Source organism: Columba livia, chromosome 1 (assembly GCF_036013475.1).
Source record: "Columba livia isolate bColLiv1 breed racing homer chromosome 1, bColLiv1.pat.W.v2, whole genome shotgun sequence".
Taxonomy (NCBI): Eukaryota; Metazoa; Chordata; class Aves; order Columbiformes; family Columbidae; genus Columba; species Columba livia.
This window is the reverse complement of record NC_088602.1, coordinates 173,825,404-173,891,253: the sequence shown is the minus strand read 5'-3', so window position 1 is coordinate 173,891,253 and position 65,850 is coordinate 173,825,404. Positions and strand designations below refer to the sequence as shown.

At 47.5% G+C, this 65,850-nt stretch overlaps 1 protein-coding gene across 2 annotated transcripts; it reads right to left on the bottom strand.

Moving 5' to 3' along the window:
• Positions 1–13,640: 13,640 nt before the first annotated feature.
• On the bottom strand, positions 13,641–65,237 carry CACNG2 (calcium voltage-gated channel auxiliary subunit gamma 2). Of its 2 annotated transcripts, XM_065047898.1 has the most exons (5): positions 64,960–65,218; positions 64,271–64,416; positions 18,944–19,027; positions 15,060–15,200; positions 13,641–14,601 (listed from the first exon to the last, which is right to left on the bottom strand). In XM_065047898.1, exons 2-5 carry the CDS (start codon positions 64,410–64,412, stop codon positions 14,066–14,068), a joined length of 903 nt encoding a protein of 300 aa, XP_064903970.1. In that variant the 5' UTR covers positions 64,413–64,416; positions 64,960–65,218; the 3' UTR covers positions 13,641–14,065. The 2 variants fall into 2 exon arrangements, with proteins under 2 accessions (XP_064903970.1, XP_005511335.2); XM_005511278.3 differs by having other exon boundaries at positions 13,709–14,601; positions 64,271–65,237.
• Between the last annotated feature and the right edge of the window lie 613 nt (positions 65,238–65,850).

Sequence of the window (65,850 nt, the reverse complement as noted above, 5' to 3'; positions counted from 1 at the left end):
AAGCCTGCTGTAGGAAAATGCCTGCTGGGAAGAGTCTTGGTGTAACTGGCTCACCTGATGGCAGCAGGATGGGATAAATTGTCTAATAAGCTTCCTGTTTATCCTTTAATCTCACAAAGATAACTTGGGCTTCGTGACCACGCAAGGGACTGCCCAATCAGAAAAATACATTTATTTTTTTTTTCCTTTGGAACAACTAGAATTCAAATTACCTGGCCTAATGTCATGTATTGGAATAATACTGATCCTCAGTCAAATGAAGAAATGCAACTGCCCATCTGGTTGTGCCAGGTTGTTCTACAGACATGAGATGGAATTATTGTGAAGTCTAGTAGGTAAACTCCTGTTTTCACAGATAAAATGGAGACAGAAGTTGAGAGATTTATGACTTTGATAGAGACAGACTTACGGGGCTCTGGACAAGAAGTGTATCAATGAAGTCACATGTCAGGACAGTAAACAGGACTTATTGCTGCACCTCTTAATTTTCTCACACAACCTCTTGAAATAAAAAATACATTCTGAACTACGCAATGGTTTTGTAGAAAAGCGGGTACTTTTCACGTTGTAGTTGTGTGATCATTCAACCACTTCGTGTTTTAGAGATTGCTACAAAACACTTGACTTAGAGAGGTAAAGATGTGTGAAGAACGGGAATTGCTGTTGCCCCTGCTGCGTTCACAATGTGGTGCTGAAGGTTTTGCGTTGTCCCTGATGGCTTCCCCTGACCTGCTGGAGGGGAGATCGAGGGCTGGAAGTTCAGATTCAGCCCTACAGCCCCTCTAGGAGACTGTGAACTGGTCACGTAATACAGCATGCGCCTCAGATCCCTGCCTCTGTAATTGGGATAGTGTTTCCTCTCAGGGCACGAGGGCAATAAATCGTTAGATCTCAGATGTTCACATGCCAGAGTGATTGAAATTTTCTCTACCCCTTGAAAGAGCAGGATCCGCTTTACCGATCTCCTCAGCTCACAGGCTAAAACCTAACTGTTAAGAGAATTTTACTGGGTGTCTTTTACTTAAGAAGAGCCTAGTTCAATATTTTCCAGGCAGAGATGTGTGCATTTTCTCCTTTATTTACCACTTGTAATTCTTCCTTGTGAAAGAACTGAAGCCGCAGCAGTCTCTTGCTTTGCCAAGACACCCTGCCATTAATCAGAAGTAAGATTATTAAAGCACTTTTCCCCTCTAGTGAAAAAAAAATCCACTTATAGAAATCCAGTTTATAAAATACGATTTGTAACCGTCTCACCTAAACAGCCTTTCTGGAGACAAACAGCGTTATTGCTGGAACTGCCTCTCTGGGTGCTGGTGGTGGCTCGGGGCAATCCCAGCTCCAGGTCACCCCCGCAGCACCCATCCCTCACCCTCCCGAGCCGGGAAAATGGACTGAACAGGCTCAGAGGGACCGACGGCTTGGGAGATGGTGATAAAAAGAGTGAGAAGTTATCAAGAGAAAACTGGACTTGGGAATGAAGGAAGAAAAGCAATGACAAATAGACTGATAAACCAAAGTCTCTTCCTTTCCATGGCCTCCGCTCCTGAGCCTGTGGGACATGCTTACAAGAGAGTGTAAAGCTGCTGCTGTCTCTGTCCTGGTTTTGTTAAAAACAATTATCTCTTTCAGTGAATTTTGCCTGTCAGCTAAAGCCTTCATATTAACTGCATTTTCCTGGAGCACCAGACACATGTTTTGGTAAACCTAGCAATGGAATGCAAACTTATTGATAAGCACGGATGGACATCTCGCGAGAGGGGCGACGAGAAGCAAGTGAGCAAGAAACTGACCAACTGTGTATAACATTCCATTCACATGAATACTTCATATAAAGTGGGAGATCACGAGGATCTCGTGTGGCTTTTCCCTTTTCCCTTCTGCTTATGGCCGACATTAGAAGAGGACCTTGCTAGTCGTCCCTGCAAACTGAGGCCTAGTGAGAGACTGAATCCAGTTCCGATTGGCTGCAGAGTCTAATCCAGGACTTTGGTTGCCGGCTCTGCAGTTGCTGAGACTTTCAAGATTGGTTTTGTATATTTTGTATTATTTTCTCTATTCTTATTAGTAGCATTAGTAAAACATCTTTAATTTTTTCCAACTCTCTTCACTCTGTGCTTCTTTTCCTCCCAATCGCCTCTCCTTAGTGAAAAGGGGGGAGAGGGAGGGGGAAGTGTGTGGGGGGGAGAGGGGGTTAACAATACATCTGCCAGGGTTTTATTGTCACCCCGCAATCTTAACCCTCGACAGTCTCCCAGAGACAACAGACCCCGTGCAGTTTGTGCTTAGCCCAGTGAATTACGTTTTCGGGGGACAGACTTAGGTACAGACATGGGTCAGAGGAGAGAGTGTGCAAGATAAATGCTCCTCTGGGCATGGCCATAACCTTCCAGTTCCTTATGAAGGGGTAGAAAGGTTCTAAGAAAAAGATCCATTCTTGGTGTGTGTGAGATTTGTTGCCACATGTAGGTCAGATTTACTAGGAGAGAGGAGGGAGCGGGTCTGGCTTGCTTTCGGCTTTGTGCCAGGCACTGCACCTCCCATCTCCTTTGCCATGGTCCTGCAGCTGCCAGTGCCTTTCCTGTCGTGCTGACCCCAGCACCACTGCCACAAATGGTTCACCATCCAGCCTCTTGCTTTCCTTAAAGGCACGTGAGATACGTCGTTTCCTGGAAAAACACTCAAAATGCACTTGCTTGCGATCATTTGATCCATAATTTCAGTTCATCAGTTAATTAATCACTTAATCAGTTAATAAGGCTAATCACTATTCCCTGGAAGATGCTTATGAGAACAGCCGAGATAAATTGCTCCCATCTGGTTTTCTGTTCTTGTCTCCTGCTTTTCAGTTTTTGGACTCAGTGCTGGGATTAGCAGATCTGTAAAAGAGGGGCTCTTTCCAGCACTCTGGCTGTTGCTGTCCAAAGCCATCACCACCGTCAGCCTTCATCATGGTTCGAGGCCCATTGGAGACCTGTCGCTGGCTCTGCATTGAGCAGCAGACTCCTCCTGCTGAGGGAGGACAATGTGCAGCTCAGGGAGTGCCACCAGAGGTTTCCCAAGTTTAAATGAAGGGAAGCAAGTCCAAGCATCCAACATATTAGGGGCCTTTCCTAGAAAATAGATCACCTCTGCCTTGACTGAAGATGCCTTGGAAAGCCTTAAGACATAGGTTGCTTTCCAGCTTGTGTGACTGCACTTATACTCAAACAGGCAGTTGGGGATTGGAAGACTAATGTTTACATTAAACCACTATTTTATAGTAGTTCCTCTTCTCATTCTTATAACAAATGCCGCAAAAATATCCGTCTGGGTTCTTTTTCCTCACCGAACAAGCACACTGTATGCCTGTGCCATATGCTTAGTCTCCACTGCCCTGTGCTTTTTGAAGAGCCCAGAAACCAAGGGAAACTGTCTTCAGCTTTAACGCCTTCCGTCTGCCAAGAAGCCTGTGGTCTACACACCTCTTCGGGTCTGACTTTTCTACTGAAGTCATTGTCATCATCTTTAAAGCAGCAAAACTTACTGCTGGCTCCTGGGCTCTCACTGCAACCAGCCTTGGCTGTACGTGAACTGGCTCCTGCCACAGGCCAGCGTTCACAGGCTGGGAATGCCTCTGTCCTTCCCTGGCCTTCCTCTTCGCATCCCGTCATTCCTGTTGCACTTTTCTCTGCCTTTTCAGTCTGCTGGTCTCCCAGACCAGGTGCTTCACTGCAACGCATGACCTCTTTTCCAGCACCTTCATCCTTCTCCCAGGCACCCTGGCAGCTGAACTATAAACCTGTCCTCCTTGAGTGGCAGTTGCTTGCAATTTTTTTTGCTAAATGTGTGATTGGTTTTTCAGGAACCCTGGAAAACCAGCCATAAAGCAACTTCACTGTGCACATGCTGTGAATCTGATTTTTAATTTGCTGTTTGTGCGATCTAGTGGGGCTGGAAGCAGGTGACACCTGGCAGATTTGCTGCGTGTGTTTAGACCAGCCATGTCCGCACAGTACGGTTCATGCAGGGAATGTGCTGAGTATATTATTTGCGGTAGCAGATAGTGCTTTCACTGCGAGGCTTTCTCCCTCATCCTCCTCCTGCCATGCTGAGCTCTCCCCATGGCTGCTGGGCCTGACTCTCACCATCAAGGACAGACATAAGCCTGGCAAGGACAGGCTTCCCCTTCTTAAACCATGTTGCTTCTGTAGACCAGGCTCAGAGCCTGCCCTTACATTATCTGTTCCTTCCATGCTACCAGGGAAAGCCACAGATTTTTGGTGCACCCTAAAGTTGTCTTTCTCTGAATTTGTGCTGACTCTTGCCTGGCTTTGACCATTTTTATCATCAGTCTCAGGTTTCTCCCACGGCTTCTGTATCTTTTACCACCAGGGACCAGATCACATGCATTGTCAAAGAGGCAGCATGTATCACGCTCCATCCTCATCCTTGACTGCTAAACACTGTCCTTTCCAGAGCTGTGGAAGGAGCCTGGGCCCAGCTGTCTCCCTGCAAACTGTCAGCAAGATTGCGTCCTTTGATCTGCACTCAGCACTGGATTTTATCCCAGCAGCCAACAGGCTAATTCCACAAGTTTATTCTACAAAGCTCAATTAGAGCAGCTCGCGCCGGCAGCGTCCCTGCTGGCTCCAAGCCTGCAGAAGGAAGGCTGGTGCAGTGGCTGGGGTACGAGCTTCAGAGTCCACAGGCTGAGCTGCAAACCCCTGCTTTGCTGCTGTCCTCTGAGCCACCCCAGTAAGCCACCCCAGTGGGAGTTTGGCACCTCCATGCTGTGCAGGGAGGTTCAACGCTTTCCTGCCTCAATGGAGGAGAAATACATTGGAGATACAAGCTACTATGGTGATGGGGACCTGTGTCAACAGAGGTAGAAGCAAGTCATGGCCACTGCATCTGGGAAATGCTGCGTAGATCCAGCTAGACCAATAGAAGGGAAGAGGATGGGGCCCCAGGTGATGGAGGGTGTGAGGCACACCGTGCTTGCTCACCGCTGAGCTAGTGGTTTGCTTTTCAGCTGCGGGAGCACTGCTCTGTGCCATGTGGTTCTGAATTATATTCTACACTGCCCTGAAAATGATCCTGGTGTGTATGAGCAGAACCACAGGCAACACGGGATTTCTTTACAAGGGCCCTTGCCCAGCACAGAAGTGCCCACAGTTATTTGCTTCAACATCATCAGTGTTACGGTAACATCCGTGAAAAATCAGAATCTTCTGGTACTAAACATGCTCTGCAAGTGCTCCTGCTTTGCTGGTCCCTCCTCTGGAGAGCTTACTGCAGCCAGACAAAGATGTCTAAGCAGGACATCAGGAAGCAGAATGAGAGTCCAAGCAATTTCTGCTAGGGAGAAGAGTCAAATCCTATTTGTGCAAGACCTTGTTATCAAGGGAGTAAGGAGCTGAATGCAGATGATACTTATGTACAACATGCTGATTCCCTCCCAGGGACGCTCAGGAAAGTCCCCACAAAAGAGAACAGGGGCAAGGCACATGCAGCAGTCCAGCAAGCCTGCGGTTGCCTTTGCTTTCCCTGTCCCTTAGTAAGTCAGAGACTGGTATGGCTGATACGCTTGGATGGGGACCAATGTACCTCTTGGGATACAAGGAGAGTCGAGCCTTGGGGCTATTCCTTCCTCTCCTCCTGAGCAGATTTCAGCGCCATCTGCTCTCTTCTGTCTTTGGAGGAGTCAGCCGGGTGATTTTGTCCCTTCTGGCAAAGCCGTGCTGCGTATGTCCCCCATTGGGTGTCAGGCACCCGAGGCAGCCAAGAAGGATGCGCACTCTCAGCCTTGCTCTAGAAAGCTCCCACTGCAGGAGCCCAAGGCCTTTCTTTCTCTCATTTTCCCTGTCCACTGCCTGCCCCTCTGGATGAGGCCGTTCCCAAGGTCACAACTCCCAGGGTTGAAGCCAGGCTTTGCTGTGGCCTCTGCAGGAGGGGATGGGAAGGAGCTGGGGCTGGGAAGGGATCTGCCCTGCGCCGCTGGCTTCCCAGAGGGGCTCAGAGCAGTTCCAAGACCTTGGGGAGAGCAGCAGGGATGGGAGGTGTGGGACCAGACTGCTCCACAGGATTGCCATGTTCTCTGTAAGCATGAAGTATCTGCCCTCTAAATAGTCCTGGACAATCCCTGGTCCAGCACCAGCCAGAGACCGGAGGAGCTGCATAATTTAGGGGAGGAGAGATGGGGAGGCTTGCTGATGGCAGGTGGCTTGTTGGGACAAGCTGCCTCAAACCTCACAGCCACACGAAGCTCAGGGTAAGAGCTTTGTTATCTGCTCTCCCCTCCTAAAATCCTACCTGCCCCTGGACTGGCTGGAGCCTGTCCTGGGTAGGAGTGAGCCCAACCCCCATGTCCGGTTGAGTTACGTCATTGTGTCCCCTCCAAGCTTTCCTGCTGGAAGGAGGGGGAGAGTGAGAGGAAGCAAGTAGTGAGGAGCCCCGGCAGACTGGAGATGGTCCCCAGCCACCCCTGTGGACCCTGGGTAAGGGTCTCAGTGCCATGTATAGCGTGGGAGCTGTGCGACTGCTCCAGCTCCTGCACAGTGCGGCTGTGAGGCTCCGCTGCTGTGCCGAGCATGTCCCACGGGATGGCACTGCTTGCTCAGGAACAGGCAGCTAATGTGGTGCTCCTGGCAGGCATAAATTTGGCAAATGAAACAGTGGTGGCAGATTCTGATTGACGGGTCCCTAGAGAGCAAAGTCCCTTGTTTTCTCCGTCCCCAAGGGGATTGGGAGCAGCAGGAGGAGCAGAAGCAACAAAAAACCCTTTCCTCAGCCCAGCACTTTGCCCTTGCAGATCTGTTTTTGGGACTCTGCCCATACTCATGGATCTTGACCTCTTTGTTGAAGCTGCCAATGCTGGGCCAGTTGACCCCTTTGCTGTGGACTTTCCGCAATGTCAAGAGCTGACTGCTGTGGAGGCCGCCAAGGCCACCTCCTCTGAGCCTTCATTGCACACACAAACCATTGCACTCCTGTCACTCTGCGCCCGGGGTGCGAGTCCAGGAGGTTTCAATAAAGGGCAAGGGAAATGAGGCCAGCAGGGTTTGGCGTCATTCGCACGTTACTCCTCTCTACGGTGTAAAACCGGCACAAATGACAACGCTCTGCCAGAATGGTTCATGTCTTCAGCAGTTTTGCTGGAGCCAGGTCAAAGCTGGGATTTGCAGCTTGGGAAGACGAGGGCTGGGTGAGCACCCAGCCACCAACCTCCTGCCTTGGCTCCCTGCTGCTGTTCCGTTGGGAAGCAGTGCGGCCCATCAGGGTGCCGGCTCCTCCTGTGGGGTCCTGCAGCCCCATGCCCAGCAGGTTCCCAGCACCCTTCTGCCAGCTGGTGGTTGATGGCTTTGGATCAGGGTATCCACTGTGGATACTGGGACATCACAGATGTCTGCCATACCCGTGTAGGCACAGATTCCTGACAAAAGGTCTTTTTAGGACCTGTCTCGTGTCCTGGAGACACGTCCCTGTGTGCTCTCCCCCTCTCTGTGGGGGATTTTTGCTGCATGGCTACTCCGGAGCTCTGCAGAGCCATCAAAACATGGTGCTGGTGTGCTCGGTTTGGTCAGGGCTTCTTGTAAATGTCACACCTGAGTGAGGAGCAGCGTACTGGGTGGCATCCCCCATGGGGTCTGCCTCCAGGCCTCAGCTTAGTGAGAGGGATGACTTGTTATCTGCTCTTGTTGAGAAAACTCAGTCTGGTGGCATTTAATTCATATCCCTTTAATCAGTATAAGTGCTTGGCTACTCTTAAAATCTACACTCCCTCTGCTTTCTTTCCCTACCAAAACTGTTACCTCTTCTTTCTGTCTCTCCAAAGGGTGTCCAGAAGGGCCTGGGGAAAGGAGGACGGAAGCCTTCAGCAGCTGGAAGGCACTCAAGGAAGAGATGATGAGTCATCTGGAGCCATCTTTACCCTCAGACAGACCTTCAGGTCATTCATCTAGCTGGTCCTTTGCCAGCCTTGCTCACCCTGTGGCTTTCGTTAGGTTGATTGTACCTCCTCACAGACCTCCTTTCTTCCTTAGCTCTCCTTCCCAAGCCTCTCTTCTTCCTCAGCCTCAGTGCTTGGCTTTGGAAAGGTGAGATACGTGGCTGTCTTCCTCCCCTGTGTCAGTCCTCACATGCAAGCAAGACAGTAGGCTTGTGTTTCTGATGCTTGGCCTCTGTCTGTAGTCATTTGGCACTAAAAATTATCTGCAGAGAAAAATACTGTGCTCCATACCTGGGTCTTAATTTCCTCCCTCACCAAACCATTATTACTAATTACCGCTCATAGGTGTTTAAACCATTGCAGTGATGCTGTTAAATGCCCAGCGTTAATTTAATAGCCAAGTATCTGAGTTTCCCCACATGCGGAGCTCTCAGAGCATCTCCCATGGAAGCCAAACACAGCCATCGCTGGCTGTGGTCCATACGAGAGAGGCAGCAGAGGAGTGGCGAGCGCATGTTAATGGCAGACCCACCAGCACAATGAGCTGGGCATTACTCAGCAGGAAGCGCTCCCTCACCCCATACCATCTCGCAAAAGGAGGCCCCTCTTCAGCCACACTGCCTCCATGGCGAGGGAAGACTTGGCACCGCTGCCAGCCACTGGCTGGCATCCCTTGTGCAGATCATGACCTCTCAAGCTTCATCCTTTGATGGAGCCATCTTAGGGACCTGGGCAGCACCTTTCCTGGCAGACACCCTGCCTGCCTTCCACCCATCTCTGGCCAGCATTTGACAGTGTGTCCTCAGATTTGGAGAGGGGGGGAGCCTGCCAGAAATCAGCCCCATGCAGATCTGGGCACTGCTTTCCTCCGGCACCTGAAAGCAGGGAGTGGCCATTGGCCCCAGAGAGGACCCAGGGCTGGGGTGTGACATGGACCTGGCTGAAGGCATCGAACCAGACACCGTCTGCTGCATCTCTGCTCCTGCTGTGCTGCAAAGGGCCTGCTGGCTCTTCTCTCACACTGCTGGGGCTTGGGACTGGGGTGGGGGTACTTTTCCAACCCAAATATTTTAACTCACCTCTCAGTCACAAGATGGGAGGCCTCCAGCATCCCTAGGACCTCATCTGTCCCAGTGCTGTGGAGGAGAAGACCCTGGTGCCCTGCCCACCTCAGTATACCCAGGGCCCACCAGAGTGTGCTGCCAGTGCTGAGGGAGGCAAGCAAGTGGCACGGGGGCATTGAGACCCTGGAGTGGCACAGGGTAACATTTTTGGGTCTCACAGGCACCCAAGTGGTCATGTGCCCTGGGAGAGAGGGGGAATGAGAGCTCCTGCCCACGCACAAGCCCTTTGCTTTCAATGCTGCCCCTTTAAGACATAATTTAAAATGACAGATTAATTAGTTAATGTTTGCAAAGTGCTTTGAACATGAAAAGTGCTGTATAAGTGCTGAGTATTAGTTTTAATTATTATGGCATGGAGGTTAGCCCCATCTGAGCAGCATTCCCCACACATAATATCAGGCCGATGCTGTTTCCCTACCCCTCCCTCACCATCGCCCCATCCTGTAAAAGCCTGAAGGAGAAGTGGGGAAGCAGAGAGGAAAAAGTAAGACCCTCTGCACCCTGCAAAGAAGAAACACTTCATGAAGATGGCAGCTGGGGGGATCTGGGCCATGCACCTCTTCCACTTAGGACAGGGCATTGTGTGGGAAGTGGGGCTGTGCACCCTCTAGCTCCCAGCTTTGCAGTGGGCTGAGGTTGGAAACATTGCAGGGAGGATGGAGAAGATGCAGGAGGGTTACTTCAGGTCATCCCACCCATGCCTGGGTGGGGGCACCTGGCACTGGTGGTGACTTCAGAGCCAGGCAAGGGGATGAGGAGGGGGTGAGAAGGTTCTGGGCTCTGAGAGCTAGACAGGGGCGTAGGGGAGGTTGCGTTCTAGACACACACGTGCCAGGGCTGGGAGGTCCCCGGCGTCCCCCGCAGCTGGTGCCTGGCCTGCTTTGCTGCCTCTCCTCGCGCCCTCCTTCTCAGCGAGCTGCCCCCAGGAAGGGTCCCCAGAGGAGAAGCAGAAATGGGGCAGCAGGTGCCCCCAATTACTTCAACAGCAAAGCGTCTGGCTGGCTGTCCCACAAAATGTGTGTGCTGACAGGCATGCTGGGGGAGTACAGGATGGGTGTGGGGTGCTACTGGGGGCACAAAGGAGAGGAGTGAGCTGGAGGAGGTTGGGCTGGAAGTGGGGCTGGGGAGGGCCAGAGTGGGGACCCACAGGTGCCGTCTGGGAGATCTGGGTGCCGAGCACCAGAACTGACCTGCACGAAGTGCATCAGAGAGGACTGCGGTGCTGTCATCGCACTGAGACCCATTGGTGTCTGTCTGCTGGGACACCTGGAGCCAAGTGTGCCCTCACCCCACTACCCCCCTGCTGCCATTGAATTAACTCCCTTGATCCCGCCTGCCTGTTCAACTCATGGTCTTGCTCATGAACCATGGGTCAGACCCTGGCTGCACTTCAGAGGGGCATTGTCACTCAGGGGGGTGCCCTTCCCTGTCACCTCTCTGAGCTGGTGGTGTTGAGATCTAGTGGGGATCCTGGTCTGCTCCAGAAAGCCATGGAGGGTCCCACACCAAGCAAGAGCCCAGAGGAGGGCAAGGGGATCTCAATGTGTTGGTGGCACCCCTGCTGCTGGCGATGGAGTGCAAGGTGAGGGGACACACTGGGAGCCCAGACCCCTTTGTGGGGCTCTCACCTTGCTGCCCTGCTGTCACCTCACCTGTTTGGGGGTTTGCAGTTCCAGATGTGGGTAACACCCCCACTCTGGGCCCCGGTGGTTAGCATTTCCACCAGGCAGCCGCTGCCAACCCAGCTACTGAGGAAATCACCAGAAATCCCATGAGTGGCTGAACAAAACCCCAGAACAACATTAGGCCTCCTTTCTTTTCTCTTTCCTTTTTGAGCCCTCAAGCCTGTGCGAATTCTGAGCTTGCCAGCAGTTCTTGGCTTGCTGCCATGAGCATCAATGTCTTCAGGTGGGAGCTGGGGCGTCATTCCTTGTGGTAACACCACCCAGGGAGGAACAGGACACGCAGGGTGATGCTGGAGGCTAAAAAGGGGCTGGAACAGATGTTTTGGAGAGCAGCAGAGAAAGCTGACACATGTGACTGGAGCTTACCCACACTTACTTCAAAAAAAGTTGTGGCAAAGCCCTCTCCTCTTGCCTTGTCCTTCCTCCGTGTATCTGGAAGACCGACTTGAAAAGAGCAGTTGAAACAAGACTGTCTGCTGAATTGCCAAAGAAGACAAAGCTGCCCACAATAGCTGACTTGCTGGGTTTCCAGGTACTCCTCCAGCACAGCAGAACGAAAAAACTCCTCCCAATAAATCCCCCAATAAATTCACATAGAGGACTGAATTATATAAAAAAAAAATCTTTATTTCATGTACCAGGATTTTTTTTTTGTCCTTTTCTTTTTTTTTTTTTTTCTTTTTCTTTTTTCCTTTTAACAGTCTGAAAAAAACCCACGAAATAAAGAAAATGGAGGTTGGTTTCTTATACTGGTTTGAGCTGGACATGAGCAATACCCTTGGAAAAAAGCTTCCCTGCCAGCCCTTGCCTCTCAGGCACGCTCTCCCCTCCCCACCTGGCCCTGGGGGAGTGCTCGGCCCTGTGAATGCTCCCCAGCTCCTGGTGGCCTTGGTGGGGGCAAGGGCAGCTGGGGATGGAGACCCCAACACCACCCTCCCTCTATGCCGGGGTCTGGGAAACAGGCTTTAATTTATTCCTCGGGAGGCATCCGGGGTGAGGGGTGTTCCCTGTGAATGTCTTTTAAAGGGTTTGGGGCGTCACAGGAGAAGATTTCAGTGCAGGGGGGGTCGGTCTGGACACCAGCCAAGCCGCTCTTATCCTCCTCTTTCTCTGTGATGCTGTCTTTGGGGGTTACCCCCTCCCACTGCTGCCCACCTCCTGCCCAGGAGCAGGGAGAGGGGGTTAAAGCTGCAAGGAGGAGGGTGCAGGGAGGATCAGGCTGCTTTTAAGCAGAAACCCCGCTGGGACCCGAAGCAGGGGACTGCGCAGCTCCTAAAACTGGAGCAGCAAGAATGGGGACAGAAAAAAAGTCGAAAAGTGGGTCTGAGCTGCCAAAGGGTTTGGCGGCCTCATCCTGCAAACCCTCGGCCTCGTGCCTGCCAGGGGCACTGCCATTTTCGGGGAGCAGCCCCAAAAGGGTCCCTGTCCTTGCCCCGGGCTGGCTGGCAGCTCGCTGGGTGTCACAGAGGCCCCTGCACTCCCCTGCCACTGCCTCCTCTCCTGCCTGCATCCACAGCGGCCGGTGTGGGGTCAAGCCAGATTAAAAGCAGTTCCTGGCATCCCCGGAGCCCTGTTCTCCAGGCACAGCAGGGAGGCTGTGGCCAGGCCAGGGGTCCCAGGTCAAGATGGCGGGGACTCAGGTCACCTTGTCGCCATGGATGAGACCACAGCAGGCTGTGACCTCCTGGTGAGGGGGGGATGAGGGCAAAAACCAGAGGGCGTGGAGATGCCTGATGGCTTCGCACTTCTCCCCATCATGGCCACGGGGACTCAGGGGGGCTCAGACCCGGAGCAGGGGGCTGCCCAGGATGGGGGCTGGGGGGGAAAATGTGCCAAGGCCAAGCAGCTGGCGGCCAGCTTTGGGTCAAGGTGGTCTGGCTGTGCCCAGGGGGGACAGGAGAAATTTCAGGGAGTGGCTGGGTGAGCCTTGCCATGCCCCCCCCACCATGGCTTCAGCCCACTGGTGTGACCTCGGAGGGATCCAGGCAGTTTTGGGGGGCATGTGGCCGCCTTGGGAAACCTCTGGAGCATTCACAGGTGAGCGTGTGCACAACCCCCCTGTCAGCACACTGCCCTCAGCTTTGGCCTCCCGTGTCCCCCCACCGCAGCAGCAGCATCCCAAAGGAATGGGAGACCCGGTTCCCCTCCACCAGCCCCTGCCCTCTGCCTGTGCCTCCCACCCTTCTCCCCGCTGTCTTTTGTCTTTTTTTTTTTCACAGTTTCAAGCTGGATAAAACAAAAATGAAAAGAAAAAAATACTATCTGTTTTTCTTGCAAGTAAATCCACTTATTGTATTTACATTTATTTATAGCTGTTATTTTATTAAAAAAATTGCCACTTTTTTTTTTAAGAAACCTTTTTTTGTCCTTTTTTTTTTTTTTTTTTTGTCTGTGTGTGTGTGTCTTTATTTGTTGTGTCTGTTTGCTTTTTGCACTGTCACTGTTAACCCCAGGGTCCCCAGAATCAGGGATGCAGGGACCCCCTTGGGGACACTGCAGAGGGGTGACTCAGCATCAGCTCCTGTGGTCCGGAGGGACAGGAGCCCCTCTTAACCCCTACGGACCCGCGGGGGACAAGCGTATCCCCATGGATCCTGGGGGAATGGAACAGATCTCCATGGATCCCAGGGAACAGGTTGCAGCTGACCCCAGCATCCCAGGATCCTCTGTAACCGGCCCAAGGACACCGAAGTTACTGCCAGTTGGACCCCCATCCCCTGTTCCCCTAAGGAGCCCATGCTGGGTTAAAGGTAAGTGGGGAAAAAAACCATACAGTTAAACAACAGCCACCCCCCAAATCCAAAGAGCTGCCTCCTCCTCCCACATGATTTATTGTCATTTGTTATTTCTTGGTTCCCTTTTATTTTTTAAGTCTGTTTTTATTAAATGTTAAAATAATGGTACATGGGAAATCATGCATTTTCTTTTAAATTTATTTCTATTTTTTAAATCTCTTTCTCTCAGTTTTAAAGTTTTTCTTTTTTTTCCTTTTTTCTTTTTCTTTTTTTTTTTTAATAATTTTTTCATTGTCTCTCCTCGCGTTTCCTTTTCATTTGTTTGTTTGTTTTTTGTTCGCTCACTTGTTTTTCTGCTTATCTGCTTGTTCGTTGATTTTTTTTGTTGTTCTTTTTTTGTTTCTTTTTTTTTGTGGATTTTTTTTTTTTTTTTTTTTTTTTTTTTTTTTGCGTTGGGAAGGTCCCCACCCCCCTCAAGGGGTGCTTCCACCTCCTCCTTCCCACCCCGTTGCTGCCCCTTGCCCCCTTCCACCCTCCCCACCCTGCAGCCCACCCCGTCTCCTCCTGCCCCATTTTCAGCTCCTGGCGACGGCTTCATACCGGGGTGGTCCGGCGGTTGGCTGTGTTGGTGTGGATAGAGTCCTTGTTCTCTTTCTGGATACAGTTGTGAACCTGGAGGAAACTGTTATCCCTGTCGGAGTTGTAGGTGGCGGTAGGGGTGGTGGTTGCCTTCAGCGGGTCCCTGGTCAGGGTGTACATCGAGATCTCTGTTGATGGGAGGGTGTTGAACCCTTTGATCCCGACAGGAGAGGCATCCCTGGAGTGTGAAGGCTCGGTGGAGCGGGAGCTGGAGCGGCTGCGTCTCTGATAGCGGTACCGGTAGCTGGGGATGCGGGTGATGGCAGAGGACTGGAGGTAGTCCGTGGCACGAGCGTTGGCACGCAGCTGTTTGTGCCGGTCTATGAACATGTGGACGGCCAGCACTCCCACCATCTCGGCTATAATGAAGGACAGGGCCCCAAAGTAGAAGGACCAGCCGTAGGAGTAGCTGTTCTTCTTGGAGTCACTCTTGGAGGGGTCTCCAGCGTTGGCTGATATGTATACGATGATGCCAATTATATTACTCAGACCTGTCAGCCGACCAGTGGGGGAAGGAGATGGAGATGTCAGAATGGTGGTGGTGGGGGCTGTGGGGTTGACCCTCTGCCCCTGGGAGATGGGGACAGGAGGGACCCCAGCCACCCATCCCCTCTAAGTGGACAGCTGTCCTTGGGAAAGGACCTTGTGTGCCTGCTGCATCCCTGGACTGCACTCCTGCTGGTCCCCAAGACATGCCAGGTGCAGGGAAACCTTCTCCCTCCAGCAGCTTCCAAGCAGTAGGGAAGTCCCTGCCTGCAGGTTACTGCTGCCTGCCAGGGGAGCAGGCAGGGTAGAGAGGCATCCTTGGGAGGCTGCTTTCAGCCCAAATAAACCTCATCAGGGCCAGGAAACACACAAAACCGTGCCCTTGAAGGATGCCCCAGTTGGGAAGCCACCCCACCCCCCTGGAGCCCATCTCTGGGGCATCAGGCCCTGTGCATCACTTTACCTGCAGACACGAAGAAGATGCCGGCACTAAGGATGATGTTGTGTCGGGTTTTGTAGAACTCGCTGGCTGCAATGCAGAGTCCACCCATGAAAAGCAGAATCACACTCAGGATCGGGAAAATACTAGAGGCTCTAACAGCCCCTGCGGAGGAGAGAGGGAGAGGGGCAGAAAGAACAGTGCAGGTGTGAAAGAGCGGAAAAAGGGGCACGGAAACAGTGGCGGGGCAAGGGGACACGAGCATGTTTTGTGTGTGGAGGCAAACGGGAGAGACAGAGGGCAACGTGCGGGGCGAGGGGTAATTCAAAGAGGGATAAAGGCATTGGGGGATGGAGGAAGGGAGAGAGAAACAAAGTGTGTCAGAAAAAGAGAGTGGTCCAAAGCAGCTGTCCCATTCCCTGGCCACTGCCACAAAACTGGTGGCCCGGTGCAGGGAGGTGGAGAGGGCTGTGGGCCAGTGTCGGAGCTGGGAGCCTGCCCGTGCTGCCTGTTTCCCCTCATGCTGTTTTTCCCTCTGCTTTTAGGGGGACTACAGGCTGGACGGGGAGCCTCTGCACCATCCAGCTTCTCCTCCTGCGGGGTGCCGCCGCTCAAGCCCGCTCTTCAAAGAGCAGCAACCCAAATGCTTCCCGCAGAACTGCTCAATCTTGAATCCTCCCGAAAGGGCACAAGCGTCTCAAGGAGAATTTTTTTTTTTTAAGGTGTGGAAAGGAGTTCCTGGTACCATGCACTGCTCTGCAGCTGCAGTAAGGACTGAGAAGTGAAAGTCCCAGCCCTGTTTGCCGAAACGTGGGACTTATCCTAGTAATTAAACAACTGGGCTCCTTCCAGAAGGCAGTGATGGGTTTGGATGCGTCAGCTCCCACACATGCATGTTCTCCATCGGTCGATATGGGAAGGGCTCAGCCAGCAGAGGGCAATGGCATAGATGCACATATATGCTCATACACACACACAAAACATACCCCAAAGCTTCTGGGGGGACTCTCTCGTATTCACATAGTGAAAGCCCAGGACTGTGTATACACACACCCCCACACACATTCACCGATGTACATGTTGTTCATGGGCTGTTCAGTGAGTACCAATGGTCTGCCTGAGTTCACATTGCTGATACTTGTGGTTTTTAATTAGGAAGGCCTTCCCTCATCCCTTCCTGAGAGAAAATAAGCTGTTAAAGTGTGAAATGAAGCCTTGCTCAATGAAGAGAAGTATCAGACGGGCTGATGCAATTCTGCTTGTGGAGCAAAGATCTGGAAGGGAGAATAAAAGATAGTCCCTCCTTGCCTGCAAGAATGAACTCTACTGAAGCAAGTGCAGGACTTTTTCCTAAGTGAGCAGAGACCATGCTTCAAAGAGCCTGTTGGCATCAAGGTCCTACCAAGCACAAGCAATCAGCTCGTTGAGGAGGTCCCAAGCCCACTGCCTGTGCATGGGGAATGCAAAAGGCAGGGAGAAAGCTCTCTTGCTTGCTTTCCAGTTATGCTTGGCTGTGTTTCAGGGAACAGGATAGCAATAATAACCATCTTAATAGCTTCTGGAAAGCAAGGCAGGATTTGACAATGCGGAGCTTAAATGGCCATAAGCAAACATCAAGCAGACATCCGCTGTTCAGTGGGTTTCTAGAGGGATGGTCTGTCAGACCCGCAGCCTGGCCCTGACCACATCTGTTTTATCTGGGTATTAATTCTGAAATTCACATCTGTTGAGGGAAGACAAAGTTGCCAGCCGGCATGGAGAGCTGCAAGCATTATGTGATGAGGAAGGTCATCAGCCTCGCTCAGTCTCTGCCTTCTGCCGCTCAGGACGACCATGCCAGCAAGAGAGGGGCAGAGTCTCAACTGGTATTCTTGGGTCAAGAGCCTTTGGTTTAAAGCCTCATGATGGTGTTCAGATGCTCTCTTGTATCATTTGTCTACTTTTTAATTCAAGTATCTCCTAGCAAAGAAATGCAGGAATACTTCTGCTTCCTCTCTGATGAGGGGCATTCAATTTCAAGAAGCCCGGCACACTTTATGTGGATAGCTGGCAGAAATACAGTCTGAGGCCTTCCAGCCAGGCCATGGACAGTTCCCTACAATTATCCTGGTCCCCTGAATGAGGCAATCACCTAGTCTGATAGTAATTAATAACTTCCTAGCTGTTCTTGCCACTACCTCCAGGCATTGCCTGTGCAGAGCACCCAGGGAGTCCAGTTTGGCAGAAGTCCTGGGAAGAAGCTGTTCAGTGGGGTCCCTCTCTAGTCAAGTCTAAGACAGCAGAAATCCCACTTCACTCAGGAGTGACCAAAGTAGTCCTTTATTGGCTTGCCAAATCCTTCTTTGAACCTGGTTCTTTCTCAAAAAGGGCTCTGCCCTGGGGACGCCCATCAGGTCCTGACACTGGGCTGATTTTTATCTTCAGATCTTGTTTCCTCTGAGGGAACAGACCCATCCTTCCTGAGATGTTCACCCCCTTCCCCCAACTCTTCTTTCTGAAGTGCAGCTGATGCTGCAAGCAGCCTCCTCTCTCCCAAATAATTCTGCAAGAGCTGGTTTTTGCCCTCGGAGGCAGCCTGCATGGTTGCTGTGCCAAACCAGATCAAACCCTGGTCTTCAGCTCTGCTGTTCAGGAGCCACACAGTGATTAAGGGACCGTGCTGCAGAAAGGCATCTAAAGGAAGCAATCTCCCTGGGTTATTTACAGTTTACAGTGGATGAAGAACTGTTTGACAAACCAAGAGGAAGCAGCATAAGATCTGCCTCTTTTCACATACAAATGAGTCTCACAGAGCCTAAATTATCTCTCTCATCTCTGCCGCAGGGCTGGGTCTCCACATCTGGCTTGGAGCATGCCCAAATGACAAGGAGCAATTCTGAAAGACTCCCAGCCTTTGGAGACTTCTGATGCTTAACCTTGGGAGGTCAAAAGCTCTTATCTCAGATTTCTGAAGGGAGAAGTTCTCTTCTCCTGATGTCAAAAGGCATTGGGCTTCTGGAGGGAGAGCAGGATAGCAAGGTGGAAACCTAAGAAGAGGAGTGATCCCTGTTCAGCTGTGCTACAGGAGGAGCAAGGTCCTGCTTCTGGGGCAGGTGGAAATGCTCCAGAAGTGATCAGGGGGCAAGAGGGATCCCTTGTTATCAGGGAGGGCAACACATGATGTGGATCTGCCCTGCTGGCCAGGCTGCCTTCCCTGTCCCCATGCACAAAGCGGTGTCCCCACATGTCCCAGGAGGTACTCAGAGCTCAGGTTAGGTTTCCTTATGGAGATGCCAAGTTTCTGGGGTACAGCACCTCTCCTGGGGGCTCTGGGTGAGCACCAGGTCTTTTCTTCAAAGGGCTCTGACTGTCTTTAATTCTGCTTCGTGTTCCCACCACTAAATCACTAAAACCAGCAAAGATCAGATCTGCAGCCTCTGTAGGCAGGTGATGTTTAGGGAAAGGTGAAGAGAGAAATAGGTGCTCCTTGGACACAATCCAGCTAATTTCTTAAATGTGATGCAACTGGAATATCAGGTAAGGAAATATAAACTTCCTCTGCTTTAGGAGGACATGGACACACTCACACACGCTCACAGTGCCCCAGCTAGCCCAGTTCTGACCTTATGCTCAGTCAGCAGCTCTCCAATGGATTTAAGACTCTGGATTTATATAATAATTAATTTCCATTAATAAAAAATGTCACTGGTTGTTACTAGGAGTTCAAAACTTACACTGTCTCATGGGCAAGGCCACAGGGAGGTGAGAATGGAGCCAGTTTTGGAGGGTGGCGAGGTTCTGAGGTCACCTCCTCTGGCCTGTTGGGCCTCACAGGTCCCAGCATTTCCACCACCCTGCCCTCAGAAAGCAAAAGGCACCCGACGCTAGCACCTATGAGCCATTGCAAGGAGAAGGGCCTGCAAACTTACGGAGGAAATATTCTGCTGTATCGGCTTCATAATCTGCATCCTCAGGGAAGTGATCGATTTGCTTACACAGACCTTTAAAATTCCCTAGGGAACAAGAGAAAAAAAAAAAAAAAAGAACAAATGAGAACACCGAAACCTGCCTGGCAGGAACAGCTGCCCTCTGTGTCACCCTCTGTGCCTGCCCTGCTGTCCCCCCATGCAGCACACCCGCTCTGTTATGGATACCCATTACATGCCCAGGTGCTCTACTCACACACCTGCACCTGTATCTCCCTCTAATTTCCACAGGAACGTGGGGTTCACCATCTGGATCCAATCTGACACTCACCTAGCCCAGCACCCCCTCACCAGTGGCTCTGGGTGGCACGTGTGACTCCTGCTGCAGATGGACAGGAGAGCACTGCCTGCTTCTGAGGGGGGTGGCCTGGGAAGATGAGCCAGAGCTTGGGTCATGCTGTGAAGCACGAGGCTCGGGGTCACTTCCCTCAGCATCGACCAGTGTAACTGTAGGTGTCTGTGTTTCATGTGTTGTGGCCTCAGTATATCCCAGTATACAGTGAGATGATCAGGTTTGGGTGGAAAACCATTTCTTTCTCTCAGCTGTGAATATGCTGCCTATTCATTTCACGGGCAGGATACATTCCATTGTTCTAGTGCAGTAGGAGAAGGACAAAAGCTCTTCAATCTACTTTCTTTGTATGACAGCTTAGTTTTGCATACCTTTGTCAGGACTCCTCTTGTGTCCTCTCACAGACTGAGGGTACAAGAAGCTTGGTGCAAGTGTGTGTATACAGCTCAGCAGCCAAACACCCTTTGCACTGGGGGAGAAAAAATCTTCTGCCATAACTGAGGGAAGATTTATTCCAGTTGAATTCCAATGATCTTTCAGGTATTTGGGAATAGCTGGAAGAAGGACTGAGTTCAAAGAATTCTCCCCAAGTTTCTTCTTGAGGCCAAGCCTTTTGGGAGGCAGTGCTGAGCAAATAGCTGTAGAAGGCAGGTAAGTGGGTTCCTCTAGGTCAGCCCCCAAGCTTGGCTCCTTCTGCATCCAGCTGGCTTGTGTCTGATACTTCTGAAATGCCTTGATCCTTTAACTACTAGTTCAAAGAACTTCCATGAAGAAGCTAGAGACAGCAGGGAGGAATGTGTGTGTGTGTGTGTGCATTTAAGAGGTAAGTAATAGGAGAAGAAAGTAGGAGCAAAGCCTCTCCATGTACCTCTGAAGTGTTATTCCTACACTGAAACTGTGGGTTATGAAAGGAGGTTGTTAATCACCCATCCCAAATCCAGTTACCTCATTCAAGAAGTGTCTGCTTCTCAGCCATGCCTCTTCTGGAAGGAAAGCTTCATAGACAAGAACATTCCCTTGCCACATTCCCACCCTGCTACTTGCCCATTTAAATACCTCTGAGGAAGGCAAATACAGAATGATGGGGGTCCTTTCCCTTGCTTGTCCCTGGCTGCCTGGGGCCATCTGCCCCTGACAGACAAGCAGTTCATCACCCTGGCGCTTTGGCTGCAGTCACTGCTGTGTGGTGAATGTGAACACTACCACTCTCCAGGGCACTGGGGATGACTCAAGCCTCAGATTTCAGCTCCTCACCTAGCAGATCCTGGATGCTGACTGCCTCCTGCCTGTACGTGCTGGGGGAGTAGGCGAGCCCCCCAGCTGGAACCAGCCAGGGAGGGAAGAGGCTCTGCATCTGGAAACTCCCTCCCTCTGAGCCATCCTTTCCCTGATTCCACTCCTCTCTCTCTCCCTGACTCTATTTCTTGCTGTATTTGAGCTTGATTAATTCCAATGTGGAGAACCAAGCTGCTTGGGAAAGATGCTGAATCTTGTGCGGGATGTCTTTTATATGGACTTGTGTGGGATAGCTTGTTAGAGGTTCAGGTGCTTTGGCAGGGTGAACGGACATGCAGGCTCTTTGAAGATCTGCTGCTGGTGCTAAATGTCCAAAAGGCATTGCTGATCTGCCTCAGCAGGGTGCATGGCCATTGGGGTGTCCAGCCTTGGCTTGCTTAAAATGCCGAGGCATTGAGGGGCTGCCCTTCACCACAGGCTGATACAGTGCGCCAGGTTGTCGATCCCCCTCCCTGGCTCAAGCCTTCCAGGGTTCAGCAGGGCAGGGTGGGCAGCGCTGGCCCCACTTTAACCCCTGCTTTGTCTGTGACCAGCACAGAGAGCTGTGACTCTGAATGCTGACTATTTGCCTGTGCTGCTGCACCCTCTTCTCCAATGCCTCCTAGCTCCTCTGAGCGATGGATGGGGAAAGGATGCAGAATTTAGGTCATTAATGCGGTAACTGGGAATATGAGAGAACAAGATTCAGTTTGTGCTCTGCCACAGGCATGCTGTTAAAATCACTTTTCTCTGTCTTAGAGTCCCACCTCGTAAAATGGGGGTGACAGCCCTCCTCTGCCTTGTGCCATACGGTGACGTGTTAAAGAGGGCATGGTGTGGGTGCGCTGGTGCCAGCGGCTGTGCAAGCACATGGAATATGTGAGCGACGGATGGTGGCAGTTCAGAAGCCATCCCAGTGCAGGAAAGGCCTCAATGTCACACTTCTTGCTCCAAAGTCACTCGGCAATTCTCTGATGGACATCTGTGACCTGCTGAGATGGTGCAGCAGCCTCCCTGGCACCTGTGCTGGTGGAAGCACTGTGGTCACAGGCTGGGAGGGGGATGGAGCAGCTTAGCAGCGCTGCTGGGGTCTGACACAACAGCCTTTTCCTGTATGGCACGTGTAGTTTTTGCAGAGCTAGGAAGGGAAGAGCCATGTGCCACCCTATAGCTAACACTCCTGAATGCCTGAGCAAGAGCAAATAATCATTTGGGAGAGCATGTAGGGCTCGGAGAGTCCCTCAAGGGAGTAAGAGTGGTGTCTCCTCTGTACTTGTGTCCCTTTGCCCTTCCTGTTCTTTCTGACTTGAGCTATTAATATTTCATATTATGAACCCTGAAACAAGGAAGTGTTGAGCTCTCTGGGCTTCTCCTGCACGCCTCTCTGAAAAACAGAAGCCGTGTGCTTTCCACCTCCTCCCTGCAGCTCTCCCAGTGCAGTTTGGGCTCTCCCCTCATCCTCTTTCTCATACTCACCCACGAGATCTTCCTCCTGTTTCTCAGTCTCTTTCATTCATCGCAGCCACCTCCCTCTCCCTGGCATATTGGTGTGAGTATCCTTCGAGCAACCTGTTTTGGGATGTGCAGGCTGCAAAGGAGGTGGAAGGAGCTCTGATTTGTTCCAGGACAGAAAGGCTGGGCACTCCCAAGTCTGTGGAAAATCACAGAGCATCCCCCAAATCCCCTGGGTATTACTGGGAGTCTTTAGATGAGATGCCCACCATTTGCTTGTTGCCTGCCCAAGCTTTGGAAAATGCAGTCTGAAGGAGCTAGGACTGGTGCAACAGGCACCCCTCCAGTGCCTGGACTGGGACAGAAGTTCCTCAGCCAGGGCATTAAGAGCGGAGACAACCTGCCATACTGCCAGAAGGGACTGAATGTCTAAGATGCGTGAAAATCAACATTAACTGCACATTCAGCCCTCAGAAAGACCTCCTTCGGTGCGGCCAGGTCATCCTTTGGGTACATGCTGTCTATCCAGGACAGCTGGCAGCCAGCTCTGCTGCAGCGAGAGTCAGACCAAGTTACCCCCAATGAGAATCTGGCTCAGTTTTGCTGGTGATACAATTTATTTTTGTGCTGCTTTGTGCAGCCCTGTCTCTTTCAGAAGTCCTGCTTGCCTGCGGAGTGCAATCCATAGCAAAATAGTAAGTTCCAAAGAATGAAAAGCTACTCCCTTCCTGCAGGGTAGGAACACTTTTAAATGGTCAGGACTGTTCATATGAAAACTGGGTGCCAGAGGCAGAGGAAAAGACGTCCAAAAGGAGAGAATCAGACAAAGAGGAATGAGAACAGAAAGACCTGTTTTCCCAGAATGATTTGTGATATTTCCATTTATGGAAAAAAGCAATCCACTGAAAGCTTTCCTTCAGTCTCACTCTCTAATTTAGCAGAGGTTTTGGCATGGTGGCTTTTGGAGAAATAAATAGAGGTGGCTGGATATAGTTATTTTCTCTAAAAGCTCAGAAAGATGGCTTGGTGTTGGCCAAGGATTCAGTACCTCTTTCTGCCACACGTTCCCTGCACCATTTTAGGCAAGTCACTTAACCTCTCTCCTTTCGCTCAAAATGAGAATAACTGTATTTTCCTGCCTCAGGAAAATAGCCTGAGGATATATTTATATTAAAAATATGAAAGTGATCAGACACTGGAGTCATTTGGGCCAGATTATTCTCCCCATCCTCCAGTCCAAATGTAACGTGCTCATCTTTGATGTGACCTTCTCCCTCACAAACATGAAGGCTGTGCACATGTGAAAGACCTCCTAAATTCACACTTGTGATTCCCATCTTAGAAGTAATCCTCACTGCAGACTAACCATTTGCTGTCTACCCATTGGAATAAATGTAAGAAACCATGCACAAAGGGCATGTAGTCAGACACAGACGCAAACATTTCTTCTGCTCCAGGACTCTGGTTCTGAGCACAGTCCACTTGGTACTAGCTGGTGAAGTGGGGCTCAGAGCCAGACTCTGGGCTGGGAAGACAAATTCCACAGCTACATGGCAATCTGTCACCGTGTCTTACTTACATGTATTGTCAAAGGGCTTCCAAAGCAGGAGTGCAGGTTTGCTGGCCTTCTCAAAATTGACACTAGTGACACTGAGTCTCTCTGGGTTTTAATGCTCAATATGACATGAGTTCAAGAGGGAGGAGTGAGGTTTCATGAAGTGCAAAGGCAAGCATAGGAAATACCTTTTGACTACTCTCCATCCTTCCAAGAGTGAAGCTCTTGAGAACACTCATCATTTTGGGCATTTTGGGAGATTTGGAGCTGGTGAAAACCATGGTGGCAGGGAGCACAGACATCTGCTTTTACCCTCATGTTCCCAAAAGAAGGGGTGGCTTTTCAAAAGTGCTTGTTATCCCTCTTGGGAAATCTCTCCATAGATTGCACCTTACAAAAATTGGGCCATCTTTTCATTTGCCTCAGTACACACTTAAAGACCTTGGTTACAAGGTGTAAGGTTATATCTGCAAATGTAGCCACTGTGCTATGAGGGATAGTAATTTTAGGGCTTGAGCAAGTGCTGCTCTGACAGCTCTGACCCTGCATAGAGGCAGCTGGATGCTGTGGTGGCAGCAATACTTTTTTGCTCCAGTGGGTAATTTTAAAACCAAAGAGTCCACAGCTCTCCTTAGAGTAACTCAGTGGGGCATCAAATAGTGTCTGCGGGAGTGAGCCTGGGACCATAGCAGGGATCCCATGGCAACAAAGGACCATCAGAAATCTCACCATCTTCCCATCCAAATACAACGCACTTGCTTTGATATCACCTTCTCCAACATAAACATCCAGCAGTGCATATGTTAAAAAAACCAAACAAAACTCTAGCAACATAACCAGTATGTTGCATACATAATTCTCTCCTTAGGGAGAGGATAAAAGAACAAACCACATGTGACTGCTATCAAGCCCCATCACTTAATGTGCCACTGGAAATCATTCAGATATTGTGGTGAAGAAGCCTGTAAAAGAACTGATGCAAAATAGAAATTGATCTTATAACTATGAAAGAATATCCCTCCTGCCTTCAAGGTAGAACCATTATACCAGCTCTTCTCACCTTATTATTAATAATAATATTTAGTACAGCTGTTCCCAAGGATCGAATGATAAAGGGAGTTTACTGCAGTAAAAATGGTACAAACACTGCTGTACAGACCATTGCTGCCTTGATGAGCATGAAGGAAAGGGTATATCACAGTGCATTAGCAATCACCAAAGCTACAGCAGTAAAATGGCCTGATAATACCAATTCTGATGAGATGAGTTTATTCAGGAGATGGTTAATAAATAGAGATTCAGACACAGATGTACAGGGGAGAAAAATGTGGGAGAAGCCAATGTGGGGTAGCACTGAGGAGGAGATGATGAGGTGGAAGGAGAGAGGTAGAGTGAACAACCACCGAGCACTGGCGAGAGAAGTCCCAGCCAAGCCAAAACCAGGCTCCGGCTCTGCTCTTAACTCAGCTCTTAACTCCTCGCTTGCTCTCCCTCCCCGACAGCCATCCGGTGAAGGAGAGGGAATTAATGACAGAACAAGAAGACCCTACATGTGATATTTGGCTTCCCCCCCGCGAGCATCCTGGGCGGTGTGGGAGCGCAGACGAGCCTCCTGAGTCCCGCCCGGTCCCTGCAGCGCTCCCCCCGCTGCCGCTGCGGCTGCGGCGGCCGGACCCTGCAGCTGCTCCAGCCCCGACCCTGCAGCTGCTCCAGCCCCGACCCTGCGGCTGCTCCAGCCCCGACCCTGCGGCTGCTCCAGCCCCGACCCTGCGGCTGCTCCAGCCCCGACCCTGCGGCTGCTCCAGCCCGGGCGCTTCGCGTTTTCCCTCGGAAGCCGCAGCCTCTTCGCCTTCCCGCCCCTCTCCCCAACGCTGAGTAGCCCAGAGACTCTGCCTCGAAGCTGGCTATATCTCTTCCTTGTACGTGGGTGGAGATGCAGCGGTAGCAAAACCTATTATTAAGATTATATGAAGATTTCAATTTATAAACAACCTTCTTTTTTACAGGGTTGTAACTTTCAAAACAATCCTCGCTGTGGCTTGAATTTCCCCATGCTTTGTCATAGGCAGAGAGTGAGATTCGCTGGGAAAATTGGGCAAAGGCGCCTGCATGCATTTTGGTGCAAACACAAACCCGGCACGTTTGAGCTTTACAAGCTGAAACATTGCAAGTGGCTGGTTTTCAGGGACTGCTAGACATCTGTTCAAGTTATAGATGAAAAACCTCAACACAGCAATAATAAAAATAATTCAAAAAATCCTTTTTGCATACATCCAGTACACACATCTCCCCCAGCAAAAAAATTGCCTCTGTTTTCTAGACTTTGCTAGAATCAAGTCTGAGCTGATTTTTTATTGAAAATACTATTAAACACAAAAAGGTATTAGGCTTATCTAAATAATCAAAAGCTGTGGATAATTTTTCTCCTCCTAATGTATTTCTCACATTTCCTTGTTGTGTTGGCATTCTGGAATTGAAAATAGTTTTATATATATGTATATAACAAATGCATGTTATGATTTTGTACACGTGTCAATGAAATATTTTTTTTCTAATTTTTTTCCAGTGTGATTCAGTGAATGTGTAAAGCATTGGCAATATCTGATTTCTCAGCAGAGAGGTTAGAAACTGTTTCTACAGTTGTTAGAATGGCTAGTGTCACTCTAGGTAGGAAAAACATCTGAACTTTATGGCATATGAGCCCTACTGGATAGTTTTCAAGGTATATCAGATGAGTTGGTAAAAGCTGTTGCCTTTGCCTTGCAAGAAGATGCAGAACTGGTCTTATATGAGCGAGGAATCAGAAAAATAATTGAGAAAAGGGTTTGTAAATAGTTGTGCTCAGATATTTTAGCATGACCTTGGGTCTTAAACCTCAGGAGCACAATTTAAGTGTTGGAGCTGCTGGAGTGGAAGGTGGAAAAGTGAAGGCAGAAGCTGATCAGGACATGGAGAGAAGTCCAAGCAAAACAGAACGGGCAAGCGAAATAAATCAAGATATTACAGGGGATTAAAAAAATAAATCTGGCAATTTGTATGAAGAACATTTGTGTGTGTGTGTAATGAGTCAAATGTGACACTACAACTGTGAGCCAAGTGACAGGAAGGGTGATGCAATTATCTGCAGTGAGAGAGAAATGATGTTCATGGGGTGTGGGAGGAGAAGAGATGCTCTGTAGCTACTACAGGCAATTCCAATCCACGACTGCACATCCAGATGTCAGTGGAAGGGAGATACTAATGGAAACATGGAGGGAATGGGGTGGATGGGATGAAGGGAGTGCATAAGAGCTGTTGCTGCTTCTTTTCTATTTTTTTTTTTTTTTTTAATCACAGCAACAATATTGTAACTAGGACAGGTTTTGCATATAGGGTTACGGCATCAAACTCTCAGAAATCAAAGCATGTAAACATCATCCTAGCTGGATGAAGACATAGGGACTGAACTATCTGGAACTTGAACTCAAAGACACAGAGCTCAGGTGGGTTAGTCTCTCCCCAGAAGTGAACAGAGGAAATTAACGTGCCGGAAGATTTATCTTTCAGCTCATCCTCTTGGGCTGCATTTTTCTTCTTAGATATAACTGTATTGCTGTTCTGTGATCTTGCATCAGAAGACGGAGCCCAGCTCATCTTGTACAGTAAGTCATGTTTTGGGTCAGTAGTGAAGTTACCATGCCCAGGCATGGATTTATCAGGCAAGAAAAGAGGGAAAACCAGCCCTCCTTATGCTGTGAAAACTGGTCTATGCAGTCTAGGACACAACCACCAGCTGTACAGTGCCTTGGTTCAGAAGTACCCTTACCCCAGTGGGAATTTGGGCTTGGCTATTCCCAAACTCCGAATCTGGAATCTTGCAGTTGTAATGCTGTGTTCACAAGCTTTTTTTTAATGCAATTTCCTTAGTCATTTTTAAATTACGAAAATGGAGAAAAGACAATTCAAATCTTTCATCTCCAGCTCCGCACTGCATTTGTCTTTGACATATCCAGCTGGGTCTATAGGGAGACGCTGTCCTCAGTTAAACTGGTGTAAATCTAGTGTGACTCTGAGCTGCTCCTTCAGCAGATGTGGTCACAACCAAGAAAGGAATTAGGCTTGCAGCTGTTAATTAGCTTATGAAGTATGTGGTGTGCTTTAGGGTCCTTCAGGATGCAAAGTGCTCTATGAAAATTATTATTAGTTATTAATAATAAAAATACCCGAGAACCCCAGGGAAATAATCCGAAGAATGGAGCAAGTCAATGACAGAGGCAGATTTCAATCCATCCTCCCTCTTCTGTGCCACTTTAGCTCTCTTCTTCCTTCTCCTCCAAGGCTCAGACACACTGAGGGAGAGACCCCCATCATATGTGTTTAGCAACCTGGCAGTCTTGGCAAGTTTCCAGTGTTCTCCTACACAACATAATCAGCCTGCAGTAGGAACTCTCAAATCTGTACCTAACTGACAGCCAGCAGTAGAAATTTTGGGGAACAGCAGGGCGTGGGAATTCCTCAGCTTGCTTCCCATAGGAAAACTGCAACCCTGCCTCGTAGTCCTCAGGGTCTTTTATATCATTGCCCTCACTGGCTCTGGGAAAAGGATAAGGTAAGCAGGCACCACTCGCTTTCTGTAACAATCTCTGGGTGAAAATTGGGTGTCCGGCTATGGTTGCCTGAGTTGGGGTGAGCGGGTCCATTGGGGATGCACAACCTGCTTTGGCTATTCCAGCCCAGCAGATGAGTACAAAGTCTATTTTAGGCAAGGAAATAGAACAAGGGAAAGGCTGGGTTTTCTCTAGCACTTTTTATACCCCAGGGAACCCAAAGACCTTCATGCAACACTGAGAAAGATCCCCCAGCGTGGTGGCTCTGCAGACGAGCATGGCAGCCATTACGTGCTCACTGAGCTTGCACAGGCTTTGCCCTCGGAGAGTGGAGGCGGCTTTACCCTGGCAGGGAATATTGGTTATCCTTCACTCTGTTCAGAAAGCATGCTGGGATTTTTGTTGTCCCTTCAGGCAGCCCACCAGAGATGTCCAGGAGGGAACTGGGCATAGGATTTCCTTGGCAGAAAGCCCTGCTGACTGCAGTGCTTCAGGATGAGCTGAAACGTGCAGGGCCATGTTCTCGTGGAGCTTTTCTGCCTTGTGCCCTTTATGCCCTGAAATGCACCACCTACAACCAGAAAATGAAACCTCTGAGGAACAGGTCAGGACTTTTCTAATTCTGCAATTTCCTCTGGCAGTCTCTGTGTCTTGCCTTGCAGCACCGATGTTTTGGGAGAAGCCCAGCTCAGAGCAGCTGCCGAGCTGAACCAGGGCTACCCAGTGCTGTGCTCTGGGGAGCACCGTGGGATGAAGCGAACATGAATATGGCAAACCCCTTTAGGATGCTCACCCCCAGTAAAACCACCCCTGAGCTGGTCCTCACTCACAAAATGATCTAAAGCCTCCCAAATGCTTCTTAAACAATAAAGAATAAGATACTGGAGGGAAGACAGGGCAGGAAGAGTGGATGGCTGACCTGATGTAGAGCAAGCCCCTTCTCACCAGCAGCTGGGGAGGGAACCACTGGTGTCCTAGAAAGGGGAGGTCTCTGCCTTGGCAAGTCCCTGGGGTGGGGACACCCCCCATCGCAACCCCTTCCCAGTCAGCCTGAACACTGAATCTAAACGTGGCTTAATGCTTTTTCTTGTATTTTCCAGCTATCCTGGGATTTGGGATTTGAAGAGTTGTGTGGCTTGCATGTATAGGACCTGAATACTTCCAGGCTTCTGCTTCCATGGGATTATTTTGATGTGATCGCTGGCAGGGCAAATATCTGGAGTAACAACTGGACTGATCTGTGAAAGCTGTAGGAAAGCAGTGCCCTCTGTGCTAAAAGAGCTGGGACACAGAATTTGCTTTGTTACACACACAAAAAAGCCATCATGTTTATTTTTGACGTGGGTTGCTGGAGTGCAGAAAGTGTTGGTAAACACAGTCTATATCCCACAGGGCTGAGCAGGGTAGCTGGCCCGTGTGAGTCTGATCAAATTGCTCTAGCACAGCTATGCTGCGGCAGCTCTCAGTGTCTCCAGACGAGCTGCTGCTGTTCCAACTTGCTGCTTTACTCATAATCCACATCAAACATTAGGTGTTAAAGCAGATATTGCACAGATTTGATTTTAGGTCCCTTTTTATACAGCTGAGCAGAAAACAAATGCTGAGCCTTGAGAGTGCTGTTTGCTTTTAGAGGCTGCTATTAGAACATTAATAATTTTATTATTGCTGTTTCCACTGGGTTGCAGGTACCACAGTGATTTACAAGAAAACAAAGTGATTCGGCTTTCTCCTGAAGTGCTTACAACAAAAGTTAGACTTCAGCACAGCACTGGGCTTGTTTAGCAAGCAAACAGTGCCAGCAGGGTGTTCGGAAGAGGGAGGTTTATAGCAGCACAGTATCATGAGACATTTATGGTTGTGTGTGCGTGTGTATGCCATTAATTTATGCTGGCTTTTAAAAAGAAAACCATGGAGGGGATCAGTGTGCTAAATTTAAGGATGATGCCCCCAAGAAAGGTGAGCAGGGGTCAGCAAGGGAAGGATGATTTGGAAAGGAAGAGCATGAGACTACCCGTGGAACAGCCAGAGAAGGCATATGGGGGAGCAGGTACTGCTGCTCAGTCATAATAACCCCTTTGAAGCTTGACTGCAAGCCGTGCTGCTGCACCAATATTTTTTCATCCATTGAGCACGTTAATTTATTACAGAGGAGTCTGTAGGTGTGAGCTGTGTGCTAGGGCTAATCTCTGAAGCGTTTTCAGCTCCTTTACACATAACATTACTCTTGCGTCCTGGGGAGGAGGCTATTCATAATGGAATAAAATTTACTCGCAATACCAGACTAGGGAATATTATTTCTAATGTGATCTGGTCCAGTTACACTCAGTTAGAAACCTGAAAGGCTGTTTCAGGGTTTTGAATCATGTCCAAGCCAGGTACCAAGCCACCTTCTGTGGCCAAAATTATGTTACTTGGAGACATGCCCACCAGAGCTTCTCACACCAAATCCTACCTCCCCACTTACCCCACATGGGGGGTAATGTATGTCTCAGGACTGAAACTTCCCTGCTTTAATGTCTGTAAAACAAGAGCTTGCCTCCTAAAGACTGTCAAAACCAAACTCCTTCCAGATTGCCTCACTTTTCCTTGGAAAGGTTACCAGTTCTCCACTGGAGTCACTGGCCTGAAATTCCAGCCCCTTCCTCAGTTTCTATTTTAGTGCTACAGCTACAGCTACAGCACCCTGTGAAGCAACAACAAATCTTGTCCTGCACCTTAAATCTTAATCTCATTATTTCACCTTCAAACTAGAGTTGCCAGTCAGGAAATGTACCCAGATCAAAGAATGTCAAGCGTTTTAGTCTCAGCTTTGTGTTTGTCTCCCCATGAGTAAACCCCGCTTTTCATCCATGCTACAGCCACTGCTGAAAGTCTTTCTGTCTTGAAGTTAGTCGGAGTTTTTCAATGTAAATTTGTTACAGGGATACAGAGACTTTGACCTGATCACCTGAATCACATATGAATAAGGTGAATACCTGGACTATTGGCATACTGACAATTTCAGTGCATCTAAATAATGGTTTTGGTCTAAAAAAAAAAGCCCTTTAAAAGTCTTTGTCCCACCACAGTGTAGGGCAGGAAGCTTTATCATTTCAGAGTTTTGTGGGACAGGAAAATAATTCTCCATGTTTTTCCAGCCTGGTCTCTGCATCTACCTGTCTTCATGTCAGCTACCATGCACCTTACTTGACGTATGTTTCCAGCTTCTCTTTGGGTCCTGATGGCACAGCTGTGGCTGCTGAAGGCACAGCTGGCCAGCTGTTCTTGGGGCACTGCTTGTCCACTTAACTCTACCCACAGTTTCCACATCTCAGTCTGTCAGTCTGTTTCTTCAAAACCAACCTCTGAGATACATTGTGCACCATCAACTTGTCCTCTTGGACCTCTTGATCAGGACAACCTTGGAAGGCTGTGGTCTTGGTTTTGCCAAGCCAATATTAAAGTCATTTCAAACCCAAACATGAAATTCAGTTTGTGCATTAATCTCTGGTCCAAACTATCTCTCTCGGAGCCACTTGTAGTGAACACCAAAATTAGTTTTGGTCAAGGTAGAACCAAAACCATATGGATTTTCCTCTCACTTCCTCTGTGACATGACATAATAAACTCACTGCGTAAATGCCTCTTCAGGGCTGCCCTCCATCTCTACTGAAGGGCTTCTCTTTTCATGCAGTGCACTTCATGGTGTGCCGCGGAACAGAATCAGTTAATACATCAGAGCAAGAATGAATGACTTTGCCTAACCACCGGCATCCTGTAATAAGCCCGTCACTTGGAGATTCCCCTGCGGGGGGGAGCAGAGAGAGCATTTCTTGACTAGCTGGAAGCCCTGTGTACAGAATACCTGTGGAGGCTGGCAGGCAAAGTGAGTGAGCTGGGACTGGATGCCTTCCAAGCATCAGAGCAAAACTGAGGCTTTCGATGGAGGATGCTAAATTTTGACAACAGGAAAGAAACAGATAGACAAAGGGTGAGTGGGAGGGGAAAGCCTTTCCCTGCTAATGCTGTCTGCTTGTAGCATTATGCATTATTATGTATTTCCATATGCCATCATGTGTACACAGTATTTTGCTGGCAGCTAAAAAGGCAGAATCTTGCCCTCAGGATTTCACGGTACAAAGACCCCACCCTTTGGGGCACTAGCAAGCGAGGATGCTCAGCTCCTCAGAAGAGGCTTTGGGCAGCTGTTAGGCAGCAACTACAAAGCCTGGATCCTGCTTTTGGTGAGGTCAGCGGGAAAACTGTGGGGACAAGATTAGGTCTGAGACGTGCCGGCTGGAATGAGAGACAGAAGTGCCTGAGAAAGGTCACAAGCTGAGCTATGGCATGTTCATGTCTTCTTTGCTCCTGGCTTTGGCCGGATATCTCTGAATCATTCCTAAAGATGTAATATAGTAAACAAAGTTAATAGTCAGAAGGGGCAAAGCTTGCCAAGGGCATAGGAGAAGTGGAAGTCATTAAGGCAGGGAGACTAGCTGCAGTAAATGAGTCCTGCAGGCAGGCAGGAGGGAGGGGGATAAGGTTGTGCGGTGAAAGGAGGTGAGATGGCAGCAGGGGAGAAGGAGCAGAGTCATGGCTGTGGGTGAGATGGAGGGAGGCTGGGAAGGGGGAGATGTGCTGAATGAGCACCGGGTCGGGTGGGAGAGGAAGGAGAGATCCAGCTCCGACAGAGCCACGTGAGGCCTGGAAGATGAAATGAGGAACTGAACTTTGATGTAGAAGGAGACTGGAAGTCGGCATGGGGATTCGAGAAGAGAGAGTGACACAAGTGGAACAGCAGGTAAGGAAAAGATAATGTAGCTGCTGCACGCTGGGTGTTTTAGTGTGAGTATTAAGCCTCCCCTATAGTCCTGCTGGGCCTCTCCGGCTCTGAGAATTGAGTGGGTTTATGCTTCCCGATCTGGTCTAAACAGCTTGGTAAAGCATTGTCTCTATATTGGTTTTGCCTAATCAATCAGCCACACGTCAGGAACGTTACTTTGTGAGGGAAGTGGGTTGAAGGGAAAGGGCTGCCCTTGAGGGGTGGGATGGGGTCCCTTACAGCAGAAGAACAGCATGGCACTGAGGGGATGGGGATCTCCCATCCTGGCCTACTGAGCATTACTATGGAGAGGAAAGCAGTGGGATGTCCTCCAACATCAAGACCTGGCCAAAAGGTGACCAAGGGGATAATCCCAGCAGTAGAGCATTTCCCACACTCTGCAGGTTCCCAAAGAGATCAATACTGCTGACTCTTTTGTTTCTTGCAGCTCCCCTGGATCGTGTCCTACCAAGGGTAGTTCCTGCAGGACAGAACTGCCAGCGTGAGCAAGAAACATTCCTGTTCCTGTGGCTCCCTCCTGGGAGAAGCTGCATCTCCCATCTCTGATGCTCTGAGTAGACCTTATGTCTTCTTTTTTTTTAACAGCTTATCTCTCCTTTTACTCCTGAAGCAATTTTCTGCATGTGACTTTCTTCTAATTTTTTACCTCCTGTGATCTTTCAGACTTCTTACAGTCTTTGCTATATTAGGCCAGTTGTGGTGACTCCTCATGCTGCCCCTTCCCTTTTCTTCTCCTTCCTTACCAGCTATTGGCATGCAGTTTCTCACCTTCAGCTTCCTCATTTCTCAGACTCTGTCTTAAGAAGCCAAACTTTTCCATCGCTACCCACTGCTGCCTTGCTTGATTTGCACCAATTCCTGTTCTCTCTGCATCTCAGAACTACACTAAACCTTTGATTCCCTTCAAGCATTCTTCCCACATGCTTTTCAGTGCTCATCTGCAGTTTGACTGGCTCCCTCCTTTCCTCTTTCAGTCCATTATGGCAATACCTGCAGTGCTGAGTTAGTCTCCATTTCTGTCCAACACAGTCTACATTAAAATCCAAAACCAAACCAGAATCCATGTGAGATTTTCTTCATGATACTTCTTCGAGTCTCTGGTTTTCAGACACTTGGGAAATACCTTCATAAACAACAATATGAATACCTCATCCATGTCCAGCAGGAGACTTAGGCCAGTTTATTAGTCTCTGTTTCTGCTTCACCTTTGTTCCTCAAGCCACTCTTAGCCCTTCCTCTCTATTCCTCTCACACTGGTGTTCTGCCCAGAAAACCCATGTTGTTCTCACTTCCTAACCCTTTTCCAGACAAGTACAATATACTTTTTTCAATCACAGATTGCTGTGATGTAACCCACTTAGACTTAGAACCACCCTTTCCTGAGCCTTTCTCATGCCTCTCCTCCTACTCTCTTTGCAGCCCTGGAAACATCTGACATAATTCAGTCGCTCAGGAAAACAACTACTTCTCTTGACCCTGGTACCTCTCATCATTTAGGCCTACCTCCTTACTCTGGCTTTTTACTTTACTCCTGTTTCCAGTAATTCCTCAGCTCCCAGTACTCCGCTCAGCTCTTTGAAAATAAGCCATTATCTGCTGTGTCCTCAGGCTCCTCCATCGGCACCGCTGTTCCATTTAACAAGCACCCAGAGCCTCCTTATTCTTCATAGCGCGCTTAAGAGAGTCACTCCCTCTTATCTCTCCTACATGACTATCCTCGTCCATTTTCGCTGTAGGTTCATGCAGACCGTAGTGCAGGAATCTAATGATCTCCTTTCTGCTAATGATACCTGGTCCCATTCTTTTTTTAGTTTGCGGCAGCCTCATGAAATGGTTGCCCACTCCACTCATCCTGGGGTATTCATTGTGATGAAGGTATTCTGGTTTCTTTGCAGCTGCTCAACTTTCAAGCAGTTCTTTGGACAGGAATGCCTCTTCTGTGCTGGCATCCATTCTCCAGGGGTAAACGATCCTTTAAATAATTTTTTAATAAAAACTAGAATAATACTTAACATTCATACCACTTTTCATCCATAGACGTCAATTCGTTTTGCAGAATCAGTAAGCATCATTTTCTCCATTGTAGAGATGGAAAAGCTGAGTCACAGAGATACTAGGGCCAATATTTTCAAGAGTTCATTCATTTTATGCATCTTCATTTCTGGGAACCCAGTCTTAAATAACTTAACCTAATTGCTTCACCGTAGGACTTGAAAGGGAGCAGGAGGTCTTCAGCACCTTTGAACAATATGGAATAGAATAGTAGGTGCAAAGTATCTCATCTGAGGCACTGACAAATGAGTACCTATGAAAATGTGGTTGTATACCATCTGATCAAGACCACACAGAACTCAGTTACTCCTGGCATCAAGAGCCAGAGACCTCCATTCACGAGGATACTGCTGCTTCAGGGTTTTCTTTCTGCCTTAAGTGGTGGAGCGATGTGATAGCGCAAAGCATCAGCGTATTTTAGAAGTTCATACTGTGACATATCCATACTTACCAGTTGTTTTTTTTCTGTGAGAAAGGGAAAAAACAACCCTGCCCTAAAAGAATCAGTGTTCTAGCATCTAGGCATGAAATTGAAATGATGGAAACTGGTTCAAAATTATTCTCACTCAGCGAAGGTTTTACCCTAGTTTTCCTATATTCTAGATGAGTTGATTAATTATTTGGCTCTTCTAATTGCCTCTTCTCTTTGTCTCCTTCTGACTAGTCATCTCATCTCAGATCTAAGCAACCTTTTCCGCTGAGACTAGAAAGTGTGTTCCTGCAGAGTGTCAGCTTCAACAAACTGACATTCACAGACAAAAAATGTGTTCCAGTAAGAAATTCCTATGAGCTCTACCAGCTGCTTTAATGTCAATAATACTCAAATGCACATACTTTTTGTAACTGCATTGGCTCTTCCCTGCTTACCTGCAGCCTCTCTTACCTCAGAAAACTTCTGAATTTCCATCAGCTTTTCCCACCTAGCTCTTTCACAAATAGAACAGTTCCTCTTAATCTAAAATGTTTCAAATAATCTATATTTCTTCCCTTTGAAACCAGTTCTGCATATGTTGGGCATAACCTGGGCATTTTTGTGAATTTTTAACACATCTTGCCTACCTAGGTATGTCACAACAGCAAATCTACCAGTCATTATGTCTACAGCACAGTCTGACCTTTCAAACGTTGTTACTCAGGGCTTTTCCAAATATGTGCACACAACTAAACACAACTGGTGTCACATCTTTGCCTGTTCTTTTCGAACTCTTGGTTTCCCATACATTTCAAAGCAAATTTTCAAATTTCTCTCCATTTTCCAAGCTGATTTGCTCCAGTTTCTGCCAGTACTCTCATTTCTCTGCTAGCACCAGCTTTCTCAGTGTCCTACAGCTCCAGCTGTCGAAATATATTTTTCCAGTATATCTTCCTTGGATTCCATCTCTCTGTTTTTTGGAACTTCTCACTCTTTCCTCTCTCTCTTGATTTTGATTGATCTCAGATTTGTTTTCAACTGTTTTTTAAAACTTCAGTCTTCTATTTTTCCACTGCGAACCTAGGTCAGCCTGCATTTTTCCAGCACACAGTACAAATGTTGCAAAAGACGGGATTGAGAAGCAATATAGAAATACAATTCCATGCATGGTCAACAGAAACCCCTGCTCTCTTTTGAAGTGCCTGGGAGATATTCACTCCTTCAAAACTATTAACCTTCATTCCCATCTGTTTTAAAATATTTCTTGGAGGAAAATAATAATTACCCTTAATTTGTTTGTTGATTGACATTTTTTGACAACACAAGGGCAATTCAACCTCTGATTTGTTTGCTAATCCATTTCTGCCAGCATTGCTTAAAGTACATGAGATGTGAAATTCAATTCTTTTCTGACTGGACACATATACAAAATCACTTTTATCCTATGCCATCAGCTGGAAATGGAAAATGTTTTCATTTTCATTGCCTGCCCTCTTCCCCCCGCCAAAGGAAGAACATATCAAAAATATGCCCAGAGAAACAGATACTTTTGCAGCTCTTGTCATCGTGTGTAAATTCTAAGTTTCCCTCAGACTAAAAATTTCCAGTAGCAATTTGGTAGTAGCTTTAACTCATTAATAGTAGTGCCTCATCAGAGTGAATACTTTTTGATTATAGATTCAATATTTGCTTTTACAAACTTGTTCACATAAATGTTGCCATTTGAATGAAAATCCGTGCCAGTAAATATGTTGTTAGGACAGTCACAGAAGGCAGACAAATGGAGTGGGAACACAATGGAAGCAAATTTGTTTAAAGTAAACTGAATGAACACACACAAATATTTTATGTGTTATTTACTAACATGTATCTCCTTGCCCACCTGATAACCACCATGTAATTTTTGCAACGTAAGATACAACATCCTGACAACAAGCACATCAGAGCACAACTTGTCCCTTCAAATGGTAGGAGTTCACCAATGATGTGAGATGTGACATGCCAACTTTTCATTAAAAGGTTAGTCCTAGAGGCTGCTCCAAAATTCAGGTCACATAGATACACTGTTCATTACAAGTGCGTGTATACACTCGGTCCTGGTTTGACTGCAACTGCAGAATTGCTTCTTGATGAAATAAGCTATTTAACAAAGAAAATGTGACTGGAGAATCAATACTTAAGGATAATGATAGGTAGAGAGTATGAATTGCTACCTTCTCCTGGTGGAAATACATCAGCTTTCTCAATTACTGGTCTGCCCAGCTATGTTTCTTTACTTGGCTGCTCCAGGAACACTACTGTTGTAGTACAGGGTAGTCTTACAGGTACTATTAGGAGCACCACATCACTATCCTGTTTATTGGGCAGCAAGGGACGAGTGCGGGGGAGTCCAGCGGTAGTTAAGATAGTTTAAGTTGTGTGAGTTATGTGCTGGTGGAACAGAGAAAATGACACATTACAGCAGCTCACACTGCCTCCAATTCACTCAGCTCAAGCTGTGAATGCAGCCAAATGTATAAGGTTTGCTGGCATTTTTATTAGTTATAAAATCCCATATTTTCCATTGGAGCCAGTGAAATGGCTCTTGTAGCTTGCTGGATGAAAGGCCTTTGCTCCTGAACGGAGAAGTCCTGAAATTAAATCCCAGACATTGTGTACAGTGAAATGGCTGCGGTGCAAAGTAATGGCTGCAGGTAAACAAAGCTGGTATTGGTGACTTATATTGCAAACATTGGATGAACTGTTTAAAAGAGAGATAACAGAGATGACAGTGTCACATCTAGCTCCAGATCAATCATGCTACTCCACCATTACATGCCTAACATACAGATTATAAACCAGCTATAAAACTGATAAGCAGCCCTGGGAATCACACACGTTTCAAAACCAACAAAACACCAAGCACTCATCTACCATATGTAGCGCAGTGACAACTGTGCCACAGGGCATACTAGTGAATACAAGCAAGCAAATTTGGGGCTGTTTGCAAACTCATTTGACTGGGTTCCTCTGGCTGAACTGCATTAGGCTTGGAGTACAATATCTCTAACATAGCCCCATTTCCTAGTTGTCCTGGGCAATCAGCTCCAGGAAAGAGGGATTAATAGTAACCCATACATATGCATACAAGGAATTACAGGAGGTGGCAGTAAAGAAGAGACACCTGCCACCAACGCAGCCAGCACTACAGCAAAGGGAGAAGCTTCTGACCATACAAGAGGCCCAAGCTGTTACCTGGGGTCTGCACAAAGCTGTTTGCAGCCCCATGGCCGGTGTCTCTGAAGCATCAGTGTGTGGCACCACCCAGAGGTGCAGCCTCTCTGGGGAGCCTAGAGTTTGGGAAGGCTCCTCTGGCTGCAGGTTTGACTGCCCTGACTGAGCTGGATCCAACAGGCCAGCATAAAGCCTTTTTTTGTGTGTTCGTCTAACATGTATCACAGTAGGAGATGCTGCTGTATGAAATAGTTACTGTTTCTAATTACAACCCACGGTTTTCCAGAATGGCGGCACTGGCTGACAGGCGTTCACCTGGTCTCAGATTGCCTCTTACTGTGTTTCTCATCCTCTCATTTGTCCAGTAGACCATTGAACTATTGAGCAACCCTGGCTGACACAGTTTTGCAGCTGAGGCCTATAGCAGTAGATCCTCAGCACATGAGGACTATGATCCCTTTGCACATTTAGGAAAGAAAAAAAAAAAAAAAAGCAGCTTTTAACTGAAACAGCTAAATTGCTTGGTGTTGCGCTTAAAACTTTGCTGTCAACTTTACAGTGCATGATGAGAGTAGTATATTCCCTGAGCTGCTGTAAAATTTCCTGAACAAGGAGGCAAATAAATAGGATTTCAGAGGAATATTTTTCTCTAACAGAGTATTTTACCTCAGTGCAGGAATCCAAATCTGGGAGCATCCATGATGACCAGACACAACTTCACTGGGTTCATACACCCACTCTTACTCCTAGGACTCTGAGGATGGCCCAAGTGGGTTATAGATGCAGTGATTTCTCCAGCCTAACCCTTTACCAACAGAACAGGGCATAAGTTCCTGTTACATGCACAGAAGCCTGTGAGAGATCATTCACAAAGAGGAGTCCACTCATGTCCAGGACAGAGAGGAGCCCCATGTGCATCTGACTGCAGGGACTGGAAACAGGGTGTGTGGGATTTCCCTTACTGGTACAGAGAAGCATCAGATATGTTCCTACAGGTTTGCAGCCTCCAATGTGCACACAAGTGAGGTCCCAAGGAACTTGATACTGCAGATTACATTTTCTTACATCTCTTACTCTCTGGCTACTCTCTAGTTGTTGTGATAAGGTAGATGAAGCACTGCTTTCTCTCTACTTGTCTGCACCACCTAGGAAAAGTCATACAAGGTGTTTCCTTTGGTTTTCTTACAAGTATATGTCTCAAGCAGGGCTTACAGCTTATATTGATTTGAGATCTAAGACAGGCTGTTTTCAGTTCTTGATCAGTACCTACTGAGGACTGCTAGAGTGAGGTACTGGGATAAGTTTCAAAGATGTTATGTGCAAACCACCAAGACCAAAATATTAATTTTTAAAAAGCCATATGATGCCTCTGGAAGTTCGGGCATGGCTGTTCTTCAGTAATATACCACATTCATTTGAAGTTCTGTTGGGATATAATATCAAACCTGGCCCTGTCTGGATAAAGCCATGTGCAAACTGGCTTGCCCTCACAGCTGACCCTGCTTTGAGCAGTAGTTTGGACTAGAGACTTTGTGAGGCCCATTCCCACCTGAATGCTTTGGTTATCCTATGATTCAAACCTAACTAACACAACTGTTTGATTGACCTTTTCTTTACCAACACCCCCTGCCCTATGTTTGGAGGGCGTATATAAACAAGCACAACTGGAAGAGAAAGTCAGTGCTAAGTCATTGCAAAGCCTGACAAACTGGTGGTAAAATACATACACGGTGTGATAATGGCCAGACTATAAATACCTACAAAGCAACTGTAAAATTTCATCCTACCACAGCATCCAGCAGTTGAACTTGTGTAACAACTAGAACTTACAAGGGGCAAAGGAATCAGAGTGAAAAAACTTTTATAGGGAAAAACAGACTTTCCCAGACTGGCAACATATTGACAGACTTCTGTCAGTGCATAATATATTAAAGTAAAAGAAATCTGCATGCTAGTCTAAACACAGGAAAAGGATGAGTGCTCCAGCTGATCCACCTCATTAGCTGGTCATGATGCTCTTCATCACTGGTAACCCTCTGATAATATTTTGGGATGGAAACCCAGGCTTCACCGAAGATTTATGGCGCATTATTTTTTCCAACTTACCAGTGAAAATGAATCAGAGAAAAGGACTGAAACTGAACGCTAACTCAGGCCAGGAGCAATGGATCCCACCATATTTGCAAAGTGCTGTGCACAAAGCAAGAAATTGCATTCCTGAAATCCTGATGAAGCAGTTTCAACAGCCAAAAAGCAACACACTTCACTAGATATTGCTGCATTCTGTCGGAAAGTAGAAAATCAACTTGTAATTGCAACAAGAATCCAAAATCCATTGACTCTTAAAGCAGCAGCAAACCTGAAGTCCTTCCCTCTCCAGCCCTGGGCAGAAGGTGTCCTCAGAGGCAAACCAGGTCATTTCCAGGCACACACTTGCTTTAGGAGAGATGACTGGGATTATTAGTTCTGTTCCTTCTCCAGTGGGGCTTCTACAAGTTCATTGCATCACAGCCGTGATGAGACCAGTGTAGTCAATGAGGTCATGACTGCAGTTACCTTGGATCTTCGAGGGTCTCTGGGGAACTGTAGCCCTTTTCTCTAGGAATGCAGCTGCATGCTTTCAACCTGCATTTATCTTACAAAGCAGTGTGTCTTGAATCGAAGTTCTGCACAACAGGATTCTTCATAATGGACTTGACAAATCTGGGGCAGTGCATAGAAAATCTCCCTGCAAGGGAACAGATTCAGGTGCACTGACACCGATTTTTACTCTTCAGCAGATGGAAGGCTATTTGGAGGTTGAACACTGAAGATGGCGTTATTGCCAAGACTTGCACCCTGGGGTGGAGGGGAAGGGAGCTGTCAAACAGAGAGGTTATGCTGGTAAGAAACTCCCAGACCACTCCAACTCCATTCTGGGACTAAATGATCAGTGGCCTTGTGCAGATACTTCTCTTATGGAGGTGGAGGGCTTTATCAAGAACTGTTGTCCCCGTGGAATATGTCCAAGGAGAGATGTGAATCTGAATCTAAGATGAAACAAGAAATGTACAGCCATCCAAGCAGATGGTGGTATCACTGAATGGCCTGACAGACTCGTTTGTATCTGCATGGTGAAGCCTGGAGAGGAGCTGCCAGGGGTGGCTGAACGCATTCTCTTCCTGAGGTTTTCTGGATGGGATCCTTAGACTGGGTTGTCCCTGAACTCAGTGAAGCATACATTAATTCCAGACTGTGCTGCCATGTTCAATAGCTTGTGGAAGAGGAGTAGTGGAAAGACAGTCTTGCTACTCTGGACTTCAGAGGTTACTCAGGTGGGGGTCAGGATCTTCACTCCTCTGCTGTAATGAAGGAAATGTCCCAAGCAGGAAGAGAATCACAGAGGATCATACAGAACAAAGCTAAGATGAACGTGTTTCATCCTCTGATGAATAGCAGAAGGAGAGGGAAGAACACACTTCTCCTTTTGTTGCCCCATCCTGCCTGTAGCTCTTCGACTCTGTAAGGCTGTTGAGGTATTGCTAAATCACTGTGTTAGAATCTGCTTGTTGACTTTCCATGGATATAAGAGAGGAGTGAGGGCTTGTTTGGGAAGAGGCAGAAATAGAGGTGGTATGAAAAAGATCTTGGAAACAAAGCCAAGGACAATCTGATAAAGTCATGATGCTTTGGCTGAGGTGTATATTGAATAAGACTTTTGAGTTGCCCATAAAGTCAAGATCCCGGCAGAGGATGGATCTGAATGCTAACTCAGCATTTGTGTGCTATGCTGAAGAATACCATGGGGACTCAGTCCATTTTCCTTATTGAAATGATCAACTCCAGTGAATTAGCTTGGTTTCCACTTCAGTCAGCCTAAGTCATCCACCACTGAAGCACTCCTTCCTCATTCATGTTGTGACTGTGCCCTATATATAAAATCTGATGTGTCTCAAAGGCAGTGGGAGTAGAAACCATAGAAGGGAAACAGAGGACTTATATCCAAACCCAATCTACACAGAAAATTAATCTCATGTTGGGACACTGTAACAGCTCTCAGATGAGAGAGAAGAAGGTAGCAAGGCTGGACTGCTGACTGTATGTCTGCTTGCTGCCCTTGAAAGGGACTGATTCAGGGAACTTTACTCACCCACACCAAAGTACTTCATGAGTTAGAGGAAGGTGGAAGGTGGAAAACCTTGTTCTGATGCTACATAAGCACATCATGTAACTTAAACTGAGGGATCAATTCGAGTCCGTACCTGTGAGTAGGCATAACCGTAGTTTAGTAAGATTTTTATAAGGAGGAGTGAGAAGGGGTTTAGGGACTGACATTTTGTTGTATCTCTCAGGGAGAAAATCTCAATGCAAGCCCCAGTATTAATGAAAGCCAATTGGAACTTGATAGGAATTATTTTGCTATTTTGTCAGCATTGGTTGGAACAGAGGGATTTAGGAAGATTTCCTTTGTAGAAACACATATAGGAATGCTGTGCTGTCTCCTCTGAGCTGCAAGATGCAAAAAGCCTTTGGGAATTTGTATTTCTTTCAAGATCTGGTTTGTGTTCAGCTTTTCAGATTTTTATGGCAGAACAAACCCACTTTACTGGCACCTGTTAACTGGATGAGAACACAGGAGCACGGACACAAATCCTACCTACCTGCTGTGAGGGAATTAGAAGGGTGGAAGGGAAATTCAGGTTGTTAACTCTAATCACTGCACCTCGTCTACAATGCGCCTCATCTGAAAATCACCCCCACGAGCTAAAGACACCCAGGATGGATAAAAACCTCTTCACAGTGGCGTAAACTGCCATGTCCCAAAGAATGGGCTTCAATGAAGTCCTTCTCAAATCATTAAATAGGTCATATCAAAGAAATGGCATGTGAGAAAGTGGCCTCTGTTGCCCACTGTCATGCTGGGTCCAGGAACTGGAGTGGGGAGGGGACAAGGTAAGTGCGTACCAGCACAGCATGTAGGGATCTCAGAGAAAGGTACGTACTACAGCTGAGACATTTCCTAACTGGATTTGCTGGTGTTGCACTTGGGTCTGATCAGAGCCATTTGTTGTTCTTTCTCAGGAGCACAGAAACATTGCCTCCCATTTAAAAGGAGAAAGAAGAGCTCAGCTGCAGAGAAAAACAGAGAAATCAGAGAGCAAGGGAGAGAGCAGTGAAGGGAAGAGCAGGTATAGTGCACGTCCGATGATGTCCATCTGTTCCTCATTAACCAGATGTCCCGCACCCACCTCCTGAAGTGCCATTGACTGTATATTGTCAGGACAAGAAGGGGATAACAATGCCACCATGGAGCGGACATTCATACACCAACAGGAGTCCTGCCATGCAGCCATCCCTCCCTCTACTACCCTTCCAGATTGGATGCCAAGTCCCTCTTTTTCCTAATCAGCTTTTAAATAGTTACATCCTCACAAAGCTTCTTGCATTGTAATTGCCATGTGTTTCATCCGGCTCTGAAAATGACAAATTATTTCGTCCCTGTTTACCAAAATCAGACCTTACTTTCTGTGTGTCACCACTTCCTGCAGTATTTAAATGAGAGAAGAGTGAATCCTTGATTTTAAAAGTTATTTCTGCTTGCCAAACTTCATCATTTTAAGACTCAGAGAGTCCTTGGATTCACACCTGTATCCAAAGAACAGCAACAGATTTATGGACAATTCAACCTACTAAAGATTATTCAGAAATGCAGGAAGAACCATAAATTACTTAGTCTATGTTGTTAGCCAAGGATCATTTATAATAAGAGCCCATCGAGTCATCATTATTCCAAGGGTGATCTGTGCATTGGTCTGTGTGTGGGCACATCAGCGTAGGAAGGCTCTGTCTCATATCCTAAGCTGCATTCACAGCCTGTTCATGGGAAGCCTTCCCTCACCTCCATGTCCCTGATGAAAACAAAGCACTCTGTCCTCTACCCTCTAAATCATACCACAGCATGGATCATAAATTGTGGTGTGCAGGCAGAGCATCTGCTGAGCTGCAGCCACAGCTAATGTGATGTTTCCACTGATTTCCTTTTATAAAAACATGCAGGTTATGCTGTGCACTGGGTCCTTGACCCATGTAACAGTCAGAAGCTAACCTGTGGCCTGATCTTGCCTTTTTGCTCTGAGTTCCTGCACAGGGAACTTGAATGGGTGGAGGAGATCCAGGTGGGCAGGTGTCCTCCAGAACCAGCAGCTCTGAACACTTGCCATATGAGCAGCTGAAGGCCCAGATCGCTTGTTGAGATAAGTATTTCTCCCTCTTTTGAAGCCATTGTACTTACCAAGCCTGCAACGCTACTAGAGTAGCACTAGGTTTAAATGCTTCTTCCCTGGGTGCCAGCTGTTGAACAGCTGGTCCTGAGCCTTGTGCTGATGTGGGAGCTCTGCATGAGTTCTGTGCTCTCCTTGATGTCACAGTGTTATTACATGGATGTAACTGTGGGAGTAGCTTCATTGTGGATGCCTGCTCACTTTCCGGAAGAAGAGTCCTTCATACATGACTGACCGTAGTTTGTCCTTGAACCCTAATGAGTGAAGACTGCGACTGCAGATAGGGCTGGTGGTTTGCTGAGGCCTACACACATTACAAAAGGCTGAACAAAGCCAGGTAAGGATGGAAAGGATTAAATAAAGCCTTGGGTGAAACTTCAAGAGGCAGGAGAGAATGCATAGCAGAAAGGGGAGTGAATGGGTTTTGAAAGAAAAAAGCCTAATTTAGTGAAGGGAATAACCACATTCAGAAAAGACAAACTATGAGCTGGCAATCTGAAGGCAGGAGATCCCCCACTGAGTCAAAGGGAGAGGGTGCAGTGGGTGGGGACATTGTGTTTGTTGTTTTGTCATTACCTGTATTTTCTGAGAGATGTTGTGTTCAGACATTACATGCAAATTTCATCTTTATCACACATTTATTACATCTAGCAGTGCCTTATGAAATCAAGTGTAACCCAGAAGCCTCATGCCTCCTGATAGGATTCTGTGAAAGGCTGCACTTAAGCTACCTGGGGAAGTTGTGCAAGCCTGCAGGGAGACGTAACTGCAGTAGGAGGTCAAGCTCTCAAGAGGAGATGGTCGATAGAGGCTCTGTGCCCCTCAAACATCCCTGGAGATGCCCAGTCAGGTGTAGTGCTTTTGTCTCTCTTTACACTCCAGAGGCTAAAAGCACACTGGAAACTCAGCAGCTGGATTCTGCAGTAGCAATCTGATGAGTGTCCAACAAATGGCTCCCAGCCAGGTTTGTGACAACCTGATCAATCAAATTCAGAAAATCCCTATTTAGCTCCACAGCTGACACTCGAAAAGATCTGGGAACATGTTTGGGAACTGAAGGCACCTGCTGAACGCAAATGAGAAAGAAAAAAAAACACAGACAAGCAGATGGAGAAAGAAATGAATGGATGATGGTGAGATGATTCCTTGTGCTGGTGTGTGGTAGAAAGCAAGCAATGTGAGGTGCCAACCTGTGTCTTTGCCTGCATCATGTAGCACACAAGGTTGCGCTGTGGTGGCAAGTTAATGTAGATGCATTTCCATGTCTTGCTTTTCCAGCAGAAAAAAACACCTGAAAATTTTTCCAGGTAAGTTACAGCTGACCAGGAATGCCTGAGGAGGAAGCTGAAATCCAACAAGACGGGGAAAGGCATACCCACAGTGACTGTTGTTGCTATTAAACACCATCTGTTGCAGATGTACACAGGAACTCAGTATTGGATTCTTCTTACATCACAAAGGTTAACTGAGATAATTTGCGTCTTAGCCTCAAACACATCCCTGCTGAACATAAGAATCAGTGCTTTGTGCTCACTTGTAGTAGCTATGGATTTGACCCATTACGTCAACTTCAGGCCTTACTTCCCTGACACTGTCCAAGACATCAGCAACATGGATTTTCTTTTTCTTTTTTTTTTTCCTTTACTATTTTCTTCTTCTCATTCAAAGGCATTGTAGAGTTGATTTTTTTTTAAAATAAAACCTTCTTTTAGCTACCAAGTAAGCCTGCAATTGCAGCAAGAACAATACCCCAGTGTTCTCTCTTTCCCCTTTGGTTCTAACAGCTTCTGAGTATCAAATGGGCTTTGCTTTGGAGAGGAAAAATGATAATAATGAATGACTTAAAATAGCTCTGCTCGGGAAAATATGGGTTTGATTTCAGTTGCAGAGGGAATAACTTTTTTCATGGCTCACTCACTGACTCCAATAGAAGACCAGCAATATCTGATGTGGCTCCTGCAGAGACCTCCCTTGTTCAAAGAATCTAGGAGCTTGCAAGAAGTACTGTAGAGCTTGAATCGGCTCTAATACGATACTGATTGTAATCCATGACATTTTCATGGTGCTTTAGAGATCATCTGTGTTCTTCGCACTTGGAAAACAGGCAATGCCCTTCTGTGGTGTGAGAGACAGTGGGGCCAGGTAAACAGATCTGTGGAAGGATGGTGGAGTGATCCGGATATGGACTTAAGACTTGACAAAAAGTGAGTTCAGCTCTGCTGCAGTCTTTGTGTGTACTTTGCTAACCACCTTACCTTCCCATGTCCGAAATTTTCCATATACAGAATGGACATGGGAGCATTTTCTTGTGCTCCATTGGCACTGGCTAATGAAATGCATCGGGGAGTGAAACACCATACACTAGCAGAATGACTTCTGTTGCTCTGATCAGAGGACAGCAATGGCATTCATAGAAAGCACAAGTTGAAACCTCACCCTCAGTATCGCTTTTGTTGGTGAAAAATGGGACATTTCCTTCAGTAAATCATCTGTCACTTTTTGTTTACCTGACCAGTGATGGCACCAGTGGGTTGAAAATGTAATCCTGATTGGTACCAGTAAAACTTTCATACCACAATCTGCCACTCTCTATTTTGGAGGTGCCATATGTGTTGTGTAAAATAAATTTATTTTGAGAGGTTTAAAAATGCTATTGAGACTATTCTTATATTCTTTCTCTGCACAAACAAGGATTGGTTACTACTCAACTAACCACACAGATCTCACAATGGATTCCAGCTTTCTCAGTGCAGGGGAGGCTTAAAGGTAGTTTTATGCTGTGTTTGTATTTTTCTGACCATCAGACCGGAAGAGATTTGCTTAGTCTCTGGTGCAAGTCAGAGTCACCTCAGGGCTGTTCTAACATATAGCCGATCAAACCATAACTCAAAACAAGACACCAATGAAGCAGAGGACTGTTGCAATATGGTGTCTCATTACTTGTAGTTTTGTTCTTTTGGCCACATCCCCTAATTGAGGGGAGGTTTGTGCACGTCTGGGCTGAGTGGGGGTTTCCTCGTAACAGAATGATCCCCAAGTAGGCACTTAAACCAGCTATGTGCAGCAGTGTTAGCAGAGGGCAGGATCTCTTTCTGACTCTGTGGACTCAGGCAGCAATATAATTAAGTGGAAGAGCAGTATGTTTTCTTCTCTGAAAAAAAACGAAGTCACTGGTTCAAGACTAGATCTTGCCTGCTTTGAGCCTTGGGCAGGTGGTGTTCTGGAGGGGACAAGCAGTCACAGTGACTGTTTAAACTAATAAATGAGACAAATGCACATTTTACAAGGAAGAGATACTTCATCCATGAGAAGAGCCCATAAACAGGTACACTAGAAGGCTATGCAGCACACTCGTCTCATCATTCCCCTGACACACTCCAGCAGGGCTCCTTGGGAGTTCAGGAGATGGTATCTGAGGAACCCAACATGACCACGTGAACCCATGACCCAGCAAAAACCTGTATGACACAGCAGTACCTGACACAACCAGTGTGAAATCGCCACGATAACCTAGCGTGACCCACCAGATTGACCCTGTGACAACATTTGATTTATTACAAATGACATGGATGTAATCACTCACCGAAGGATGCCGAATGACGCAGCACAGCATTGCTCACTGTGGCTCTACTGAACTGGCACGCTCTGATTGGCTTTGGGAACACACCCATTGGGTGATTCATCCAATTAAAGGGCGGCCAATCCTCTCAACACTAATGAAAAACATCTCTATTTTACTTGTAGCACTTTCTAGCAACCCATTTAGGCTTTTCTGCTGCTCTCATCACCTCAAGGTATGAGCACATCATAACTGATGGACAGCTGGTTTGCAGTTGAGGTTAAAAGGAAAACCTGGTTCCTAATAGGGTAGAGTTGAATAATTTGTGAGTTTTTCAATCAGAATACAAATGTTCAGTGAGCTGATTAATTACTGTAATGACTTAGCACAGGTTGGATGATGTGCCCCACCCCAGTAACATTAACATACAACTGTTAAGGACTGTGCGTACTAAGTGAACCAGTTTTAAAACGTTGTAAAGTGTGTAAACTATATCTCAAATATAGTTTGAGGTTTCCTGCAGACCACAAGAAAGACACTGTTGTTCTTCTTCACTGGAAAGAAAAGTAAAGATAGCTTCAAGCTACATAGCAAACTGTCCACTAAAATCACTAATGTATTGGCATGCATCAGCCAGTGAGTAGATATAGGGCTTGGTCCTCAAATTCATTCCAGTTGTTTCATCCCATTTAATACCACAAAAGAGCAACGAATTTCACTTAAATTCCATCTGAAGGCCTTCTGTATATAAGGCAAATCCTAGATGACACAAGTTCAGAAACAGGTGAACGTGATGGTAGTTTAAGACTCTATTCTCCTCCTCTGTCTTTCTGGACCGAGTATAATCCAGACATGCTGAACGATCTAGTCCACATGTGAAGGACAGACAATATGGTCTGTCATGAACTAAACCTGGCTTAAAAGCGTTGTCTCACCCTTCGTAATAGACCTAAATTTTCCTATTAGAGCCTAAGTTTCCCTAACTCCTTTTGCATGTTCCCTAACATCCATGAATTCCCACCTCACTTCCTTCCCTGCGTGAAAATGAAATCTACTGTCAGCTGTCAGCTCTGCCCTGGTTCCCCACTGGGAACTGCTGCTGTACAATTCAAAACCAGAATCTCCCTCATCCACTCTCTCCACCCTCCTGATCTAATGTCTTAGTGTTATTCTAATAACAGCATGTAGAGATGTGAACTGATTTGCCTCCCATCTTGTCATCTTCCCTCACATATCCGACCCAGTTCCCAGGGTCTGATTTTGTACAACTATGAACATTTACTCTTGAAAATTGATCACTGGCCCAGAGGCTAAATGTTTGTTATCCGGAAAAAGAAGATGACATTACAATTATTCTTATTTTAGGTCCTGGAAAGGGCAGGAAGTCCTAGTACATTAGCAGTGAAAGGAGCAAGGGTGGCTCAAGAGGGTCTTGGCAGGTTCATAAAGTCACAACATTTGAAAGCAAAGTCCACATTTGATCACCTATCAACAACTTGTCAATAGCTCAGTGATTAAAAACAAAGCTCTTTCACTTCATTAAACACATTCAGTGCCATTTGCTCTACATTCCAAATGGCTGAACCGATGTTCCGATGGAGCCTATTTTTAGTATTTCTGATTAGTTCATTATTTGGGAAAAGCTACTGACTGTGTATCTGTTGCAGAAATGTAATTCTTCATGTGGATCCCAAAGAAGAGGAGGGCTTCATATAGGGCTTAACAATTTGTTTGGATGTGGGTTCAACCTCTGTCCCTGCTGTGGTGCAGCTCAGTTAAGTAATGGCCATGAAGCTTTTCTCTCCTTGAGTCCTTTCCTTTGTTTTTATTACGTGGAAGAAGCCATATAGCATATTAAACCTCTTCTTTTTTTTCCCAAGAAAACTAAGATCAAGAATGACAGAAAACTAGCAGTCTCTGTGAGAATTAAACAAGATACTCAAAATAAGTGATCTCTTGGGTGCCTGAGTAAATTGCCACCTCCAGATCAGATTTTATTTATTTTCAGAACAAACTATTTCTTTGCTGGTAAATCCTGCAGTTTTACCATGAATCCAATGAATTTTCACTGTCAAGTTGCAACCCTGGAGACGGAAGTGGCTGTGTACCCCCAGGGCAGATACCACATGGGCAAAAGCATTCCAGCATTGCCTCTTCAGCAAGCTTCAGCTCTCATGTGAAAGGACAGGATCTGCAGGTCACATGGAGATTAGTCTCCAGTGTCCTTCAGCCCTGTCTGCTAAAACCTCAAAGGAAAAACCCAGCTGTGATGGCATCTTCTGGCTTCAGATTTCTCAAGCATTCAGAGAAACATCTGAGGCCAAACTCCCCTGTGAAGCCCCAAAGAGTATGGTACCCCTCTCACAGCAATGGAAATGAGATGTGATCAATCATTCCTTCCGAACAACCTGTGTTTGCCAAATATGGGGTAAAAAGGCTCCAGCCACACAGGCATGACCATTTGGGGATATGGGGATTATATTTGGATTGAGAGCTGAGACAGGCTTTTACTATAAGTCTCCATGGCACAATGTAATGTGACCTTGCACGGGTCTTGGAAGCAGCACACCTGAGTAAGCGCTGCATCCTGACAGCTCCCAGACATGCTGCTAATTTGTCTGTGCAGAGCACCATGCTTGAGTAGCCATTAGGGCTTGAAATACCTAAGCTATCTTGCTTGGAGTTATTCAGGTATCTCCTTCTGGCACTGCCTGGTGGCTGGGCAGGCATGCCCTGTTCTGCATTCTGCTCTGGAGAGGGAGGTGAAGTCAGTTCTAGGTGTAATATCCTCTCACTGATGTCAAAAGCAACAATGCAGAAACAAGTTCTACATGTTTGCTGTCTTCTGCTTTGCTGCCTTTCATATGTCATTTGTCATCTTAGATTGTCACTTCTTTGACGTAAGGACAACAGCTTTTGTACGTGCACAGTGTCTAGCATAAGGGTGTTTCCACCCTACATGAAGAATTTTAGTGCAGCTGCAATGGCACAGTGGCAATAAAAGATTAAATACTCAAAAAAACCTCTCCTGAAGAGCATTAGCCAGGGAAGAACATTAAGTTTTGGTTCCCTCGCTTTACCAAACGTAATCTGGCCAAACCATGAGTTCTCTCTCAGGAAAACTGTACCCCAGGCCTCCAGAAGTTGGACAAATTCGTGTGCTTTCAGCTGTGAGATGAGCAAAGAGCCTCAGTGTAGGAGGTGACCATGTCCGCATTAAGTTGCTTACATAGATAGATTTATTGGTGTCAACAAGTTGGGACAAAATTTTTCCACTCCAGCTTCTTTGATTCTTCCTCTCTCCAGCTTTCTTTGGTCAGACTTTATCGCATGGAGCTGGCAACCATGGTCACACTTTCCAAATTGGTGCAGGTCCATGGCTGGTTGATGTGGTTGATCCTGTCCTCTCTATGTGTGCTTAAACCTTTCTTTCTGTTATGCTGAGGCAGGCAGAGGGGGAGAGGGAGGAAAGGCCTTTAGGGGATGGAAGATGCTGGCATCAGGTGGGAGAAAATGTCCCATTCTACAAGGCAGAGGAGATGGATGAGGAGCTCTCTTTCTATATCAATCAGCTCCAGCTGATATTCCTGCTTCTCTCAGCAATCCAAGTCTCTCCTGCCTTTGAGTTGCAGGGTTTCTTCTCACCCTCCTCTTTCAGACCATATTTCTCAATTATCTCCTCCCAGCACTCCCACTGCATTCCTATTACTGCCTCCCCATGCCATGCCGTAGCCAAGTCCTGGGTTCTCTCTTGCCTAGAGTTTCCTTCTGTCCAGCTTTGCTTTCCAGCTGCCATGAACACTTCCATCCCCAACCTTCCCTCTGTTTCCGGCACACAGAGATTCTTTCCTCCACAGCTGTGTCAGTCTACAACCATGAACAATCCATGTCCTCATTTTCTGCAGAAGATGCCTTGCCCTGATACCTTTACATCCTCACAGTGCTCCTTCTCATGGTCTTGCTTTGCTCTGTTTGCTTTTCCCCTCACTATTCCTATAAATGTGGGCCAAGCTGTAATGATGCAGCACACAGAAAAACACCTTTCTCCTGTGATCGTAGACAGCCCCTGGAATTAATTCCTGGAAAGATGTTCTTGTCCTTTCTGAGTTATGCTTTCCTGCAAACACATGGACAAAGTGATGACTGAGGAGGGGAAGAGTGGAGCAATGATTGGGGAAGAGTGGTGCAATGGTTAGGCAGCCACCTGAAATTTAGGAAAATTGTCAGTCCTATGCTTTTCCTGTGTGCTGTGCTGCTGTTTGCATTGCAGTTTACTCAGCAGAGTAGACATATTAGTTTCTCGGTTACTCCCTTTTCCAACAGCAAAATAGCCCCATTGCTCTGCTCTGCTCTTGGTAGTTGTTTCCTTTGAGACTATGAGGTGCTTGAGTAGAATTGCAAAGGAGGTGTCCCAGCTAGAGGACACTGTGCAATGTTTAGCCCCAACTAGTCTCCAACGCCAAGCATATTCACAGTTGCTCTGTTACCCCAAGCCCTTGCACTTCATGACAGACTCTCATCCTCCCTGTTTTCCTCCCAAACCTCCTATTGAACTTTTCTGTGAATTTTCTCTTCCTTGAAAGGAGTATATGACTCCTACTTTTGGAGACTCAAGGGGAGCAGGAGAGATTTGAAGAACTCCATGACTGCAAGACTTAGGGGTCTAGCCCACTGTGCAATCCCTTCCAGCCTACAAGTGAGGAAGGAACCCAAGCCTGGTTATGTCTTGAGGGAGCAGCTACATGTCTCCATTTCTGTTGTTTTACAGGTCAACTTACAACTTCTCTTTGGGCTGGGTACACTGAGATGATATGGCTTCAGGCAGGCAAATTGTTTGAGGAATATTTGGGACACAGGCTTCTTCACCATTCTGCAGCATCCCTCATCCCAAACACATACACTGCAGGGGTGCTCTGAAGCAAGTTCGGGGAAAGAGGAGCCTGGAGATAGCAATTCCTAGACCTTTCCTCTCCCATGGCTGTATTTCCACAGTTGTTTCAGTTGTTTCCACTGGACATTAGCCCCTCTTGCTGTCCCCAAAATACTCTAAACCAGCTCTTCACCCTGCCTACAATGTTCCCAGTGTCTATGGCCGAGTATGAACTCCCAAACACAGAGAAGCCATCCATTCTGTGGTCATGCCATTCAGTAAAACTTCATCGTTGCTTCATCCTATTGCCTGTACTTTATTTCACCTTTAAGCACCATTCCTTAGTCTCCAAATATCTGATTTCTGTCTCACTGCCCCCTCCCTTCACACAGGATGACATTCTTTTCTGCTCGTGTCCTTTCAGGCACTGCTGATCTTGAAGCTCCCCAATTACAACCACTTTTCTTGTGATGGTGACACCTTAAGAGACAACAGCAGCTGCCTACAAAGGGCCTCTGCCATCTGTTTCCTCTGCCACTTCTTTGAGACAGCTCTAGTTATATACAGAAAAATATTTATCACAGTTCATTCACTCCCTCACTCAAAAATGAGCAAAAGAAAAATGTTGTCTTTCATGATTCTGTCTCTGCCCTTCAAAAAACCATGACCCTCAGCCTAAGGAAAGGGTAATGCTTGAATCTCAAAGGAGGCAGCAGAAATTCTTCATGATTGATCTGTTGAGACCCTGTACTCTGAAGGCAATTCTGGGGGGCATCTGCATTTGGAAATGTATCCTCATGTCTGTCTGAAAGGCAAAAATCAGAGCCACGCCACTTCATCTCAACCACCAAGCTTTCATATCGATCGAATCTGAAAGGAGATGCACACGTAACCATACATGTGCATGCAGATGAACACAGTTGTCCACCCTTTTCCACCACCTCTCCATAGAGGCTGTATAGCATGAGATCAAGAAGGGTGGTTGCTACCCAGTAGGACTGAGGGCTAGAAATGTAAATGAAAGAGAAGAAATGTCATTGGGGCTGAAGGCTGGGGGAGAAAATTGTAGGCATGAGAGATGAAGTGGAGAAAAAGGGAGGAAAAGAAAAAACAGTGAATTCTGAAAGGGACTGGTGGACAGAGTGGAAAAAAAAAAAGAAAACAAGAATGAAGAAAAATTGAAACTAAGAAAGAAAAGTATTAGACAATATTTTCAGGTGGAAATAAAGATCCAGGAACAAATTCTCAGAAATTTACCGGTCACATTGGACAAGTCATAGGTTGCAGGAGTCAACAAATATGGTTGGATCAAAAGTGATTTGATTGACAGTACTTGGTCTATGATACTGAATGAACATGACCATAAACCTGGGAAATATTCAGTGTTCAAGTGTGATCCATCACATTGCAGCTACACTGGTGGTATAAACAAGACCTGAGGAAAGAGAGACGTTCTCTGAGCTATAGCAAATTTAAGAATGAAATGTAGTTATGAAGCAGTGGGAGGAGAAAAATAAAACAGACACTAAAAAAAAATCATGTTCAGGAGAATGAAAACTGATGGAGGTGGATAGTGTTATTTTTTATTTGACAGAATGTGTACTTTATACAACAAGCTAAATCAGAAATTTATAGTTGTTCTGCTCCTAGCAAAAACACACATCAGAAAAATTCCTACCCATGGATTGGAGGGCATTGCATTCTCAAGTTTTTGTATATCCTCCTAATTTTCTGTTTTTCAAAGCTAGCAGGTAGGAGTATATGCTCTGGGGGAATAGGAGGTGCAGGATAAAGTCCATATGCTTCTCTAGGGAGTTATAGATTTGATAGGAAGCTAGTATAAAAACTCCAGCAGCCAGTGACACAGAAACACAAGTGGATTTCACGTATCCTGCAGGGTTTGTTATGAAAACTCTGATTGTGTAGTTTGGAATTTTATGGGAAAGCTTTTCTGTAACACAAAAAGGATAAGTGGGGCTGGGAGACAGAAAGTTGTCAGTAAATAAAAGAGATTCAATGAAAGAAAGAAATGCATAAATAAGAAAAAGAGAAAGGGGTTCATGGTCACCTCTGCCATTTTACACCTTCACCAATCCAATGTGAGGAGTCTGTAGGAGGATCTTAGCTTCACAGGGAGCGTGGCCACGTTGAATTTTTTTGATGAAGGTGAAAGATGATGAAAATGCAAATAGTTACAAAAAAAAAAGGCAACTACTGCACTGGGTGAACAGCTGGCATAAATAAGGGCAGAATATAATTAACTTTGAGGCTGTCGCACCCACTCACACTGGAAGGTAATTTAGCCCCGGGTTTGTTGGGTACGGCATTGGCAAAGCAGGGACACACAGTGACCTTGGGAGCACGGCTGTTTAAAGCACTCCGAGCCCTTCTTCTGCCTCATTTTCCCTTTGCCCACATGGACAGTGTAAGCACCACATCTTCATCCGAGCCAAGGGAGGCTGCATCAGTGCAAACAAGGGGAGGATCGGGCCTTCATCTCTTGGGTAGAGAAACACTACGGAATTGTATGTCATCAAATGCCAGTTCAGTAATAATTTCCACAGATACAAGAGAAAAGACACAACCTCATTTCTAGTTTAGTCATGATGGCATCAAAGAGACCCACAGCCTATTGCTTTCTGGGAAGCAGGGACTTCAACAATAATAATTCTTCGCGCATATATAACACCTTCATTGCTAACTACTTACTTTATGCCCTAGGGTGTGAAGAAAAAGGACTCCACTTAATTCCATAGGCTCTTAATTGCTCTCTATCCCAGATCCTTCCTAGCAAAATATGATAGAAATACCTAAACTTGCTGCTAATTTGTCAAATTAGGGCAGTCTTTGACACTAGCAGAAACACAGAACCTACTTTGCATCTTATATTGCAACCGCATAGCATAACATCTAGAAACAAAAGAAATGCCAGACTAAGTAAATCTGAGCTCCGTTTAATCCCTGACAAATGTTTCAAGGAAGAGGCAAGAACCACATGGCAGTCAGAAAGGGGATAGACTGCCCTTGTGAAACGTTATCCTAGTTTTTATGGCGACTGGCTTAATTGCTGAATTACAAAGCACCCAAAATGCTGTTCACATCCATTAGGAGGATGCTTAATTTTCGTGAACTGTGTCGTAAATGCCCACTTGCTTGCTAAATGTTGTTAAAATCTTGGCCACAGGAGCTCCGGTGGCAATGAGCTCCACAGCACTGATACGCATCAAATGAGAAAGCTTTAACTGGGTCTCTGGTGACTCACGTCAGGTCCTCTTGTCTGTGTGTTACAAAATGGGGAAATCAAGAGGTACTGATCCATCTTCTCTAGCCCATTCATTATTCAATACAATACAATCGCTTTCCCTCTTGTTCACCTCGTTTTCCAGGCAAACACATCTAGTCTTGCAGGCTGCCTTCATACACACAGTCTTTTCTATTCCTCTTTGTCCCTGTCCCCCTTTTATGAATGCTCTTCTGATTTTGCAGATCCCCCGCTCAGATGGCCCTTGCTCCTTCACTCTCTGCTATCGCCCATGTTCTACTCCTTATGCTTGGGGATTTCACAGAATCATAGAAGAGTTTAGGTTGGAAGGGACCTTCAAAGGTCATCTAGTCCAGCCCTCTGCAATGAGCAGCGACATCTTCATCTAGATCAGGTTGCTCAGAGCCCCATCCAGCCCAGACCTGAGTGTTTCCAGGGATGGGGCATCTACCACCTCTCTGGGCAACCTGTGCTAGTGTCTCACCACCCTGACTGTAAAAAATTTCTTCCTCATGTCCAGACTGTATCTCCTCTCTTTTAGTTTAAAACCGTTACCTCTTGTCCTGTCATAACAGACCCTGCTAAAAAGTCTGTCCTCATCTTTCTTACAAGCCCCTTTTAAGTACTAAAAGGCTGCAACAAGGTCTCCCCAGACCTTTCTTTTCTCCAGGCTGAGCAACCCAGACTGTCTCAGCTTGAAACTCTCTCCCACCCACTGAGTTGCTGTGGTTCATGTAGAGCCCTTCACAGGCCACCATTTCCCTTCTCTCATGAGCCAGTGGAACACTCTGACCTGACTGACTGAGGTTTGTGCAGCCAATCATCAAGACTCACCGGGCTTGGAGACCCAAGACCCATTCATCTCAACCCCTGAGGCATTCCTGAGAATCTCAGAGAAAATCATCCTCCTGTAAACAGCTTGAAAAGGATGGCTGCTTGGTGAGACACTTTTTTGTGACAACCAGAGATCCTTCACTGTAGTGCACAACAACTGCCCCAGGGTTATGGCTGCAGAGACCCTTATTTTCCATTTGGATGCTGGCCTGATCCATGTCTGAGGGTTGCCAGGGAGGGTATTTAGGGCTGCCGTGAGCTCCTTCCGGCCCAGTTGCTGGCTGCATGCAGATGAGCCAGCTCATCAGCTGAGCTGCCAGTGAGCCCTCCAGCCACGGGAGATTAGAGGCAGCAAAGTGGAGGGATGTTGGCTTGACCACAGGCAACAAGCTATGGGGGAGATGAAAATGGGGCCTGGGTCTCACCCCCCTCAGAGGTAGCCAAACCACCCTGGGGGCAAGAGAAGATGGCAATAGCAACCAGTGTCATACACTGCTTGGAAGGAGGGGTGACACTGGTCAGACAAATGAGGAAGGGGAGAGCTGGATGGGGATTGGAAAAGAGTTGCTTTAGAACACAGAGGCAATGTAGCTCCAAAAGAATGGGGTCCTTCAGCTGTGGGGAGTGACTGTATGTGAGGTGAGGGAAAGCCAGGGGAAATGATGGCACAGAGAAGAGGAAAGAGGACAGACAGATGAGATGGCAGGAGTAAAGGGGACAAAAGAGAGCAAGGACAAGATAATATAACTGAGAAAAGAGCAAGGGGGTGGGCCTCAGAGAACCGGGAGAGAAACAGGGAGAAATAATGAAGGAGAAGCTGCTTTTGAGAGAAAGCACAGAAGAGACATGAAGATGAAAGAGAAAAATAAAGAGGAAAAACAGGGGAGGGAAATGAGAACAAATTAAAATGGAGATGGATAGAATGAGTCGAAGATGGAGGGCGAGGAAAAAGCTGGGGTCATAGAGGCAAAGGAAAAATAACTTTTAGATGTATTTTATTTACAACACGTTCTGCATATCCCTGAAGTGTTCTGTGCCGTGTTTCCCCTGCTGGGTAGCTGTCACCCTGGGATGGGGGCTGCGGGGGGAGGACAGGGAGCAAGACCCCTGCTGCTATCCCATTTCCCCTGGCAGCAGCCCCCTTCCCTCCCTGAGAGCCCCTGCAAAGGAGGTTTCATGCCCGTGCAAGGCATCAGCACATCTCCTGACAACGAGTGCAATATGGAAGGGAGAAGCAGCGCAGAATGGAGCAGCGAGGGCTCCCCCTGGGATAAACCAGCTATGCTTGACTGGGAATGCGCTCTTAAAACAGGGGCAGGGGGCAGAGCCATCTGAGAGCCTGAAATGTTCCCTGCTCCCCTCCCCACCCCCCACCTCCGGCAACCTCCTCGCCTACTGCTTTTAAATTAAACAAATATGGAGATTCTGCTGGCAAACCTCAGCAGTCCTCCTCCCCCAAAACTCTTGCTTAGATCGTACCAAACCATAGCAAAGTGAGACGGGAACTCCGAGGACTGCGTGGGGAAGGGGATGGGTTAAAAGGGAAACATCAGATAGGAATAGCTCCTGGTCTCCCTGGCAAAGAGACATTTGTTCTATCTCTGTGTAATTTCTTTATACATTACTGCTGCCACACTGCATCTCCATGTCCCTCCCACTGCATTTCTCTCTCACTCTCTTCAGCAAGGCAATTTCTGGTGCATTTCAGGACAATATTAACCCATTCCTCTTTCTCTGTCTGTAGGAAGATTCATAATTTAAAAGCAATTTAAAAATCAGTTCTAGCAACTCATTGGTGAGGAACAGCACTTCTTTGTCAAATCTTACAAAAGAACTGAGTTTGCAGGTCTCAGCCTCTCAAATCTTTAGCTTGTTGGTGACTTACAGTCAGGTGTGAATTTAAGCTGAGAGGAGAACCAAACCCACCCAAGTCTGGGATCCCGAGTAATACTCCCTTGTCATCTGCCATCCCACTTTTAAAAATCCTTTGTCTTCTTCATCCAAGGCCTGTCCAGCTCTGCATTCTCCTCCTTCCCAGCAAATGCAATGCCAGCAGCAATCAACTATGTGCTGGTCCATTGCCTCCTGCTGCACCTCAGGGCTGTGCTAGGCTGCTCCTGGTCCTGATCCGCAAAGACATGGAGAGCCTGACTTAATCTACTGCTATTTTCACTGCATGTTCAGAAAAGCCCCTGGAAGCCCCAGTAAGAGTCAGAGGAAAGAACCCTGGCAGATTTGTGGATCCCTGGAAGTGGGACAGCAGGCATTTCTGCAGCACAAAACTAGGGATGCTGACAGAAATGAAGAGTAACAGAAAGGAAATTAGGAAAGGTGTGAGGGAAGATAAGAAAAAAACCACTCATAAGATGGGTTGGAAAAGGAAGAGGTGGCCCAGGAGCAAACAGCAGTGGGAGAAGCCAGTGCAAGGAAGCAACACAGCACCAGAATTGTCTGGCAGAAGCTTGTCCACTGCCTGCGCCCTGCCTCCCTTTGCTGTCAGCTCTTCATTTTTGCAAACACTGAAACTGCGCTTAACTCTCATGTGCTGTTCGGATATAACAAGCTGGAAAAGGAACAGATCAGCTCATTAATTTTCCTTGGGAAGGGTCTCTAGGCAGGAATTATTTTCTGCACCAACATCCATTCAATTACTTGCCTTCACACCAGTCAGATCTACAGGGATGTCTAACCCCATGCGCATCACTCATGCCTGCCTGCCCTGGACTCTTCTCTCCCTCCTTCTCAGTATAAAGCCTCCCAGACCTATTCCTTTCCTAATAATAATGACAACATGACAAAACCAATAACCTACAGATATAAAATACATTTCATTTCCTTGCTTCATAAGACCCTGATAAGGCATCGTCGCTCACTTTTTGAGATCCTGTAGGAGATCTACAGGAGCTAATGAAAGAATTAGACAAGGCATCGCTCATAATAAAAAGTGGTTTTAAAGCATTCAGTGCCAAGAAGGAATTAGGCTGGAAGATCTGCAGCCATTTCGAAGTTGTAAGAGGTGCAGTATCCATGTGTGGCATGAGCTTGCAGATCTCAGTTCCTTGGTGTATGTGTGTGTTTTGTGCCTACACAGTTAAAGGGCTGAGAAAGGCAATTTTTCTTGAAGGGTAAAGATTTTCAAATGACCTGGAGACACATTTAGCAACCCCAAAGACTGAGAAAAGATTATCTCGAGGAAGATGAGGAAAAAAATCAGAAGTGTGATCTGCAGTAAGGTAAAATGACACCACCTTTCTCCTTTAGCCCCAGAGTGGAACAAGGGCTCACTCTAGGACGCAAAAAAGGGGGAAAGACATCTCAATAGAGGAGGGACACCCCAAATGACACTCCTCTCTGGAGCAATACAAGGATCTGAAAATGCTGACTGAAAGTCCACTATGGAGAACAGAATGACTGGAGAGAGGGAAACCCGAAAACTGAAAGCCTGGGGACCAAATTGTCCTAGAGGAACTTGCAGTTCTGACCGCAGCTATCTGTGTGTACAGCCTGAGACATCACACATCCGTTTTTGCTACTGGATATGTTGACCATGAAGAGAAAAGACAATTTAGCACAATACTGTAAATACAAGGAGTCCACCATCTCTCATATCCTACAATGTTGACTAAGGCTAGCATTCCCCCACGTCTCCCAAAAGGAAGATGATCTCGTCAGAGGTTTCCCACCAGTAGCAGGAGGCAGATTGGGCTCCTTCTTTGGTTGTTTGCATGTTAAAAATCCTCCTGCTCTTCTCTTCACTACCTCCCCTCACTCTATGGACCTACCCTGACACCCACCCCAGGCAGCAGAAGCATCTCTGTCCCACACCTTTTGTCAGGTGCTTTTGCCATGCTGTGGATAGGGTGTGAGCAGACTTCAAGGGTTTTGCCCTTTTTACAGCCTCCTGGTACCAAGACCTTCCTGACACAAATCTGCTCACCCTCTGCATTGTGGGGGAAAGGAGGCTTTGCTGCATCCTTCTCCCTCCCGCTCGCCAGCAGGCAGCTTTCACCAGGAAAAGCGAGTCAACCAGGGACAACTTTCTGATTCCTTCTGCTGAGAAAGAAGATAACCCTCCTGCAAGCAGATCAGACGTGACAGTAAGAGGCCTGCCATCCAGGGCTGGTGGGGATTTTTGGCTGTGCTGTCCTCAGAGCAAGAAAGTGCCAGCCACCAGCCCATGCAAGCTGTGGGGCTGCAGGAAGACAAGAGGAGACATCCTGGCAGTGACAGTGCCAGACCTGTGCCATGCCAGCCCATGAGGCAAACCTGTGCCCAGGCCCTGCTCAACATGTGGCCATAGGGCTGGTTTTACGTCCTGCTGAGATGCTCTTGCTTTCGAGCCTTTATCCAAGTTTTGGAGCAACCTGTGCCCTCAGGCTGGGGACTCAGAGCTGGGCTCATGTCCTGTGTGCTGCATTGCACCCTCCTACCCTGCTTGCCACTTCTGCCTGGTGTTCAGGGGCTGGAGGAATGGGCCAGCCCAACCCTGGCATGGTGAGGGTGAGGGAGAGAACCCTGTCAGGGCCATGCAGCTCATGCTTAGGCTGCATTTCACACCCTCGTGCAGCTGCTGTGGGTTGAGCCCACTGGAGAGCATCGACAGGGAGGGCAGGGGGACTGGGCTGGCAGCGTGGCATCACGGGGCTGGGGACACTATGGAGACTTTAATTGGAAGCATCCTGGCACTTTCCTTTGCCATGCAAGCCACTTCTCCACAGTGCCTGTGGGGTCCTGTCAGATGTAAAGGAAAAGGACCCCCAAGCTCCTCTGATATGACCAACCTCGTCTGCCCGTTCCTCCTCCTCTTTAGACCGCGTCTCTCTGGGTACAGCTCTGTGGGCAGATAGACATGATCTGAATTCACTGCTTCTCCTGGCTGGGGTCCTCATATCTCCTGTCTCCACTCCAGCCTCCCCCCGCCCTCCAGCTTGGGGACACGGCTCAGGAAGGGAGTTCTTCCCTGCAGTCTCCCTTCCCCGCATGGCTCTGCATTTAGGCTTCATTTTTTTTTTCCTTCCCTCTCTCATTAATTTTTAATTAAGGAGATGTCTCCTTCCCTGGTTGTAATGAATAGCTGTGTTAAGGGCTTTTCATTTTTTATTAATATATATGTCTATATATTTATCTGTTTGGGGGAAATGTGTGTGTGTGTGTGAGCGAGTGTGTTTAAAATATCCCCCATTAATTTACTGCTATTGATTTTCTGGCGTGGAGACAGCATATAGTATTCAGCATAGAGCTCCTCTGCAGGATATGTTAAAAGGCAGCAGTTTGGGTTGACAAAGGGCACTAAATGCAGTATGCGTCAAATAGACCATCGCTCAATGAAGTCACTTAGCTATTCAAAACATGTCCAGCCATCACTCAACCGTTTGCACCAAGAACGGGGGGGAAATTCATGCTTCTTCACAGGCACAACCATTTCCAAACAGCAGCTTTAGCTTGCTTTGGTGAGAGACATCAGGACATACATAGTGTATTCCCCCCTCCCCCTTGCCTTCCATCTCCCAGTGCCAGTCTTAGAAAATCAGTTCTGCGGTACCCACTCCCTGTTCTCTCCCATCGGGGAGCTCCAGGCACACCCAGCTCTGGTGGACACTGACAGACACAGACATTATCCCTGGATGTCCATAAACCCCCAGCAGCCCACCCTCCAGCTGGGAGCTGATTCATAAACAGGGTTTTTACAATGGGCTGTAATATGCGCTCTTGTGCTCTCACTCTCTCCTCTCGCTACGTGTGTAACACAAACCACGTATTTCCATCGGTTGTCCCTATCCCTCCAGCACAGGCTGAAGACCACCTCCCCAGCCCACACGTACACCAATCGCCGTACTGAGCAACACATATTTAAAAGCGAATCACAGGCCCCTCTTTTCTTTCCCCCTCCCTTAGGAACGTCTGATTCCAGAAGTTGGTTGCGGTGGTGTCTCTTCTGCCATCAGACATGTCACTGAGTTGCTGTTCAGTTTTACCACATCAGACTTAGGCTGACTTTTCCATTCAGAGACTTGTTTATTTTTAGTCTTTACCATAAACCTTTTTTTTTTTTTTTAAAAAAAAGAGCCCTTAACAAAAACCCACCCCCCAACAACAAACAAATGGGAAAAATCCCAGCTCCAAACCAAACCAATCAGCCACCAACCAGACCCCTCTGCACCTAGCCCAGTGAGATGTGGTTTCTTACAGACATTACGAAATACTCTGAACTCTGCTCAAGATGACTGAAATCATTAGATTTACTGTACGAGGCATTTTGGACATAATAGGGTTGCTCCCGTTCCTTTCTTTTTCCTTCCTAAAGTGAACTAACAATTGCATCCAAAGTGCTTTGCAGTCACCCCCTCCCCACATCACCCCTCACTCCCAGTCTTGTCTTTGCAAATAAGCCATTTGCAAAGAGAGCAATTGTTTCACTCTGCGGTTACAGACGGAGCACAGCAATAATACAGCATTTTGGCATTGCTTTCCCAGGCAATACAAACAAGCCGAAGACAGGCAGACTGCACAGTTGCTTTTTGAAAGGGTCTCTTGGTGTTTTTGTAACTCACATGTTATTCCAGTTGGAGGGGGAAGTGATTTTTTGAGGAAGGTGGGGAAGGGGGGTAGGGGGATAAGAGAAAGGAAGATGGGAACAGAGCAGAGAATGTTTTGCCTGTCTTCTTGCCTCTGTGCCCTGAGTAACTGAGCCCACTGCTCTCGATCCCTCGTGAAAGGAATGAAGTGAGAAAATGGTGGAATGCGAAGGGATTTATTTGGAGGGGGGGAGAAACATGGGGTGGTGGGAGAGGAAAGGGGGGGTGTGTGGAGATCCAGAATTAAATACCTTCCAGGCAGCACGTTCTCCATAATCCAGAATGGGTCATGACTTCCTCGTTCTTTTTGCTGGTTTCGTTCTCACTGACAGTTTTAGTCTTGCAAACCCCTCTGGAGTAAAGCCAGTAGTCGGTCCCCACAGCTATGGTCATCAGGCTGAAGGCAGCGAAAGCACCAACGGTGGTTAAAAGCATCTGAACACCTCTGTCAAAGAGCCCCATAATTCTTCATTATACAAATACCCAACCGCCTTGTGATTCTTGGGGTGTGTGTGTTTAATAAAATAAAAGAATAATAATTCCAACTAATAATATAATGGGTGTATATAGAGAGATAGATATCAAAAAAGGGAGGTAAGAAAGCCCACGGAAAAAAGTGTAAATTAGAAAGACCACACGGGAAGAGGCTTGCCTTTTAAATCGGAAACGTTCTGGTTGAAATATAAAAAAAGGAAAAAGGAAAAAGAAAAAAAAGAGAGAGAGAAAAGAACCAATAAAAACCAAACAAATTAAGAGAAAACCCCCCCAAAACGAGACGCCTTAATCCCTTTTTCTAAAATTCTGGTCTCCAGTTTCCATATGTAATGGCTAATTTGGAGATGGCTTCCACAGTGAACAGGGGAGCAGCAGCAGCATCCTCAACACAATCTCTCATTATCTGGACCTAGACAGTTAGAGACTGTAAGAGCAGAGATGCAACCTTCAGTCTTCTTGCTTAGCTCTGCAGCCTGCGCCATGAAAATCCTTTTCCTTCCCAGTTATCTTCCTTGGGTTTTTATTTTTTTTTTTCCCGGCAGCGGCAGTCGCTCCAATCCTCTCTCACTTTTTCTCGCTTGCTTCTCCTTCCTTTCGCTCGCTCCTACCACCAAGCCAGACTGCCCAGTATACTGTAAGCCCTTGATTTCAGCTGAACAGGTGCCGAGGTCTTGCCTCCCATGGCTTTTCCGCACAGCCGCGGTGCTCGCTCCCGGCGGAGGTGGGCGAGGAGAGAGGGGGGCTCCTGAGGGGAAGGGGCGGGGGAGGGGGACAGGCACGGCGCCCCTCCCGGGCGGGGGGCGCGGAGCGGAGCCCGGCTGCGGCACCCCCTGCCCCGCGGCGGCCCCCGGCGACTCCCGGGCCCCGCTACTGCATCAAGGCGGCGGCGGCGGCGGCGGCGGCGGCGCGGCGCTGGACGGCTCCCCCGCGGCGGCGGCGGCGGCGGCGGCCGGTGGTGCTGAAGGACAGCTCCCCGGGCGGCGGGGCGGGAGCGGCGCTGCCGGGCTCCCGCTGCTGCAGGACGGCTCGGCGGGCGGCGGTGCGGGAGGCGCGCCGCCGGGCCCGCGGTGCTGAAGGACAGCTCCCCTGCCCGCGCTGCGCGCCCTGCCCGCGCCGCCCGCGCCCCAGCATCCGCGGGCGGCAGCCGCCCTCCTCCGCTCTGCGCGGGCAGGCAGGCGGGGAGGGGCGGAGGGGGGACAGCCTCTCCCCCTCCCTTGCGCCTTAGCCCGCCGCTGCCAGCCCCGGGAAGGGCTGCTTGCCGCCGGCTGCCGCGGAGCTCGGAGGAAGGAGTAGCTGGGGCTCTCCCGCGTTCTCGGTTTCTGACCCCCAACCTCCG

Coding starts and splice junctions, on each gene's coding strand:
- CACNG2 (XM_005511278.3), bottom strand. CDS start 64,481: ATGGGGCTCTTTGACAGAGGTGTTCAGATGCTTTTAACCACCGTTGGT. Junction 19,028..64,270: donor GAGAACGTGCTGCCTGGAAG/GTATTTAATTCT, acceptor CTTGTTCCCTAG/GGAATTTTAAAGGTCTGTGT. Junction 15,201..18,943: donor TACAGCAGAATATTTCCTCC/GTAAGTTTGCAG, acceptor TCTCCTCCGCAG/GGGCTGTTAGAGCCTCTAGT.